General features: G+C 41.3%; 1 protein-coding gene and 1 pseudogene across 1 annotated transcript; both read left to right on the top strand.

The window, feature by feature from the left end:
- The first annotated feature begins 21,220 nt into the window (after window positions 1–21,220).
- Window positions 21,221–24,121, top strand: LOC139218730 (zinc finger protein 703-like). The gene is made up of 2 exons (XM_070850400.1): window positions 21,221–21,660; window positions 22,498–24,121. Exons 1-2 carry the CDS (start codon window positions 21,427–21,429, stop codon window positions 24,028–24,030), a joined length of 1,767 nt encoding a protein of 588 aa, XP_070706501.1. The 5' UTR covers window positions 21,221–21,426; the 3' UTR covers window positions 24,031–24,121.
- Window positions 24,122–35,969: 11,848 nt separating this feature from the next.
- Window positions 35,970–52,577, top strand: LOC139219250 (uncharacterized; annotated as a pseudogene).
- The last annotated feature ends 19,512 nt before the right edge of the window (window positions 52,578–72,089 follow it).

Genomic DNA, 72,089 nt, shown 5'->3' with positions numbered 1-72,089 from the left:
CATCACTTGCCGATGGACTCACTTGTGTTGACGTTTAATCTGCAGTGTTTATGGGTAATGATCTTTATCAAAGGCTTCATGGAAACACTCTGTTCTAAGGCTGGATGTTCAGTTATTTATGATGCTAAAAAATGTCAAGGGGACCTTAAATGAGCTTCTCTTAGTTTGTGTAGTTGTAATTTCATTCTGTGTAGCACTTTTACTGTTTTCACACTGGAACTTTTTCTATTGCGTCCTCAGTTTTGGACTCTGCTCCACTTTGCAGAAGACTGTTGTGTGTTTTGGTCGGCTGCTGCATTAATAATTACTGTAATTTAACTTTAAAGATGAAAATGGGATAGTTGGATAAAAGTCAAAGTGCTTTAGGGAAAAGACGGATTTCTAAACATATTTGAGAAATCACTTTAATCACTTAATGGTGGACACCGAAGGCCTTTCACTCTGAATTCATCCATCCACACACACACGACATCCTGGCTCCACATTATCTCCACTTCTTACCTCTTATCTCTAAATACTAACCCTCCCTTAACATAGTTTCCTCTGTCTCGGACTAGATATTACCCGTCTGAAGTGACTCCCTCCCTCCCTCTCTCTCGCTCTTTGATTTCTGTTCATTTTGCTGCCTGTGCACAAACATGTCTGCTGTCTGCCTGCCTGGCAGCCAGCAGGTTTGAGGCCTATATTTAATCACCACAAGGCTTAACTCCCTCCGTCAGTGACGGCTCATTTGACGTGGCGGCCCTGGGCTCCCTCTTCCCCATTCTGTGCCAAATACAATAACTCCTCTCTTTCGTTACCCCGCTGTATGTTATAATTTTGCTATTTTTCAATGTCAGGGCCGGGCCTTTTGAAGACATTTTATTGAATTTCCTGCTGGACCCTGCTGCTGAGGCCATTTTTTTCAGCCCTCACTACTGTCACCAGGCTTTCCCTGCAAACCCCTCCCTCTTGGCATGTGCTCTCTTTTTACAGACAGTAAAGTAGAATATTGGAGCATCATTTCATCATATATAAGGCCCAGTCTTTCCTTCTTGCCACCATGCATGTAATAAACCAAAGACCAGTGCCAAGCACGCTGAAAATCCCCTGCATATTTACTATTAAAGGTTCTTGTTACCATCTATCTCCTCTGGGCAGTATTATCTAACCCTCCTCAGTTACATGTGTTCACAATTCTTGAGCATTATAAATCTTCTGCAGAGCTGTCATGAGTGTCTTGAAAGCATTAAAATGCCTGTTGTTTGACCAAATGGAAAGAGAGTAGATTCAAACAATACTTCACTCTTCCTGTCTCCGAGTTCACAGAAGTTAATGCATTTGGCAGTAGCAGATGCCGTTCTCCCTTCTGAGTTGTGTGAAAGAATGTCACCCAAGTCTAATCAAATTATGGCTGTTATAGCAGATGTCAAACCTTCACTTTAAATTTCGGCCCCTCGCCGCTGACGGTTCGTGCACTTTCTCGCTCCCTTTTTGTTGTGATAAAGCGGAGATAAGATCTCAATGAGAGCATGTATGGGAGGGTGTGCTCTTTGATAATGTGGCTATGGATCATATGGTTAAGATCAGTGTGCGTGGAAAGAAAAGGCCTACGGTTTGTCTGCATCTGTGTGTTTGTGTGTGTGTGCGTCATCGCTTGTGACCTCTTAATATCGCATCACATGTCTGATCTTATTCTTGTCTGCCATCTGAACTCCTGTCATGTGCTCCTTTTGCCAATCTGTCACACTTAATCTGAGCGGAAAGAAAAACTTAAGAGGAGAGCCTCAAGTGCCCCAGGAACGCTTGGGGTTGGGAGAAAAAAAGAGGGCGCAGAAACAAAGGAGGAGAAGGAGAAGAAAATCACAACGGCGTAGCATTTCAGGGGCATGAATGGCATCAATGATTCGCTGAGGGGGATAAATGGGGTGAGAGAAAAGAGGGAGAAAGATGAGAGAACAATGCGCCTGTTGTTCTTTAATCTGAAGTAAATCATCTGTCTCTCTCTCTCTGTCAGGTGTTGAGCTCTGCTCTCATCACACAATGCTTCAAGGGTTGGCCCGGTACAGTGCTGTCCTAATGATTTAGTCAGCCCTCCCCCTTAGTCTCATCTTCCTTTTTCACTGTCTGCTTTGGTTGATTTCACAAGATCTGAAGCTAAAGTTTTCTCTCTCTGTTACATGCTCATGAAGCTGATGATTATGGTCATTTTTAGCCCTGACATTTGAAGTCTAATCAACCTTCAACGTTTCCCGTGAGGAAAAACATTCGTTCTCTACAGTAGAGATAATTTCGTAACTTCCAAATTTCTCGCTGCTTTAGATTTGCATCCTTGGATGATCATGAGAGCGACGAGAGTCAAACGCGTTCAGAGTTAAGCTGTTTCAGACACCAGCTCCCTAACGCAAACCATGAGCTGGCTTTGTGTACGTCTGCCAGATGGGACAGCTGCTCAGGGTGCAGCTGAGCTTCACTGCGCTCCTCTCTGGGTGAAAAGTTCATTGCCAAAGTGCCAAAACTCCATGTGGGAAAGCAGCATTACCTGAAGTTCATCCCCCTGTGTGGCTGAAACAGAACATGTTAATTCTAGACATTATGAGATTAGAGTGGTTGGGTCAGTAGTCATGCAAGTGAACCTGAAATCAGAACGCTGATGCCCTGGTGTGTCATGTTGTAAGACGGCAGCATTTGACAGCTAGTTGGAATCTGAATTCATGAGTTTGGAAACTTTTATTTTCTCAGTCAAATTAAATTTGGATATAAATCCACATGAGTCTGATTGATGGCTGCACACACAGTTCTGGACCAGAACATGTGGTCCTGTTCACTGGGCACTATTGCAGCATCCACTGATTTACCAAATGAGCAGCTGAAGTCTGCTTTGGGTTGGATTTAAAGTAAAGGAATAATTCAACATCTTGGGAAATTCTTTTGTTTGCTTAGACTTACATGAGAGAATCTATACCACTGTGATGTCGGCTGCTGGTTAGCTTAGCTTAGCATAGAGATGGGATAGTTCGCTAGAGAGTTCGCTAATACACTCATTGGTTTAATCCGAACACAGACTGAAGTGTTAAAACTACAATTTTACGGTCGTCTGGTGATGTTGTATGAAAGGTGACAAAGTCCACGCAGGGTCAGGAGAGTTGCACTGTGGGTGGAATCAGTGCTAACCGGCTGTAGCTTCATGTTCAATAGGCGGACATGACAGCGGTATCACTCTTCTCATCTAACTCTGTGCAAGAAAGTGAATACGTACATTTCCCAATATTTTCCCTTTTAATGCAGTGTATTTACAACTGCACATAAAGAGGCAATTTAACATTTACAACACCAAAAGTCATATCAGTGTAGATTCCACTATTATTTTATTCTTACCCTCAAAACAGTGTAATTCACAGCTTTACAAGGAGATGAAAAACAGAGGACGGTGCTTTCATTTATAAACACCATCAGCGTTGCTCCATTCAAAGCCCAATTAAATGTTTTATGAGCAGAGTTGAATTTATGGGCTTTCTACAAAAACTGAGAACATATGGCAGGATGTGGAGCTGCTCTGTGTTTGACCTGAGCTCTTGGCATCAGCAGCTTGCATTAATATGTCAAATCAAGCCAACAGTGCTGTTGACAGAACAGTATTGACCTCTGTTAGGGGAAGCAATCCTCTCTGGTGCCCTCCTTCTACACCCTCTTGTCACACACAGAGGGCACTCAACAAATTGGCCATTTTCAACCTACTTTTATTGCATCTTATGACATAATATTCCCTGCTGACAATCTTCTTTCACTTGGCACCGGACACGTCCGTAATCTTAACAGCTCGTGACCAGATAATGGAGGGTTCATGAGGAGAAGTCAGTCAGCTCAGACAGCAATCGAAGTCTTGTCTGTGGCACTTAATGTCATCAGTATTTTCTCACAGAGCACCATTGTTGTTCTGCGCTGCACTCCGTCTAATGGCTGCTGCAGCTCAGTGTGTCATGTATCATTCATCACCTTGACTGATTCTTTGTAAGGTTGTATTTTTTTTTATCTTTACACACACACAAGCTCCTGTGCCTACTCTGTATTATTCTGCACTCACCCTTAGTATAAAGTTAGTGCCTGATGGCCAGTGGTGGAATTAGTATTCTGTTTCCTTACTGTTTTAATACCACACTGTGGAAACACTGTGGAAGCACTGACCTCTGAGGGAACGGAAAGTTGGAGAACCCATAATGAATGTGGCTATCATAGCTTATTAGCTGGCTGTAACACCATTCATTTTGCACACATTGTTGAGATGATATCGATATGTCTTTCGAATAAACGGTGTAAACGTCTGATTCTTTAAGCAACCAAGCCAAGAAGCTATTTAGCTTGGAGAGCTATGGTGTCCATAATTTTGCCTGACTAGCACTTGCAATTCTGCAATTTTGTCTTGCTTGTTAGCAGTTAGTTTGTTAGTTACACTCCCTATGTCACCAAACTGGACCGTAATTCATTGGTCTCTTTAAATCTGTGGCAGAGTATTGTTCGCTGTACCAAGAGGAAAAACACACGGCGAAAAAAACTGGCTTGGTTAACCAGGTGTGCATTGAAATGTGTGTGGCTAATTTAGGCTTGTGCAGCGTGTGTGTTCGTCTCTCCTCCTCTCCTGTGTGGGTGTTGATATGTCGGCCTCCTGTCGCTGAAGAACACTTCACAGAACTCCATCAAAGAGAAAACAGAAGAACAGAGAGGGCGAACCAAGTGGGGGAGGCATCAAAGGCCGATTCTCTCCACTGTTTCCACATGCTGCAACATCCCAGTGGTAACAGCTGACAAGCCCCTTTATAAACAGCCTGCTCAGATCCTGCCAGCAGGATGCACCCATTCGAAAGCGTTTTGCTCCCTGGGCTTTGTTTATTGAAGTGCTGCCTGGACAGCAGGGCAGCATGAAGGAGGGAAGAGGCGGGTAGAGTCAAAACAGAGAAAGAACAGGAATTAAAAAGGTCACAAAAAGAGGGGAAGACAGAAAACTTTGTGGTTTGTGTCTCACCCGACAGACGACAGTAGCCAACATTCCCATGATGAAGTGCAATAAAAGTGATTTTGTGTCAATCATCACCTTGGAGGTATTCACTTAATTTGGGCACTCACACAAAAGAATATAAATCAGCGCCTATGGAGAATGTGAGAGACGCTGTTCAATCCCTTCAGCTTCATGTGGAGCATCAACTCAGTGTTTAGCTGTCTGGCTGCAACATTAGAGTTTTAATTTACTCTCACCACTCTCATAGTGTCATTTTCAGCCACAGCAATGAAAAAGCTAAAAAAAAAAAAACACTCTACACTTCTTGCTCAACACCAAACAGCAGACAGACACAGTCAGAGACGAGCTGGTGAACATAGTGGCTCATTTAGCAGCTAAAGAGCCAGATATTTCTCTCAAGAGCTGGTGGAGACCAAAAATGGAGCTAAAAAAATGGAGTTAATAGAAATAGTGGACTGATCGACACAAATATGACTCTAAATTGCTAACTATGAATTTACATTTACAATTTGCACCACAACTCCACCACAGCCCCCCCCTCCCACCACCACCATCACTGCTATCACTGACAATTTGTGAGTCTTTACTGTTGTCAACTCTTCTCTGATGTTGCCTGTTTGTAAGGAACACAGCCGACAGACCTGAGAGATTTTGAAGTAAATATTTGCTGTCAGTCGACCGATGATCTCCAGCGAGACAGACAATGTTTTCTTGTCAAAAAGACCAAAGAGAGTTTTTAGAGACATCTTTTCCAGATGTCTCTCCGATGAGCACAAACAGCATGAAAGTCTGTGCTTCATTTCACCCCTGTGAGTGAAAGGTGTGACTTAACTTACACTTCTTTCTCTCCACATCAAAGTTGTTATTCATTTTGTTATTCAAAAATGTGCTTTCCAGTTTTAAGCAATACCTCCAACAGGTTCTGCTCTCTGGTTTATTTTCATTGCTTAACCTCCTCCTCTACCCCTGTGTATCCTTCTTTTGTCAGGGCTCGCTTCATGTCTTTGTTTTGCCTCGGGATGGGTGGTTGAGCAAGAGGAGAAGAGGATGAACACCTCACGAACAAGGAAGAACATGTGAGAGGCAGAAAAACAAACAAGTGGGCTTGCTCCTGCAGATTCCACCACTTATTACAACTTCCACATTCCCTCAAAAGATCTCAAATTCGATCCTTGAACCAGCCGTCCGGCTCCACTGATGCTACTGTGTGTCCCTGTTGCACTTCAAAGATCAAACCGGCGAACATGACAGCATGAGATGGAGTTGCATTCCACTCAGGTGATGACAGCGATAATCCACAGGCAGCCTGGATTCAGCCGAGCATAGATGACAAGGTTGGAGTGACACACTGCCACACATTACCTGCAACCCTCCCATTCGCCTCAGGCCCTGCGTTGAAAAAAATGTGGGTCATGGGTGAAGACTACAAAGGCTGTCTTGCCGCACACATACGCATATGTGCACAAAATCTCTGCGTCTGCGGCTCTAATCCTCCCTGTCAGACTTTGAGACAGCATGATGGACAGATAGAGGGAGGGGGGAAGGAACGTTCAATGTTAAGTGGCAGGGTGACAGCAAAATGACAGTCCTTAGGCAACACACACACACACAGCAGTGGCAAAACAATAATCACACAATCCCTTCAACACTTTACACCCTTTAGTGGTAGCATGTCACCAGTGTTAGACTCAAAGAGATGAAAAAAGACACAACAAACAAAATCCCAACATGCAAACAATTTGTACTAGTTTCTTATATATATTAAATAATGAAAACATAATCAACATTTTGTTTGTAAGGGAGTTAGTTACACCGATGAGCCCATTGGTGCCAGAAAAAGCAAAAAAAAGGATGAAACGTTATCCTGATAAAGATAAACACACTCATAATTATGAGTCAAGATGAAGAGATAGTAAATCAAATGTCTGATATAGTATCTCACAATTAGTGTGTCAGTATTTTTCCTGATTTGATCATTATTGTCACTTATTAACTCTATTTTATCTATAATTTTATTAACTTATCTATTATTTCTTAAAATTTTGGGCTAATTCTGATATTTTGAGTATTTTTTTAAATCACGTCTAACTTTTCATTGACGTTTCTTCCTTCACGGGCAGAAATATACACCTCACAATTCTTAACAACTTATTTTGTGGATCACTGTCGTCCTCACCCGACTGCGAGTCATTTCCTAGAACCGGTAACCAACTGGGAATGATAAAACCTTTATTGATTCCAGTAAAGCACCAGTGCTGGGAGTCACAGCTCCCTAATACCTTGTGTACTCTCCACATGGGCTGATGTGCCAGAGGCAACACCCTCATTTGTCACTCTGTCAGAAAGATGGCTGCGGCGCTGGTGCTGGTGGGGATATAAAAGAAGGCTAGATCCCTGGAAGGAGCAGCCTGGAACAAATGGTGCGTCTGTTTGAGGGACGAACACAGCAATGGCTTTGATTTATCCACAGCGCATAAGTTTGGCAGAATTTAAATTCACAAAATTAAAGATCAAAGCAGGGATACGTGGTTGGTAGTTAAGGTTTGTGGATTAAATGGTAGAATAAGGTGGACTGTAAGTTTCCTGCTCACTTACAAAAAGGCCTTTTGACTATTTTTTCGGCAATTATGCACATGGAGCAAAAGTAGCAGCAGCATCATCCACTGCTACTTTATGTTGACTGCTTAATGTTTCTGTGAATGTGATTTTTCAATAATGAGATTATTGTCAGGACAGAAAGACATCAGGAAAGGAACAATTTGAATAGTCAAATAGGAGACTCACACACTCACACACACACACACACACACACACTCACACACACACAAGCCTCTCTTGTTGTATCTTGTCTACTCCCCTCCTCCCATCACTGCTTCCCTTCCTGCCAAATCATTTCCACCAAATCCATTTTGATACGACATCACAGCGCCCCGCAAAGTGAAGATAATCCTTGACATTTTTATCATTCACCCCCCTTTTATTTAGTCTGCGCTGTGCTTGCCTGTCTTGTTTGCTGATAAAATCTGCCAGCCGATGCAAGCCTTGGCGGATCACACATCAAAAAGGTCCGTTTCCCCCCGGAGGGTGACGAAGTGTCAAAATAATATTCCTCTGTGTGCTCTGGGTGGCAGCCTAATTTAAAAACTTCATTTGATGATTGTAGCCATTTACATCTTGTTCTCTGCTGACTGTAATGTGTGGGTCCTCTTCTATTAGGATTTACTACATGACAAACATTATATATTAAAAAAAAAAAGATAGTGTAGTAAAGATAGGTAAGTGATAATAAAAGATAGAAGTTTGTTTCCATAAGAGCAGTCTAACACTGGGCCATTAAATAATGACTGAAGTCAATAATAAAAGATTATTAATTGACATCTAATTGGTCATTAAAGGCAGGTCTTGATAAACAGTCAATAAACAGGTCAAATAAAGAATTGAGCTCATAAACTGACTCAACATTACAGGTTTTGATCAGGAAAATTGAAGACTCCTTTTCATTTGCTTTTCCATTGTCCCACATGCTTGTCCTTTTGTTTTTCTTTTGCTCTTCATCTCACCAGCATACGGCCCTCCTGGTCGTCACCACGGCAGTCAAAACTTTGAGTTATGAACCCCTGACTCTGACTCAACATGTGTAATTTTCATTTTCAGCATGCATGCCTTTCCAGCCTTCCTCAATATAACATGTGAGAGATATCACGAAGTGCAAATGTTGGGGAATCTTTGCTGAAACATTCCTGTCTTCCCTCCACACTGTCCTTATACAGTTAACGTTGTTGGGCACACATCAGTACGTGAAAAACTGTGAACTTGTGTGCCTGTGTGTCACACTGCTGTGATCCTCTGAAATAGGCCAGATTTACACAACAATAATTCTCCTTGGCTCGAGCTTCAATAAAGTACATGTGAGTGTCCAGATAGACTGTAACAGACTGTGACAGGGCTTGCAGTCGGAGACGACATAAAGATGAAGAGGAAAAAGCTGGGGGGTAAAAAGCTAAAGATATGTGGCCAAAAATCCACTCAGAGCCTCAGTTATGACATTCTGACTTGATGGTTAATCTCATCTGTCTATGTTAATATGGAAAAAGCCCCTTTATCAAAGAAAATATTATAGTTTTTGCCTGTTAGGCCACTGTTTTCCAACTTTCGGGGCTTTCCTGCAATAAGGCACAAATTTTTCCCAACTGGCTCAGCGGAATGAACAGCCCCGGCCAGGCTATGGTTTTGATTTTAACAGCAGCAAGCACAAACACTATAAATTTACAGTCACAGGAGAGAGTTTTTTAATAGGAACTCAACTTTGCAAAGGCAATAACTCTCCCAGTCTTACTTTCTCTCTCTGAAATGCTCCCACTGTTTGCTGAGGTAGCCGAGGCAGCTGGCAGTGCTCAGTGCTCGGTCTGACAAGGTGCTTTGAAATACCAATCACTGAGTTTATACAACAGGGAGGGCTTGTAAATGTGTCGAGTGGGAAAATATACAATGCCATACTTCCATTTCTTCTGGTGAAGATGGAGAGTTATGGCCTCAGCAGTGTGTACACCTTACAGGAGATATAATATATGCTCAGGCTTGTTCTGAAACCCATTTATCATGGATGACAGCAGAGGAAAGTGCTTTTAGTTCTGTTATCCTCGTGACAATCCGCTGTAACCCCTCGCCAACACCACCCACATGTATACACAAAAGTACATGGATACATGAGACGCTGAAAACCCGCACAGGCGGGATGTGGCCATGCTGTGAGTGATTTAACTTACAGCACCATTTGCCAGGAAGTGAGGAGAAAACTTGCACTTTTACCCACAAAATAACACCTTAAAGTTAAGTGCTTTTACCACATGTCAGGTCTCTCATTTCTCGCCAGCAACCCTAGTTTTCTTTAGCTGAAATATCACTAGGTGTTTTGTATATCGCTGGCTAATTACTATCAGCTCCATGAGTTGGTTGTCTCCAGTTGATTCCATTTCAAACAAGAGCCTCATTAAAGCTTTATATGTTAAATAATGCTAAAAGGCAAGATGTTAGCGGTGGATGCCTAGCATATAATACTATAAGACTGAGGATAATGTGTCTGAGACAAGAGAGGAGACATCCTGGAAGTATTTGTCACTACATGTTACTACAAGCTTAGCGTTTCTAGGCTAGCTGTGTCCTAGGCTTCCACTGGATGCTTCCTATTCTTGGACCAGCTGTTGGATGCTAGATTCTTGCTCTTTTGTTTGTTACTTCAAGCACTTGGTTTTGTTTTACTTTTAGAAGAGAACAAATGAGGACTAACAGGTTTAGCAAGCGTGGTTGGCTTTGATGCTGACATTCCTCTAAACTCTGATACGACATCTTAACTCTTACACAGCCGCTGAATACGTCACAGCGGAGGTGTCAGTTTTTCTGACAAAATAATGTTATGCAACGCTAGTTATCCTTGGCTGTTAGTTAGCTAGTTAGCCGGGCACGTATTTGTATTTGTAGCTTATGTTGCAGGCACATAATGCCGACAGAATGGCAAGAAGAGAAAAACTTTATTATTCCAACTTTGGAGTGTTTACATATTTCCAAGATGGTTAGTAATGTTTTATTTATAGCGTTATATATTTGGAAGATAGGATAGGAAAATAAGGATAAGGAAATTAACAACATTACATCAGACAGGAGAAGATATTAAAAAAACATGTACGAATGTTTATTAAGAGAAATTAGAAACAAACAGTGTATTGCTCCTTTTAAATGAGCTCAATCGATTGTTACCATTAGCTTTTATTCAGAGTAACACATTCAAGTGTAATCTTTCTACCAGATGTGTCCCTGAGCAGACGTTATCAATGCATCTGCCAATGAGCTGAGTGACACACTGAGGAAGAAAATAACTGAGTCAACATCCCATACGGATATGAGTAACAGAGAGCAAGTGGGAGTGAAATGGCAGGAGGTGAACAGTGGAAAAAAAGAGAAATCCACACTTCAAAGATATCAGGAGTAATCTGTATTTATGATTCTGTGGAAAATCGTGACATTATCTCACCCTCTAAAGTTCGCCGTACATTTGGAGCTGGAGGGGAAACTGTCCTACTTCAGCAGAAATCTGAGGTCAGCGCAGAAAATATTTCACTGCACGTCAGAGCGCTCTGCACATGGTGAATAATGTACAACATGACACCGTAATGCTTGTTCAGGTGAAAAACGGTTCCCTCCGCATCTTTCTGGGGCAGCGGTAATAATATTCCATCCGAGGGTGTGTGTGTGTGTGTGTGTGTGTGTGTGTGTGTGTGTGTGTGTGAAATATAGCACTACTTCACATTCATGTATTCATCCTGGAGCGATAAATTAGACCCCAGACATTTCAATCTACCTTCCTAAATAGAGCACTTTGTCATCACAAACTAAAGGGGAGGTATGTTGGGTGATCAACAGAATAATTCATGACCTTTTGAGCATTAAAAAACAGGGTGACACACACACACACACACACACACACACATGATCCTCAGAATTAGCTATAAAACAAACTGTAAATAATCACCACACACAACAGGAAGACAAAATGCTGCTTTAATTTGAAATAATTCCTCATCCTCTCCAGCGCTCTGATGCGCCACATCGCAGCCGAGCAGTAGCATGAACTGCGTCCTTTATCTTGATCTCTGCAGTCAAATGTCATGCTTAAAATGAATTAGACTGGAGCAGCTGGGTGAGGATCATTTGTTTGAAGTGATATGGCTGATGGGCATTGATTTACTTACACAATAATGGCCTTTTAATTGAGCTCTTCCGTCCTTTGTAACATCAAAGCCTGACAAGTGGTTTGACAACAGCGCTTTCTCCTTCCCCTCTGTGATTGACAGGCACAATACGGTCGCCCTCATCCCTCTCAGTTTCCTCCGACTGTCACGACGGCACACTAGATTGAAACCGGACACCTTTGCCTAAGGGACATACTGTACGTCCTACATAATTTAGAATTAAAGCGGTTATCCCTTCAGAAAGCAACATTTACTGCAGGGCACTTTGGTTTTATTCAGCTCCACATCAGGGAAACTGAGCAACATGCGTGCTGTTGGTTTGATTTATTTGCAAAGACAGAAATACAAATAAAGAAAGCAATCTCATTTACCACCTTCCAGTGTTGCCATAGTCTGTTAAACCACAAGTCAAGTGTTATGACAGACTTTGTCTGCTTTGCTGGCATGTCTTGAGGGAGAGCAGAGGAGGCGTGTGGTGTGTGCTGAGCGATGACAGATGTGGGACGAACGGTGAAATGCATCTCTCCTTCTGTGATGGTGTGTTTTGGGTTGGAATGGCTGCTGCTGACCGGTGATTATGCGGCCGTATGCACGCAGGAACACAGCCCATGTTTGGTGTGGCTCACATTTGGGTTTCTAAATGGTGCGTGGATTCATTCCTGACATTTATGAATGAGGGTTGTGCTGAGGGTTAAGTAAATAAAGCCATCAAAGTGGGGAGCGTGCGAGGAGCAAATAGTTGCCTTCACTGCTTCCTCTTGCGCTCTTTCATTTTTTTTTCCATCCACTGTTGCTCTGTTTAAATAACTCGCAGGGTTTTCTATCAATGTAACTTATTGAACAGGCGAATCAATGCGTGACATAGGTCTTGGTCCAGCGCTCTGTTACAGCTTACTGCGTCTTCTTTGATTTTATAGACAGGTTCAGGATTAATGGGGATCCAGTATGGGAGCAATTGACTTCTGTGTCGCCCCCTTTCTCATTAACAACACAGGGAATCAGTACAAAATGGCTCTAAGAGGACACATTTAACACTTTCATTTCACAGAATGTGTGACATTGCAAGTATTCCTTCATTAATATGGGACCCTACAGTGTTGTGAAAAAGGTTAAGGTGCATTTCTCCGTGTGTGTGTGTGCTGTTGGACTCTGCTGGTTTATTGTATCTTTACACAAATTCATGCCGTTCTCCAGACTGAGCTTCCTCCCTCATTTGTACAGCTTGTCCATTGTTCTCTGTTGTGAAAATGCTTTGATACACTTTGCCACATCCTAATAGCAGCGTAGTTACCCTAATTATTGTTTTATCACTGAAGTTCTTTTGCTTTTAAGGGTTTGTTGTTTAAGGGTGTTTTACTCCAAGCAGTTTGTTTTGACCGAGGACTCTAAATCGTTATTATATCTGCATTCTTTGCAGTAAAGCCATTTGTGATTTACAGGCAGCTTTTACCTTCAGTTATACCTTTGCTTCCTCTGTGTGGTAGCACAACGGTGATTAAAGGCTCACTTTCCTTAATGGAACTGCAAAAGTAAACTGCATTAACACTGTTGGTATCTATTAGCTAAGGAAATAATCCACAATATCAAAAACTCCCATCCCTCTCATTGCAACCCTTAAATTTTCTCTTTATTGGACTTTGAGTTTGACGAGCTTCCAAACTTCAGCCAGGTTTCTCAGAGGTTAGTAGGAATGCCTCTGTAGCAGGATTTTTTTTTTAATTTGATTGTTCTCAATAAAAATGGGCTGCAATTTGTTATCGCAACTCTTTCATAAACTCTTTTGTTTGATTCTCTGAAACCATGTGGGTACGATTGACATCAGCTTCAGATAAATCGCCGTGACAAATGTGATAAGCTTGGCCTCCTCTTTGCATCTGTTTTAGTGTTTCAAACAGAAGGGAAATCAATGGTAAATGATTGCCTAGGTATAGTGTGTGGAGTGAGGGCTACAGGGAGCAATGGAAAGGTTTGTTTAGCACCTCCAGGGCTGTGCAGTCACAATCAATTTCCATGCAGCAGCCAGGAAAAGGTCCACTAGATCCCTGAAATACCCTGAATAGTAAATGTAATATGTAATTCTTGTAAGAGTGGATGTCAAATCTGTGTACTTGTAAGGGTTGTGGTGAAGGATGTCGAACTCACTGTTTTTGGAGTCATTTTTGGCCTTTGTAGTAATACCACTACTAGTAAGCTCATTAGCCGGGCATGCTAAAGTGTGCAGCTTATGTTACAGCAGACAGCATTTTGCATTTTAACTTTTACCTCCTGTATTTTAAATTTTGGAAAGGATAATATGAAGACAAGACACCGTCCTCCTCTGAGTCTTGCTGTTGCTACAGTCATGCGTACAACAAGATGCAAACTGTCCCAAATCCTGTCATGGTAACTGCTCATGAGAAGCTTTATTCTCACATTATTCAGTAGGTAGAAAAAACATTTTGTTTAAATAAAGAGCTGCTTTAAGATAATACATATTTTGCCTTGAAAGCTGTAAAAACTAAAACCTTTCTTTAATGCACGGTAGCCAGCAGGCAGCTCTGAGTTGTTGGAATAAGATCTTCCACAAAAAGCCAAATCTAGAGGGGTGTGAAAAAACATCTTTGATGTCAGATGAAATTTCACTGAACAGCACAGCAGAATCTGATTGCAGGCTGGCGTCCTCTGGCAGCCTGATCTCTCTGGATCGTTCCACCCACAGGACATGCAAAGTGCATCTGTGCTGCTGAGAAAGTGTGTGTTTTTGTGTGCCCGTGCCCTCGTCTCCGTGTGTACAAAAACGCTGATGATTTAAATATTTGAGGGAAAGTTGATTAGACAGGTGGACAGATATCTAGACACCCAGCAAGTGGGTGAGTGCAGTATGTACTAGTACTGACTGACACACTGTACATGAGATAAGCCGGTGTTTAACAGAGCATTCAAACATTAATAGTTTTACGTTTGCCTCAAGTCAAAGTTACAAAACAATAGCATATATTTGTATCAAACCCACCCAAGCATACATTTTAATTTATAATTCTAGATAATATAGGTCTAGCCTGAAATATAACAACCACTCCTTAGTGACTCTCACCACGTTATCCAACGATTGTCAGCTCAAAATGACGATTTTTGTTTGAAATGTTACTAAAAATTGTGAGTGGCAGCTTCCCACACTAATCACTGTAAACTACATACACTTCAAGCTTGCCAGGCGTCAAAGGGGCAAAGTGTGAAATGACTTTTAAAGGCGTGTTTTGATTCTAATCTTAAAGTAAAAGACCAAAAGGTGCCATAAGGACACCTTATTTACTTGTTAGGGGACATGCAGGTTCATCCTCAGACTTGCTGTTCTTGTTTTAAGACAAACCGGCTCAAACTAGCTAACCGTTGCTGATAAAATCTGTTAGGGACTGTCATCAGCGTCATCAGTGGTTGTCAACTACAAGTGGGAAGTCTGCTTTTGTTCACTCTTATGTAAAATCAAAGACTTTAGTTTGACATTTGACGTTATGAACTTCATGTGCATCAAGCTTGAACAAGTGAAAACACGAGTCCTATAGAAGTCTGCACCTTCACTGGGTTACTAAATGCCTCATCAAAGAGAAAAATGAATACACTGTCGGTCGCTCTTTGCCTTTTGGCACAGTTCAAACACTGTGTGACTGTCAGACCGGTTTTAGGCCGTCTCTCAAATTTGGTTTCATTGTTTCGCAATTAGTTGCTGCTTTGATTATGTTTTTAAGATAAGGGAACAAGAGGAAACCCGTCTCAAATTAAGCAACAACAGGAAACAGTAATCACTCACACACTGTGCCAGTGCTTGTTAATGACCAGCTTCAAGGCAAGTCACGAGAAGTTAAAGAGAAGAGCCCAATTGTTTAATGTGGCTTCTTTCTCCGCATTTGACCTTCTTTGGCTTCTCTTCTGCTCTCCCTTCTTTTGTCTCGCTTTTTCCTCTCTTCTCCGCCTGACCTCTCTCCTATAATATTCCTCATCCTGCAGAAATCCACACTGCAGCCTGTATCCCTTTTGGAAAGGGGTTTCCAAACCAAGAACCCTGCAAAAATCTGTTTTCATCATTCAACACAGTGACTGGTAAAGAGGATATAAGGGGGAGAAAGTACTATTTCACAATTTAAAGCTGCTCTTATTTATATAAGTACATTAAAAGTGGATAAAATAACTGGTTTATGCTCTGATAAATAGTGTATTAGAGTATAATACAGTATTAATAGAGAATTTAGCAGTTTGGAGACAGATGTTTTCCTCAGGTGTTCGTAGAGACCAAAACAGAGCTAATAGAAGAGCGAATATTGTACTTAAATTTGTTTGGAAGACAGAAACATGAGTCCACATTGTCTGAAGGGATGTCACTTTAGTCATGTTGAAAATGGAGTTAAAAAGAAATTAGATTTTCAGACTTCATTAGCTCGCTGCTCATCGCCGCTTTGGCAGCGTTATAGGAGTGCAATGACGAGTCGGTGTAGTTTTACGGTAATATTATATGTCATAAAAGTGTCATAAATTCTTCTGACGTTAGTGGAGACACTTCATTTCATGCGAGGTGAAGCGCACGTGTTGGCCAGCATGTTTGCTATACAACTTTATAAGCTGATAATGTGTCAAGTTAGTGTTTACAGCCTGCTGCGCTGCCACCAAGTGGCCAAAAAAACAGGTTTAAAGATATACAGTTACAGGGCATTGCCATTAAACCAGCATTAATGATTGGTATCAGGAGTGAGGCTGTGTACTTACAAAATAAAAGTAAAATTACAACACATGCGGAGTACATTGACTAGAATAGACTAGAATACTAATTCTTACAGATATGCAGTTTCATGGAAGGAAACAAAATATGCTGTGCCTTCACATATCTGCAAAAGAAGCTCTGGTGAATTCAGAGACAGATGTATCGATTAATTTAAAGCATTTTTTTAAGTTGTTAATGCCCGGCGAAGATCAGCGCCTGTAGACTATCGACTGTACTGTGCCAACACCTGATAAGACAGACCACTGCTCCTGCTGTTGCTGTTTTCCCCCACAGCCACACAAGTGCTCTCTCCTCTACGGCGCTGCAGACTGTGACCTTGTTTCCTGATGAGATGGTGCTCCCACTCTTTGCTTCTTATCACAATTGGGACATTGATGGATGGCTGCGAGTAGCGGTTCTGCTGTTCAGGGCATGAAGTCAAGGCGACAGTTACTTTAGCCAAATGTTGTTGTTGTTTTTGTTTTTTTCAAACGGTGAGCTAGTGCTGGCCTCAGATTGTTAACAAGGTCTGTAAGGATTGTAAAAAAAAAAAAAAAAAATTTTCAAAATAAAGTGCGGTAACTGTGGTTTTACATAAGTATTAATTCATTACTCCTTTTTATATTTACATGTGAACCATTGCTTTTGAAGATTAAGGAGGACCCTGCAAGATATGTACAAATATCCATCAGCTAATTCACATTATGCAGCCTTTTGCCCACAGGTTATGAGGGATTAGGAATGATTTCGCACTCAATTGAGGCTGCAAAGGATTCAGAGAATCAAAGCCCCTCAGACCGAGGCTATTTTGGGCTGCTGCTAATAGTTCTTGTCAGCCGTAATTTTTAAGTACTTTAACCAATTCATTGTATAATTAGGTTAACAAAATTAGCTCATTGCAAAGTCAGTCAGCAGGCGGTAATGCAATAAAGTTATTAACATTCCAGATTTATAGAACCATTAATATAGAGGGCAATCTGTCTTTATCACATTTTTCTTCCCTGGTAAAAATGGCATAAATTAATAAAAGAAAACAGACTCTAGTGACATGTTCTGTCTACACTATTGATTCTTTTGTTCTCAAATATGCTCCGAGCAAAAGCCAGAAGACAAATGATCCGTCACTCCACAATAAAAGCAAACCTGAACTTTTTAAGTAAAAGGTTAAGAAACTGAGTCTTGAACCTTAATACAGCAACGAAACTGTATTTTCAGAATTGCATTCAGCAGTTTTGTAGAGTTCTACATCTTAATGACAGCCCAGCAGCTGCATGTGAATAGCTGCCTGACGTCTTGCTATTTGACAAGTTGCCAAAGTACCATGTTGGTGATGCTATTCAGCATCACAGACAATGAGCGGCATCTTGCAAACAGATGTGTGAACTTTACAGTGAACTTTAAGAAATGTGTGAGCTGTCCTGTTTGAGCATCTGTCCACTACATTTATGTTTTTTTTTTTTCCATTTGCTCTGTGACTTACACACGGTGTAAAAGGACAAACTGTGTACGGATGTGATGTGGCAACAGACCTCTGTGAAGTCATATAATTATAATGTCTGTTACAAATTTGTCTAATGTTCTCCACTCATCACTTGGCTGTACATCAGGTGGTTCGATTAACTGCTACCAAAATATCACCCAATTTAAAGGGTTAATTAGCACTAACCACATACTGAGACATCAGTGATGAAATAAGTGATAACTAGCATTTCAACAACAAAGAAAATTGCAGAACATTATAGAGACAGAGATAGTAAATCCTCTTAGTTTAACTAAGATTAAATCTGGACTCTTACTGGACATTACGATGATTTGAGTTTTTACTATTCAAAAGAAGAAGCCAGAGTTCATTTGGTGGTTTTGATTTTTACCGAAGCTCCAGTTTTGCTAAATTTATAGAGAAATGTTAGACGATGCTTTCAGGGTATTTTTAGCCTCATTAGCAGCATGGCTATCGGGACAGAGATGCTGATCCAGTCACTGCTTTTGTCCAGACTGAAATATCACTGTATGATAGACCTTTTTTAACCTATTTTTATTTACATTTTGCCAAATTGGCACCATAAAAACCATGCTGAATTAGTTATTAGTGCTTCTTGTTTCAGTGTTCCAGTGGATGAACAGATAACTATCACTGCATGTCTTTGACGCTGAAGAAAACTTGGAAAACGTGATGATTCTCAGGCAAGTTCTGGACTCACTGAATGAGCAGCATCTTTTTTTGTTCTATGACTTCTAAGCTGATTTATGGATATTTCTCTGTGATGGGCTTTGTGGATAATGATAAATGAAGTGCAAGTCATGCTATATCTAAAAATATGTGTGTGTGTGTTTGGATTTGAGTGAGTTATGACTCAGAGAAGAATTACAAATCTCGGGCGAGTTTCGGATCACGCCTCACTTCTCGCAAAGCTTAAAGTGGCACCCTCAGCCGTAACAGAGCCTCGATGACCTTTTGCAATGAAAAACGAACATCTGGACTAGTAAACCCTGTTTGGTGTTTGCTCATGTTTCCTCATGTGCTTGTTGACAACAGAGTGACGGATGACTCATGTGACTGTATGACTTGTTTCCACTGCTCACTGACTTTGTTCTCTGCATCATTACATTTGCAAAAGTGCATTTTTAGCTTTAATAAGGGGTTTATGCACCACATTCCAGTACACTCATGGTATCCCTCTCTGTGAAGTTGTCAGCGGACCGCTTTTGGGGGAAGCTGTTGCTCATGCCTCACATCGACGATTCATCTGCTGGAAATTATACGATTCCGTCTGACATTTTGAGCAAAGTTTAGTTTTCCACATATTCATGACTATGTGGTTTCATTTAGACAAACCTTTGAGTTTGAATACTGCATGGTCATATGGCAAACATTTGATGTTCTAGATCTTTAAACTGCACTCAGAGACGGAGCCTTACGATTTAACGCCAATGATTTGTCTATGATTAGTCTCTCTTGTAAGACCCAAACCTCGTGTGAGATCAGATCTTTTCTCTTAGTCATGGTTGGAAACATTTTGGGCAAGTACGCATCAATTTTATGCTTTTTGTTTGTGCATCTGCTGATCAAGGAAAACATCTAGCCAGTACAATTTTGGCTCAGATAAATCTGTCCAGAATTGTAGACCGTGTAATTTTTTCACTTTATGAACACATAAAAGATGGATTGATAGATTGATTATTTTGCCCACTGATAGAAAAGCATTATTTGCTGGATTTGTTTTTGGACTTTGTGTGAAATTAATTTCAATTGGTTCAAGCTGGATGTTTAATAAACAAGTGTGTTTCTGTGTGAAGATGCCCTGAGGCAACCTGAGCTCATCAATTATAGAAAGTAGAATGACAACATTTTATGATCGAACAAAGGCCAAAAAATCCATAAATTGAATAAATATATACTTTACATAATACAAAATATTTTTTATATACGACCCACTTTAGCACATTTAATGTTTCAATTGAGTTGTTCAAGTGAAATGTTTAACTATGCTGTTATGAGTCGACCAGTTTTATATGTCATATATTATGATACCTATGAACAGAGTAGTCATCCTCTCATTGCCCTAACCTCTAGTCAGAACCCTCTTTAAGGACCCCTGAGGGACCCTGCACCCCAGGCTAGAGGGCATTGCATTTTCTCCACTGGAAGGACACACTAGAGATCACTTAATCACCTTTTCTGCACATGTAGGGCACCCTAGAGGAAACTGCATCGTGTTTTTCTAACCCCAAGCATTGACGAGGGTACTTTTGCTGTATTGTTTTCAAAGATGGAGGCACCATCTGGATCTAATGGTCAACAAACACAATATTTTTCTCTCAGCAGACATGCAGTTGCTATCTGAATGCTCCAATTTAGAAGAATAGAACAATCTGCATGCTTTACTCTTGTCTAGACATCCTCATGTTACTGGGAGCTGGTCTGAGAGAGGAAAAACAATGAGGTAGATTCAGTAGGTTTCCAGTGGATGTAGACAGCTGAAGGGCTGGAGGAGGTCACATGTAGTGAACCGGATCCCCTTATGACATCATAAGGGGAGCCAAATCCAAACACTGTGTTTGGTGGAGCAGGAGAAACAGAGAGAGGACGGTCTTTCCTCATAGTTGGGCAGTTGCGGGACACACATATTTATGTTGAAAAGAGATTTTAAAAGTTCATTTTGCATAATATGGGACTATCATCAACCATCAAATGGAAGATCAGTGGTTTGATCCCCAGCTCCTCCAGTCTGCATGTTGAAATGCATGTTTGGAAAGAAAGTTGCTCCCCAAGAGATGCCTCAGAGCGGGACAGTGTGTGAAAGAATAGTCTCCTCCTACTTAGATGAATGGGTGGATGGAGTGTAAAAGCGCTTTGAGTGGTCGAAAAAAGTCGGAAAACTCCATTTAGCATTTAAAAAATGTGGATACCTGCGTATTATTCACCTCCACTGAGTGATTGTGTCAGAGCAGTGGACGCTTTGGCACTTGGAGGATGCCGTCGCCCCGCCTTCATGCTCCTCCCTCCCCGCCCACCTCATTAGCCATGCGGCCACCCAGCGGACGCATCGCAGTCTGCGTGTGGAGATCAGTGAGCTGCTGAAGTCCGGAGCGGAGACACGCAGTGGGACGTTTCCTCCCAACATTTGGAATCTATAAAACACACTCTGGTCTTTTACGCCTGTGCAGAAGGGACACTGTGTCCATTTTCCCCTCTGCAACTCCCACGGTGGACTTTTTGGATTTTTGGTTTAAAATCGGAGTAGGATCCGTGCGTCGGAGATAAAGATGCTCCAAATAAACTGAGAGGGTTCTCCGTCCTTCGGGACATTTAATAAGGACGTCCAGCTGTTTTTTTTTTTCCATTTTCCTTTTTGGGACACGATTTAAATCTGCATGGATTACATTTAAACATCACCTGTAAACCCTGTTCTGGACTAACGCACATTCCCAAAGCGCAGCGCCCTTTTCCTCCAATGAAATATCTCCCCTCAGGATCAGCTGTCAGTAAGCGGATCGAGCTCAGTGAGACCAGCGACAGTAAAAAGTCTCGTCCCGGTGCTGTGGTCTCTTTGTTGACCCCTCTGGACCCACTTCGTCAGGCAAAGCGGCTTCCTATCCGAGTTATCAAGATGCTGACTGCGCACACTGGACACTTGCTGCACCCTGAATATTTACAGCCTTTGACGTCCGCACCAGTGAGCATCGAGGTATGTAATGTCCTGTAAAACACATCGCATCTGTATCGTTTACATCTACTGTTTTAGTCTCCCTCACTTAACAGCAGTGGTGGAAAAAAAAAAATGCAACTCTTGCTCTCCGTGTGATCCGCTGCCATCTGGCTCAGCAGAGGGGAAGTAATGTCCCTCACCTCATATGTAACTTAATGAAACAAACATCAAACCACTGCTGACGTCTGTCACATATTCTCTGTGTTATTATCACACCAATTACATCATAGGTTTCCGATCTTTAATCGTATTAACACACTCAAGTAATGACAACTTAGTTATAGATTTAAATTAGAGCACAAGGTGATGTGTTCAAATGTTTTTGTCTTTTTTTCAACCAAAGACTCGTTAAAAGTCTGGAATGACGAAGAAAAGCAGCAAACCCTCTAATTTGAGAAACTAGAACAAAAGAAAATGTGGCTTTTCTTTTAAAGTTTATTCTTCAAAATGGCTGAAATGATCATTTTTCTGTTGATCGACTAAACGATTCATCGAGTAAATGTTTGAGCTGTAAAAACAGCAGTTCAGAAGACGTCCCCTTAGATTCTGAGAAATCAAATTGGGCATTTTTCAGCATTTTCTGTCATCTTAAAGACAAAACTGTTAATTGAGGAAATCACTGTGGGATTAATTGCATAACTAGTTACGATGAAGGAAATATCAGCAGCTCGCAGGCCGACCGATGATGACAGATGACTACAGCCATTTGTCAGGGACTTCCTCTTTGTTTTGCATGAAAGCCAAAATGTCTCTGGGCAGAATTTTTTATTTTTTTTAAAAGTCACAGAGCTAATCAGAATCTATATTTTGTTGTAGCTGGATGCCAAGAAGAGTCCACTGGCCCTGCTGGCACAGACCTGCTCTCAGATTGGTAAACCAGACCCTCCGTCCTCCTCCAAGCTGGGCTCCTCCTGCAGCCAGGGGGATAAGGAGTCCAGCAGTCTGTCATCTGTCTCCAGCCTGAAGCTCGGGGAGCACCGCCCCTCCATGGAGGACAAGTGTAGCTTCAAGCCCTACAATAAAGGCAGTGGAGACTGTCGCAGAGACGCAGTTAGCAACAGCAGCTCCAACAGCAGCAGCGATAAAGTTGGGTTCAGGGTACCCAGCCATAATGTCACCACTAATGGAAATTCAGCTGCCGGCCAGCAGTCGTATCCGCCCCACGCCGCTTCACCCAGCTCTACCGGGACCCCACCGGGGCACACTCAGCAGCCGCCTCACAAACGGAGCCAGTCTCCTGGTGGGCAGCCCTCGTCACACTCCCAGACTCTGAATGGAGAAAGTGCACACGAGCGAGGGAGTCCTACCAGCACGAGCAGCGGTAACAATCACCCCAAAAAGGACGCTGATGTAAACAAGACCCACTCGGACAGTCCACACGACGCAAACTCCAGCCTTGTTCGAGCCAGCACAAACTGCAGTAACGGCAGCTCTGACGGTGGTTCCAACCATGAGGGAGGCAAAGCAGAGTCTGCCCAGCCTACCCTCGGCCCTGGACGCATTACCCCCATTTCTCCCTACAAAACAAGCCAACCCCTCTTCCCGCTGCCCTCCTCTAATATGGGCTACCATGGATCTGTAGTGGGGGCTTACGCAGGCTACCCGTCTCAGTTTGTTCCAGGGCTGGATCCGACAAAGTCGAGCCTCGGCGTCGGAAGCATGGGAGTTCCGGGGAAGCTCCCGAGCTCCAGCCCTCTCACCGGCGCCTCCCCTCCCTCCTTCATGCAGGGTTTATGCAGGGACCCCTACTGTCTAAGCTATCCGAATGTATCCCATCTCGGCGGAAGCAACTGCAACTCCTGCATCCACGACCCTTCCTCCACCCTCAAATCAAACTTCCCATTGGTGTATCCCTCCCACCCGCTCCACTCCCTCCACCAAAGCTCTCTGTCATCCAGCGTGTCCTCCTCCCTCTCACATCCCCTCTACACGTACGGCTTCATGCTCCCCAACGACCCCATGCCTCACGCCTGTAACTGGGTCTCAGCCGGGGGGCCGTGTGACAAACGTTTCGCCACGTCAGATGAGCTCCTGGCTCACCTCCGCACGCACACAGCCCTGCCTGTGGGGATGGACAGTAAGCTGCTCTCGGTCTCCTCCTCCGGACCTGCCCCCTGCCACCTTCACCTCCCCCACCAGAGCAGTCCAGGCTCCATGCCCAGCTCCCTCTCCCTCAGGGCTCCCCCAAGCCTGGGTTTAGCTCGCTACCACCCCTACAGTAAGGTCCATCTGCCCCCTGGACCTTCCTCCATCTCCCTGCACTCTCTGCCCACCACAGGCCCCTACTACCCTCATTATGCTCTCTACAGTCAAAGACTCGGATCTGCGTCTGCTCTGGGCTACCAGTGATACACCACCTACTTACACGTTTAAAGGAATGGTTCATCACTTTGGGAAATATGCTTATCTGCTTTCTAGGACAGTTGGATGAAGGCACTAATATCTTTCTCTTAAATATGAAGCCATAGCTAGCAGCCTGTTAGCTTAGCTTAGCACAAACATTTGGAACAGTGGGAAACAGCTGGCCTGGCTCTGTAGAAATGTAAAACAATCCACCCACCAGCACCTCTAAAGTTCACCAACTAACACGTCATATCCTGTTTGTTTTATACATCAAAAAACTGAAGCGCAAAAGGGGGAACTGAGTTAGAACTAGTGACTGCACCCAGGCAAGAAATAGTCCAACACATGAGCCTTTGTAAAACACCAAACTGACATTTTTACCCTTTAGTTTTTGTGTGAATTAAACAAACACAATAACATGATCATTAAGGGCTATAAAGGTGTTGTTAGGGGGGGTTTGTTGTTGTTGGAAAGAGCCAGTGTTTGTGCCAAGCTAAGCTAACTGGCTGCTGCCAGTGACCTTCTATTTAATGGGCAGATACAACAGTGGTATTATTCTTCTAATTTGACTTTCCGTCCAGACGCCAATAAGCATGTCTTCCAAAAATGTCAACCAATTACTTTAAGCTGTCGTTCTTAATTGCGGCAAGTTGCTGCTCCCTCAGACTTCAGACTGGATTCAAGTGGACCCGAGACGGGAGTGCAAGTCCTGGATTTTGACTTGAGTGCATCTTCACGCTTTCTTTTTACATTATATATGAGATTTGGTGTTTTGGTTCCACTCGTAAAGACCTGAGGACACGCGTGGCTCTTGCATGTCTGCACTTGGCTCGGATACTTCTGCAGCAGACGTGACTGACCTGTGGTGACTTCTGCCGCCCCTACGGCTCGGCAAATTGATGTTTGGACGCTGTGTGACAGCACTTGGATGTTCAGGGTCCTGATGATGATTTAGTGCAGAAAAATGTAGTGTGTCAGGGATGGCAATAAGCTGCAGCCGTGGACTGATGCAAGTCTGGCCACAGTCGCTTTCTCCCTGTGAGAGATGCATGTAAGCTTGACACAGCATACACACTTAACTGTTTATTCAGCCTCACGGTTTGTGATGATTTGTTTGGGTTTCTTATGTTTTGTTTATTCCTACTGAGAAGTTGTATTTATTTTTTACCGGGAAATCTGGCTTTCATGTTTACCATATAAATCTATTCTCATTTTACAATCCTCTGAGCAGACATGTGGGAAGGTCACATGTCTGCTCATGACAGATGTTGAATATGTCGTGTCTTAACACTTTGAGAACGAATGTTGAAATCACATCTCTCTCTGAACTCCTCGGCTTTTTGATTATTTTTCTTTTTTTTTTTTTTTATTTCCCCGGCAAATCAATAAAAAATGAGATGTGATATTTTTTGTAAAATTGGAACACCCTGTGGTGATATCCAGTCAAAGGGGAGGTCATATTTTGTTAAATAAATCACACTGAAGATGCATTTTCTGTTGTCCTCATTTCATGGTTCTGTCTGTCTGTTTTCCATCAGAAAGGCAGAATGAATCCAAATATCTCTGCTCAAAACTTATTCTTATATATTTCACACTTTATCAGCAACCACCAAACCACTAAATTCACAAGTTTGAGGGTCAAATTGTTTTATTTACTCTTTAAATCTAATATCGGATTTTGATGATTATCTCAGGATCTTCAAAAGACACGTGGTGGTTTCCGGTTGGAGATAATCAACACACAAACATAATCTGGTGTATTTATAAGAGACATCATTGTTTTACAAACAGTACATTTGATGTCAGCAAATGTTGAACAGCACTTCTCTCCAGTATCTCTCTCCAGTCCGGCTAATTGACAGAACTCTACTTTCAGGGTCTAGTTTTTTCATTCCTGACACAACTACTTGTGTCGCTTTTCACATGAGTGCAAAACTATGAGTGTCTTCCAGGAAAAACTGTCTGAGAATGTGGGCCTTTATCCTCAGATTTATTCACTATCAAGCCTCTCCCTCTCTATGAAGGCCAGCTTTTCATTCCAACTTTTGCTTTCCGACAACACTAACTAGTGTACCTCAGCCTTCAGGGGGAAAAGGAGGTGAAGTAGTGAAAGGAAGATGTAAACTTTTGTCAGGACACGTGTCAGCCTGGCTTGTGGTTATTTTCACTGTAAAAGAACCACATGATTGACGACAATCGGTGTGCTTTACTTCCACTAATTTTTCACTGTGTCGACAGTGGCTTATAAGCAGGCCGCAAGGAAACAGCTCACATTCCTCTGTTTTGCAGTACGTGCAGTGTCACCTTAAAGCAACAGCATCCTTATTTAAAGCTGCAGTAGGCAATATTGTTTCATTATAAATGAAGTTGAAAAAACTTTAACCATTGCATCCCACTATCAATATTTAACTGAAGGGTTCCTTTAATTAAAATGTGTCTGTGAGTGCTCATCCCCTTTTTTTATTTAGCTTTTTTTTTTTAAAAAAAACTGGTCTGAATCAAACAAGCAATCAGGGTTAGCAAACACATAAGTAGCCAATCACAGCGACTCTGTATAATCAAGGGCTCAGGTGGCTTTCCTGTTGTCATGCGGGTCGACTGAAGTAAGTAAAGTAATTTCACCCACAGTTATAATGAAATCATATTGCCTGATACAGCTTTAAAGTGTAACAGTGTGCTTTACAGAAATGGTGACATCTGTGGCAGAATGGAAAAGTCATACCTGTCTGGATGTAATGTATACATACTATAGGATCCTGATAAACATCAGAGCCAAAGTGCCGCTTGCAATATGTGTCGAAGATGAAGTCCTGACAGCCTCTCGAGTTACCTCGGCAGTCACATGATTGGCAGTGGTAATATGCCATTTCCTAGCAACATGACACTGTGACACCCTCAGCGAAGTATAGATGACCCACGCTGGTCACTCACAACTCTGACAAGGGACCCACAGGGGTCAAAACAGCCTGTCGCCGCTGTAACAAGAGACAGCACTCCTGTTTCAGTGGTCTGAGATGCTGTTATGGAGCGTCTGAGTTCGGCAGGAGGGCACGAGATCCTGCAGGCCCACTCTGGAGGTTTCACGTTGCCAGATATGGCCCACAAAACAGACATACTTAGTTTATTAAGCATAAGAAATGAGCTGGCTGCGGGTACTGCAGTGTAAGAGTTGTCACATGCTTTCTCTCCTCACAGTCAGTCTCTGAGTTTATCTTAGAGCGTATTCTGGGGGGGAGATGTTTTTATTATTTGCTGGATTTCAGGGCAAGTATCTCCTGTCAGCTGTGTTTATTGTACCAAAGGTGTATAGTAAAGTGTTGGATTGCCACCTATTGGTGACCAATGAAACCAATTTGTCATCTAAATTCAGTGAAGAGGAAACATTATCTGTCCAGGTTTGTTCTCAGTTAACCTGCACATTGGCATCATATTGATATTGATTGATATTGATACATTTAAAGAGTAAAGTTATACATAGGAACTGTACTGCTCAAATCTAAATTATATATACACTTTTTTTTAGCAGTGTCTTATAACATTTTATCATCCAGAATTTATTGTTTCATTTAATTCTTTCCTTTTGAAGTTTATTTTGTATTTAAAAAAAAACAGGCTACAAAGTCATGTGATGCGATTCATATTTCTTTGGAGAGACAAAAGTTTTGGAGCCTCTGAGCCACCTGAGCCTGCTTCACTCATTCACTGACAGTGATTCGTTTAAGATGCACCATTTTGTTATGTTTGTCAAACTTTTCCACTTATAATGTACGTTATGGTGGCTGTTACTCATCGATGCAGCCAATATCTATGATTTCTTTCTTTCTCAGGCCTCAATTATTCTCCTCATTCTGGTCCCCTCCCCAAGCCCTCTTATTTATACAAGACCTAAGCTGGCTCGCCATTCATGCTGTTTTCTTTCAGCTATATTAGTTACACACCTCAGAGAGGCCCAGCACAGCCAATGAAGAAACTGGGGGCCAAATGTCCTGCTCAAAGAAGACTTAAGGGAGGGGGCGGAGGTTGCTTATTCACCATTCCCACCCACGCCTCCCCCAGTCAACCAGAGGATTCATCCCTCTACAGAACAACTCTGCCTCCCTAATCCCTTGGTTACCACAGCCCTTTTTTATTATAGCACTCTAAATTAAACCCAGAGTGCAGAGGACATATTTTGCTGTAATATATAAAAAGTCTCTGGGTATTGTTCTTGGAGACGAGGGCTTGTCTCCCTGGTTGGTCCGAGTGAGTTCTGGGTGCAGCTTGACAGCTCCGGTGATTAATGATGACAGACCGTGGAGCTGCTCCCTCATCACATGACAAGCCTTTAACCTCTCTATCAGCTTAAACCGGTGCAAAAAGGCCAGGAGAAAAGAGGAAGGAATCTCTCTCCCTTTGCCCTCATAGACAGGGAACTAGTTTCTTGCATTAAAATCATTAAAAGTAGTCACAAAATCACCAACATCTGCCTTGATACTTCCTCCGAATGGTCTGTGAGTTACAGATAGCATACTTGCTTCCCAGAAATAGACTCCTCTGCTTTCATTTTGTCTTCTCTCCAACTTTATCACTTCATCCATCATCCTACTATGTGGGCTTTTCAAGTGGTCCAAAAATAAAGAGGACACAGATGTCGGCCATGCTATACTGATGTTCCTAAACCACGATAAACCCCATAACTTGCATCCACCCACAGACTGGGAGAAATGTTGAAAATACACTTTTGTCGCTTGCAGAAAAACACTCAAGAGCTTTCAAACGGGACTGTGCGCTATATGTTGAGACGCCACAGTGCCCATATGTTAAATCACCCACAGCCAACAATAAATTCGGCTACAGCGCAGCAGGTATTTTTATTTCTAAAAAGGGCACGACTAAGATCTGTCCCACCTCTTTTTCCTCGTGTCAAAAAAACGTTGACAGAGGGAGTTTAGTGGTGTACAAGAGGGCAAACGCAATTATGGTTTCTTTGCTAATGTGCATGGCCCCAGCTGGTTTTGATCTGGCTGTGCTCTGAGGGCTCCTAGCTCAGTTGTCAGCTCTCATGCATCACAAACCCGGTGCTTAACGGAAAAACGTGCTTTGGCAGCGACCAGCGGAGGCCTGGAGGCCAGCGGGTGCTGGTGGGTTAGCCACATGCAGGAGGAGTTGGGGGGTGACACCATCCTCTGCCTTCCGCATCTGGATCCCCCGGTCACATTCTCACATTCCTCATGGTTTTTCACCCTCTTCATGATTATAACCGCTGTAATTGGCCAGCGTGACCCAGAGCAGACGCCACGCCACAGACTTGGGAGGTCAGAGAGAGAGAGAGGCTCCAAAATACACACAAATGGATGGCAACAGTAAGAGCGAAAAGTAGAATGGGAGAGAGATGCCTGCATGGAAATAAGCAGACGTGATTGCTCAAATACAGTCATTAAGGAGGAAATGTTGTTTTTCAGGCTGTCAGGATGATTAATGAGGGACAGCGAATCCACTCAAACGCTGTTGTTTAGTCTAACCAGCAGACCTGATCTCTGCCACTAACGTAGAACAGACAGGATGTGTGTGTGCTCAGCTGTGTGTGTGTGTGTGTGTGTGTGTTGAATCACAAAAAACATGTCGAAAACTAAAAAAGAAAAAAGGTTACAGAGGAAAGCTGGACGAGTAGAAGACAGTAAAACTCAGCCTCTGCACTGTTTACTGTGTCTTTGCAGTAATCATTCATAATAATTCAATGAGAGAACAGGACACATTTCCATTCAGAAGCAACAACTGATCGTTCACTAAACCTCCTTCCTGAGTCTTTGCTCAGTACTCGACTGACTTGTCAGATTTTGGAGTTCTTGATGCCTAATTTGTGTGATATTCTGCATCTAGCTTACTACAGTCAAGCTCATTACCCCCGACATGTTCACCTTTGCCAAATACATCAGCAGTCCTCACCCTAAAAGCCTCTTGTAACGTTTATGGTTTTGCTGTGTTGATTTTAGGGGCACCTTTATATAAGTATCTACAGAGTCCGTCATGTTGCGTTGCCATGTGCCTACAGTAGCCCAGAAGGGACAAACCGAGGGCCTTTTCACCTTTTCATGTTGAAGTGGCAACTTGAATTTGATGGCAACGCCAAACTACTGTAAGAGGAATGCCGTTCTGTGCTGTGACAAATCATATTTATTATTAAACACAAGAAAAAGCAAAGGAGCAAGAAATCCTCGTGGGGCACCGTAGTTTCTCCAATGGAAGGTGTGAGGTGAGGAGTTTTCGTTTCTTTGCAATCTGCAATTTAACTAAATCCTGTTGCTTGAAAACAGACACTAAAGCATAAATTCATTCTCTGTGGATGCATGACTGAGACTAACTGGCTCTAGATTGAACAACGATTTCTTTATTTCTATCTTGATAGATTATTGGTGAGGATGCTAACTTTTGGGCGTGCATCTTTTAACCTACGTATTTTAGCACGATATCAAGTACAGAATGTATTTGAATGTGGTTGAATTGTTTTAGAAGTGTACTTCTAATGGTTTTTAGTCCAATACTTCATATCATAACGCATTTATTCTGCTAATTGTGTGTGTCCATAACTTCTTCTAAGTTTACAAAACAAAGTTAAACAAAAGTAATGAAAAACAGCAGAAGCCGAGCACAGTCAAAAAACGGCCTCATTTCATTTAGCAACACAATGAATTATGTAATAAATGGCGAGGACTTAAATAACGTGTGGCCATCCATCCCTTAGGATGGGAGGCACATTACACACACAACACAAATAAACCATATGGCTCGTACAGGCCCATTGTTTCAAATGTTACTCTATATTTCTACACATACTGTATTTCAAAGAGGGATGAAGCTGTCACTATTATCATTGTAGCCTGCATTTTTGTGAGAATGAGCTTGTGATGGTCAATATCAACGCTAATTTCATTTATCTGCTCAATTTAGGGTAATGATGAAAAACGTCTTTTGTAATTTTAAACACATCGTCTTTGATGAAAAGCAGTCTATGAAATCTTTTCTGGTTTTCTTTGTGTGCACCAAATCCATCCAAATTACATTATATGCTGCAATTGATCACCAGGTCTACAGTGTAAGTGTCAACTTATTCTTGAGAGTGTGTGTTCATTGTGAGTTTTACCGTCTGTGCTGTGCCAAAGTCCTCAAAAACTCCAGATGTTCCCCAAATCATGCTGGAAGGCTGATAAGGAATCAGATTTCAACAGATGTCTTGTGCCTGGATTTAGTGATTTAGTAGCTGTGAATGATGAAACAGTGTTTCAGTGTCTCACAGCCTGACTGGCTTTTATCATCGTGCAAGCAGCTGTGAGTCCGGGTGACGTCATGTCAACGTATGGGAGCGAGAATGAGATGGTACGCTAGTTTTCAAATGATTTCAAATATCCAAATATTTGATGAGTTTGGACGTGTTTGCTACAGCACGACATACAGTCACTGAAATATGGAAACGAAGCACAAAAGATGCAGAGCTGCAGTTAACTACTATTTTTGGTGTGAGAGCTGATTCTCAACTAAAAGGCCACTTACTTCCTCCAGCTGAATGCTCTGGGGAAAAGGTAATAAGTAGACCCTGAGTAAGGATTATTTTGTAAAACTTTTATTCTCATTATCTTTTAACGTACCAATTTTTCCCCCCAATTTTTCAATTAATTTAATTCGCTAGGTTTGTCTGGACTGAGAGATTCACTTAAATGCACCATGATTTACCTCGATTTAGAATTATTTGGTAAAAATTTTATTTTTCAATTAATTTAATGTTCAGTTGAAAGCTCCAGGAAGAAGCTAGTAAGCAGAATGAGTTAGAAATATTTTATTAAAATAAATTTTTTTTATTTATTATACTGATTATTTAACATGCTGATGTTTGACAGGTTTAATGTTGACAATGTTTGCCATCTTAGGTTAGCATGTTAGCATGCTAACACTTGCAAGCTAGTGCTAAACACAGAGTACAACTGACGTTGATGGGAATGCCATTAGTTTTACTGGTATTTAGACAAAAATTGGTATAGTGGACAAACTCTAATGTTGACCTGATGTTGGCGCTAGATCAACCATTTAAGATCACCAAAGTTATAAAAGTTTATCCGGAGGGGAACATGAATGTTTGTACCAAATTTTGACGCAAATTTTGATTCAAAACCAAAGTCAACCTCATGGTGGCGCTAAAGATAAAATCAGAGGATCATTAAAGATATTAGGGTTCATCTTCTGGGGAACATGAATACCTCTACCGAATTTAATGGCAATCCATTTGATAGTTGCTGAGACTTGAGTTAGCGAGGCTGTATATGTTTTAAATATAATTTTACTGTATAATCAGGGCCAACTGAAGAGTGAAGACCTGTGAACACACCGTGTCAGCGTCAGGAGGAGTCAGAGTGTTGTGGTTGGTCCGGAGGAGGCGGCGTCTGACAGCACAAATGACTGACACAAGCAGTGAGGGAGTCGGACAGATGAGAGCCACAGGCGCTGGGAGGGTGTGTGGGGGTGTGTGGGGGTGGGGGGGCGTATGAGGGCCAACACATCGCCTGTGCATTGAGTGTGGCCCAGCAGCTGTATGCATAGGGGAGCCTTGGCCTCCTGCTCTGCATGTCAGGGGCCATGATTAATGACCTGCAGGCCTTGCTCTTTCTCCCCCCTCACAGAAGTCACTGCAGCCACTGCTCATTTAGCTAATGGACGTAGCCATGGACAGACAGGCACGGGGCACGGAGGGGTTACATACGAGCGCACATACACGTGAAATGAAAGCAATTCCCCTCTTACAAAACACTTTTTTCCCGGCTCCATGTAATTTCAGGGCAAGAGCGATGATTTCTTAGATTACTGTGTGCGGGGCTGTGTGCCTGTGCAGTGTCGAGGCTGAGAGGGTGCCCGTGCCTGTGTACTGGTTCCCAGCTTGTCAGGCAGCTGTCGAGGAGTGATTTATGACCACTAGACTCCAACCTGTCTTCACTGCCAGCTCAGTATTGTTACAACTGACAGCTAATGAGGCCAGACATGCTTTCAAGCAGAGCACTTAACAGGACTTCAATCTTCCCCCGTCACGAGTACCATTTTTGCACTCTCTCACACAACACCCTCCTTTTCTCTATGCCTTCCTTGTTCTCTGTCTTTTCTCTGGTGGAATATCTGACAGGCACTGAAAAGGCCTCTTCCTACAGAAGGAGATGTTTCTCTGAAGGCAAAGACATCTCTCACACACTCACACACACTGGCAGTGGGCATCAGCTAATGCTTAATTTCATCTAATAATCAACCACTTTTACCAGGCGTTTAACAGAATAGTGATAGAAATGCGCCCATTCGCTGTCTTGCATAGAGCTGTATGAGAGGAACACTACCAACCATGAAGCTACAGCAGGGAGAGCGTTAGCTTAGCTTAGCACAAAGACTGGAAGCAGGGGGAAATAGCTAGCCTTCCTCAGTCCTGAAGCAACAAACTCCACCTATCAACACCTCTAAAGCTCTTCCAGTATTCATGTTAATGCTACTTCATGCTTTTAGTCCACTACATTTATTTAGTTAGTGGTTACATTACAGATGAAGATGTTTGGTAACACTTTGGGAAGGTTCTTCTAAATGATTATGTAAAATTAGTAATAGTAATATCATAGTTGAAATAATACTTTCCTTGAAATAAAAGACATTGAAAGTGTTTTACTGGAATATTTATTACTCCATATACGTTGATTTAACACATTTTAAAATCTTTAGCTGATAAAAAAAACTCCCTGGATTTGGAATTAATTTGAATTAATCAATTTTAAGTGATCCAATTTGAGGCTTTCACTATTTTTACACTTAAATAAATATACTGTATTTATACTGTAAAAGGAAAAAATAATATGAGGATGTTTTGGATCCATAAAATAACAAAAGTGTTATTGACAGTGTAACTTGAAGTCTTTTGCTTTATTCGATGTGGTAGTTTTGAGGAAACTACATTATGGGAACATTTGTTTATGTGTCTAAACTTGCTTTTTGAAGTACAGTACAGTAATAATAACCGTTTTGACTGTAATTACAGTTGGTGAACTGCAGTAATTATGAAAAATTTTTTTATTGTCACCACACGCCAATCCTGGTCATATTTATTTGGCAGTACATGTACTCACGTACTGTACTTCAGTAGGTTTGAGGTACTTTACATACAGGTGCACTACATTTAAGGGGGAAATGTACTTTTTACTGCTCTACATTTGTCTGACAGCTGGAGCTACTTTATAAAATAAGATTAGACTCTGAGAGGGATGCTTTTTGGCACTTTTACTTTAATACGAGTGAAATGTTGAATGTACGACTCTTACTTGTAACAGAGTGTTCTTGCAGATTGCCACTGCTACATTTACTGTTATATGTGAACCAGTAAACACACTCTCCTTGTCTCTAGCCCGTTCTCTCTGCGATGAGGCCGGCAGTATAAAACAGAGTCTCTGGCAGTTTTCCAACCTTTAACCCCTCGTTCCTTGTCAGCCATGATTAATGGCAGACTAACTAGCTGCTAGCTTGCATTGCCAGCTGTACCATTGTCTGGTGGAGACTTAATGGACTCTGACAGGTCTTTTGCACCCTGCACGGATGTGTTCATAAAATGCTGCAACAGCGACTCCTGGAGGTCGATAAAGGATGAGGGGAAACAGAGACACCTGACCTTTATAAATAAACTATATAGTTTAGTTATTTAGGGTGCCGATATCCAACCTCAATCTAACACTATCGGTGTACAAGCTTTAGCATTTTAATCCATATTCAGTTAATCTTCCCTTCTTTTGGCTGTAAAAGCCACGTTGCTCCATGTTCAGCATCTGCTGTAGATGCAGTAGTGCTATGTAACCAAGTACATTTACTCACATACTGCACTTAAATACAAATTTCAGGTAATTGTACTGTACCCGCCTCTTTCTACTTCTACAGATGTGAGGATTTGCTCAACAATGTGTAATATTTTATAATCTTATCATATGTTATTTAATGTAGAATCCTGATCTGAAAAGTAACTACAGCTGTCAGATCAATGTTGTCTTTTTAATTTGCATCAAGATTCTCAAAAGTAAAATGACTTTGTGTGCAGAATTGCCCATTTCAGCATGATGTATATTATATTATTGCCTTATAATATAATTGTTGATACATTAATGCGCTCATCAGTTTAATGTTGCATCTGGTAAAGGTGGAGCTCATTTTACTCCAGATTCTGCAGAGTAGCTTAATCTCATTTTGAGTCATAATGAATTTGTTTATATTTTGTATCAATCTGAATTACAATGGTACTTAAATTATTAAGTAAATGTAGCAGACTGTAATATAATTTAATGTAATTTCCCTCTGAACTGTAGCTCAAGAACTCAAGATACTCTACCTAAGAGCACTACCTCAGTAAATGTACTTTCCACCTCTGCATTTAGCTGATAATACCTTTGCTGTTTAAGTAACACTTGTGTTTTTACTCTTGCTGCTTCCTACTAAACGGTGTGAATGCTCCACTTCTGTCTGCAGGGTCACCTGAGGGTGCGACGCACCTGAGTGCACAGACGTTACACCAGCTGGGCTCTGCTCCCCCCTGCTGGAGATCTCCCTCAAACACACTCTGATGTCTGAAGTGTGGAAATCAGATTTTAACTGGTGTGAAGTTCACTCACAACAGTAAGAGTGCTCAGAAGCAGCTGCGCAACGCTTGTGGGACTTTTTGGCGCTGGTTACGCAAAGGTTTTACGCACAGTTTAACCCTTCAGCGCGCTTCCTGTGTGTTTAAAGTTATATCTCCCCAACTTCCCTGTTTTAAGGGAATGCCGTATCTTCAATGTTTATCTGCAATGTTCATCGCACCGTTCAAACATCGCCAGCCCCAGCAGGAAAGGAGTCGGCCTCTTCCCTGTAGTTCCTGATGTCGCTCCCAGCTGCTCCCTCCCCTTTCCCGGCTCCTCCTCTGTCGGGCTTCTCGGTCCATCGAGCGATCTTTCTAAACTTTCCCTGCCCAAGGCTTCCTGGAGCCACTGTGTTAAATGTGGCGTGACAACGACAGTTGGAAAAACTGGTCCGGAGACGCGTAAGATATGAGATATAAACCATGGTGCTGATGACCGAGCAGGGGGACAGACCTCTGACCCCGTTATCCACACCGGAGCAACTTTTCAACAAGGACCCCCGAGGGAGTCGGTCGACGTAAGTCTGGAAAAGATGGAGAGGAAGGGCCCGGTTTGCTTTCCAGAAGAAGTGGGGTTCGATTCAGGCATAATGCATTGTGGTTATTTGCATTCATATCCTGCGTTTTGAATTAAAGGGCTTTGCTGACTTTTAATGGAAGCGTAAGGCGCGTACGTGGCACTGAATAGGAGCAGATATGGTCAGTTTGCGCTAAGAAAAACCTACAGATGACAGGAAATGTCACATTATTCTCTAGTTCTGAATGGTAGCTGATCTACTTTGGCTGTTTCAATGCATCACTTGTGTACATTGTATGTGTGTGTCTCCACTCCTGCACCATTAGTGTGTTGTGACATGTTTGTTGATGGTCTTGTGCATGTTTCTGATGTGCAGGAAACGAGGTAATAGTGTCCTGTGTGTTGTTTTCCAGGTCTGAGGTGGAGCATGGGGGTGAGAGGAGGTCTGGACGATCACCTGCAAACATTGAGCAGTGTCCGGACACAGAAGCAGAGCCCTCGGACAGCAGGAGGAAACCAGCAGGCATGAGGTGAAGAAGGTTAAACTGTCCTCTGTGTGGCTGCTCTTCTAATACACCTTATATAACATATTTTAAGCCATACATATATTGTGTGTTTAATGGGGGATTTGCTGCTTCTCTCTGTTTTATATAACTTACAATGGCATATTTTTGAGGTCAGACAGTCGGAGCAAATTCTTCACTTTGGACTTGATTAAACAAGGAAATTGTTGATAGCTTTTATTTTTTATTTATTGACTCCTTTATTTAAACATTTAAAGGGCTAAATCTAAATAGTTTGAAGTGCTAAGAGAACTGAATTCAACATAGATTCTTTAAATCCATACTGTCTAGTCTTTGTATTTGTGTCAACTGGGTCTTTTCTCATATAAAAATGTGGCCTTTATGCAAAAATGGTTGTTTAAGTCATCTTCAGTGGAAATCCAAAGATTATAATGATTATGTTCTTGAAAATGAAGTCATATTGTTGCCCAAAGCGGATTCACTGCACTAGCTGAGTGCTCTAATTCCACGTACCTGCTGTTTACCTGCATGACCAAAGTGCTGTTGACAGATTTTGCTGTTGCTGTGTAAGCAATCCTTATATAACTACAGCTGACACCATGCAAAGCTTTATTATTACTAATAATATATTCTGTGTGGATCATGTGAAATATGTGTTTTTAAGTGTTATAAATGCTGTAGCTGCAGCTGTCTCACAGTCGCTGACATATCTTACCAGTCCTGTTTTTGATTAAACATAATCTGCCATTTTATTCAGCAGGTTGAAACATGTGGAGCAGCTTTCACCAGTGCAGAATCCAAGTGACTGTGAAATCAAGTTTGAGAGGAAGAAATCCCTGCCCAGCCACGTAGGAGACACAGTCCGATCCAACAATTTCCACGAAACTTTGTAGAAGTTTTTGCAGCTTCTTAACGAAACAAATGTCTTTTCTGTTCTTTCCAGTTATCTAAGACAAATGCCCAGTATCATAAGTTATTCAAGGAGGTCAGCAAAGATGAGTTACTCAGACAAAGTAAGTTTTAGAGTCTCTCCTCACATGTAAGCAAACAAATGTCTGATTGTTAAACTAAAGTGTGAAATACTGTTTGTGCCCACAGGTTACACTTGTGCCCTGCAGAGAGACATTTTATACCAGGGCAAATTGTTTGTGTCTGATAACTGGATCTGTTTCCACTCCAAAGTCTTTGGCAGAGACACCAAGGTATGATACTGGAAGAAAGAAAATATTAGAGTTCAGGGCCAGTTTGGGTTTTATATGATGGTGTTTTCTCATCTCCAGATTTCCATCCCAGTGGTGTCTGTGACGTTTATCAAAAAAACTAAAACTGCATTATTGGTGCCAAATGCCCTTGTGATAGAAACAGCAAGTTATCAGGTAATAAGACCGTAGACACAATCAGTTTTTTTTCCCAATTTGATGTAAACATTAAAGTGATTCTAGCTGACTGCTGTTTTCCAGCATGTGTTTGTGTCCCTCCTCTCTCGTAACACCACCTTCAAACTCCTGAAGTCCATCTGCATTCATTTGGAGGTAAATAACATCTTCTATGAAACATACTTTTGCTAATTGAAGTCAGTGGTTTCTATCTTAATTACAGCTAAATTTTGTCGATGTAGTGTGGTATTTTTTTTTAAGTTAAACGATTACTTTGTAAGCATGAGAAAAAAAACTACAGCTCCCCTGAATAAACTACAAATGATGGAAAGTTAAACACTTGAGAAGTGGCCATAAACACTTACTTTAAATGAATGCTAGTGTAGCTTTTGCTGGGTTTTTCCTGGAAAAACATATACAAAAAATCTTTTATTCCCACTGCCATCACCACCCTGAACAGTTTGAAATAACAAATTAAAGTCCCGCCAGATACGCTACACTGCACTGTCATATATATATATATATATATGTATATATATATATCTCGCATAATGTTTGTGTTTGTACTGTGTCTTGTGTGTTTTTATCTATTTATTTTGGAGCCTGCCAAAGATGAATGTCTGTCACTTGTGACAGACAATAAAGGTTATCTAAATAGCGAATTGTTGGCTAACACGTTAGCCATAAAGATGAGCAGAACAGCTAACTTAACTTTGTCCAAATGCACATAAACCTCCAAAAATCCACTGTACAGCACCAAATGGCAGACTAACAAATTAGCGACCTGCTAGTGGAGCATTTAGCAGCTAAAGAGCTAGATATTTCCCTCAGAAGGTGGTGGAGACCAAAACAGAGGTAAAAGTAGAGTGAATATTGCAGTCACCAATTAGCCAGAAAGGATGTTGTCACTGCTGCGAATTGGCAAAAAACTGTAAATACTAAAAAAGAGAATGATTTTCCTCTACATACTAATGGGTGGACTCTGTTATTGCAGGTGGATAAACCTTGTAGCAGCCCTGTTACTTCCTCCTGTGAAAACAGCTTCAGAGTGAAGTGCCCGTCATCGCTTCCTCTGGTCAGTCAGGCATCTGCTCGTCCATTTCATGGGATGTTTTTCTACAGGAGATTTTAAAAAAACAAATTCTCCATTGTGATAAAAGAGCTATAGAGACGCCTTGTTGTCATTTTATACAATACCCACTCTGTATGTGGTATCCATTGTATATCTTCCTGTGTGTGCGCTGCAGGACTTTTCTAGAGACTTCTCTGACCTTGATGGGGTTGTGCAACAAAGACGGCAGGAGATGATGGAGAGCAGCAGCTCCGGCTCTCAAACTCCAGATTATGATAAAATAACTGGTGTGTGCTCCATCCTCGTCGCTCTACATGTACTTCTAGCCTTTACAAAGCTACTACATACTCATTGTAATCCACTGTACACACTTTGCAGAGTTCTTCTTCCCTCCAAATGTGCTTAGGGTGTCATGTGTCACTGTGGCTCAGACAGTCTTAAGTTTACAAATAGCTGGAGTGAAGGCAAGTGAAATTTGAGCCACTGAGGCTTTGTTAAAGCAAAGACGGTTGGAATGAAAACAGCAATGATCCTGCAGGGTGATGAATGACATCTTCAGCTCATTGTTTATGCCTTTTATGCTTTGTGTTAATATCACAAGCTAGCGCAGAGCACACGTTGATCTGGACGGATGTTTGTCCTTCTATTAATAACATTTACTTGCAGGCAGCCGGAGTCACAGGTTCTTTTGTGTTTATTTGAGCAGACTTCACCGGCCTCCCGGACACATTTCTAAGTGCCGTGAAGAGCAGAGAGGTTTCAGTCCACGCAGACATCCACCTCCAGGCTCCAAGCCAAAAGCACGGAACTGCCCTCAAAAACGGTAGTTTAATACCGGATCTCTTGAACCAAAAAGAAGCTTTGTTAATACTTATGTAGTTTTGGGTTTCGGTGATTCCCAGGAGGAATTCAGAGTGAATGAAAATATCAGCTACCAGTAATCAGTGTATATCTAAAGGAATAGTTCTCATGTCTGTACTGGAAAAATGAAGCCACTGACAGCTACTGGAACCAGGAGGACAGTCAGTCCAAAGGTATATAGCCTCCCTGTAAAACCCCAGTGTTTGGTCTTTAAACATTAGATATTGTACATATGAAATAAACAGGATATGACGTGTTAATCAGTGTGCTGGGCAGCTTGGACAGCTGATTCCAGTCTTAATGTTAAACTAATCAAACCATCTTATGGCTCCTGCCGAACAGACATGAGAGCGGTGTCCATCTTCTTCTCTAACTCATGTACTAAAATGTCAAACTATCCCTTTAATCTTTCAGCTCGTTTGTTTCTTCACAAAAAAGTAACATGCTATTACTACTAGCAACCACTACATCAATGCTTCTCTTTTTGTTTTTCCTTCAGGGTCCACTAAGCCGACAGTCAAAGACAAACCCTCTCAGCCCATATCGCTACACGCCATCCTCCTCATCTATTTGTTTCTGTGAGTAACCTTTCATTACGTGGAATACGAGCAGCCAGAGCGCTCTGACAAGACAATAGACTGATTCCTCCGAAGAGCTGATTTCCATTATTTGGCCGTGGTGGTGATTGTTGTGTGTGGTTGGTATTTGAATGTGCATGTGACCGTGTGTTTGTGTGCCTTCACAGAGTCAGTGTTCTCGTCCTGTCCTCCTGTTACATGGCTTTCAAGATCGTGGCTCTTGAGCATCGTTTGAACTCCCTGGTGTCGATGGGGGAACATGTTCGTAATGAGTAAGAGCCAGATTCACATGTTATTTAGGGCTGCGATTAATGATTATCTTCACTGTCGATCAGTTGGTTGCTGTCAGTCATGCGGTTTTATTTACCTTGGTAAAGGTTCACCCTCACATGTTATTTGCTTAATAATTTCTTTCAAATCTTGTTGCAGAAATGCTGTGAGCCACAGGTCCCAGAGTGAAGTGAATGCTGAGATCTATGGAGAGCTTTCTACCAATTTGTTCAAGCTAGAAAAGGTTTGTTTGTATAGATTTTGTTCATCCAACTGTTTTATATCATATCATGAGTCAAAATGTTTTGAACTGATTCAAACAAGTGTCAAACAACATGGAGGACTTCTTAAAGTGTGTCGTCCAGTAAAGGAGTAGGGAAATATGTTTATTTGTATTCTTGCTGGTTATATTTAGAGATTGGTACTTGTCTAATATCTGTATGACGAAGCTAAAGCGAGGACAGAATCCATCGTAGCGTTTTGGCCATCCTGGCACCCCTTCCTGTTCTCCAGACACGGTCGCAGCAGCTGAAGCCCGAGGTTTTCCAGGAAAGTGCATCACCTGTGAGATCTTCTGTCCCCCCCAAGTTAGAAATTTGCATGGGAAATCCTCATGTGCATTTACACTATATCAGCAAGGCTGCTGAGCCACCTTCTTGCCACCAAAAAGCAGCCAGAGAGAGAGGAGAGAGTGAAAGGAGGAGACTGATCCTGGATATCAACACACTCAGGCTGAGGCTGCCATGTTTTGTCTGTGTGGCGCCGAGGCTGCTTTGCATCAGGCCGTGTCAGTGCAGGCCTGCTCGATGGGTGTGGTACACGCTTTGACTCCAGATCTACCTCTGTGGAGGACATCGGCCCTGAAAAGTTGCCTTGTGTCCCCAGAGAAAGATTGAAGTAATCAATGTCGTTGATCCCTTTCGGACCACAGATTTTGCTGAGCCACGGCTTCAGTGATAAGAGTCTGCTGAACCTGTTGTTTCCTCACTGACCGTCTGCCTCACTGGGCCGCTCAGAAGAAACTGGGCCTCCAGTTCAATGAAATGCTGCTTCTGATCGCTCTCTGCAAACATTGCACTTTGTCATCAGAATTTCCCTTTTTTACGACACAGACCAGCATATTTTAACTACATTTATATTTCATACTGTCGTTTCAGATGGTTTTACTGTGCATAATTTCACACATCCTACATTTTTTAAATCCTAGATTCAAAGAAACCTCCAGAAGCTACTTGAAGAGACTTGAGAAGAAGATGGTTGTCTGTTGGCCCATCCGGAGAGAAGCTTTACCTTTTTATTAGAAATATCACAGAAGATCAGCAGTGATCACGTTTGGTAGATCTGTTGCCAAAGCACGGACAGCTCTCACGGAAAGCTTTCTTAAGGGTGCGTGACCTTTAACTTGAATTGTGCAATAGTAGCTCCTTTGCCCTTTCGCCTCAGGACTCTTTCTGAACAAAATGTTGTGCTTGAGGGTGAACTGAAGTAGCATGTTAGTGTTAGTGAAGAGAAAGTTTAAGCATACATGTAGTATTTATCTAAGAGCTTTTATTTTGCATTTCACAATAGTGGGATTTTTAAGGTCCAAAGGTCCTATTTCAGTGTTTTCTAAACATTTCTTAAAAGGTCAACTTGTGCTGTTCATGTTTTTTTTGTAGTTAGAATGAAATTACAAATAAATTATATTTATGTCATGTATATAAATCACTCAGCTGGGGATGTTTCTACAATATCTTTCATTTCATTTCAAGGCAACTTCTTCTTGCAGTGTATGGTGTCTAGAGATTGAGATGTGAAGTAGATGCAAAAATCTAACATTTATCTAATCTAACATGAGAACATAATTCTCATTGTGCCCAAATCAGTAGTTTAACAACCAATGAATTACATGTTTATTCAAGAGAGCTTCTCAACTGATCCTATTTTTAAAATATGTCCTGTTTTACTTGTGTTGTTACCTTAATAAGTGTCAAAAAACATTCCCACCAACACTTTGATTTAGTTGCTGCTGAGTGTTCGTGTATTAAAAGGTCCAGCCGACTATTTCAGGAGCAACGAATGAAGCGAATGAGCTTGTGTTTTGGTGGCGTGCTGAACCCTGTTGTTTACATTTAGGCCACAGACTGTGCCTTTAACTATTGTCTGTATCGCAGTCCTGGAATAAATGCCTCTCACATGGTGTCTGTTGAGCATTTGTATTTGCAGGGCGCTCACCGGCCTCCCTTCCCAAAGTCTGACCACACAGTCATGTGACTCAGCTGCAGAGCATAAACACATGAATGCAAGCAAGAGTTCAGCGGGGGAATGAAATAAAGGACATTTACTAAAGCACTGCTCTGTAGTACAAATCTCAAGTACTTTACTTGAGTATTTATGACATGTTGTACCTCTACACTACATCTTAGCAGGGAATATTGTAATAGTTACAAGATTTGACAAACAAAGTTACAACTACAACAGAGAAATGCTGCTTGGACAGTAATGTATGACAGTAATGATATACTATGTAAAACTACATGTATGTAATACATGTACATTACTTGATTAAAGGACTTGAGTACTTCCTTCACCTCTGGCAGGTGTGCAGACAGGTGTGGTATCTGTGGATGTTTAGGTAAGAGAGCCAGAGAGGAGGTATGTTACGTGTTAACATATAAGGACATGGTGTTGTAGGGTGACTTCCCAAGAGAGACAATTTCTACACATCCCTCCATATTTGGGCAAGACCCCCTTTGGGTCTTGCTACTGAGGGAAACCATATGGTGAGGTAAGCTTTCTTAAAGGTATAAAAAGATGGTCAGAAGAGGAGCTCGGGGAAGACGCTAATTTGGCCAGAGGTTACAAGACATATGATTGGGTTACGTCTTTCCAGGCAACCATGGCGTCTGTTAGACAACTGATCTTTTTGTAATAAACCTATTTTTATGCAACAAGTCGTTGTCAGCGGACGTTTTCCTTTCATCATCTGCACATCATCGGTACCTGAGGAGGTTTTTCAGCTCCTAATTTATTCTTTTGGTGTCATTTTTGAAAACATTTGTGTGCCTTATATCACACTTTCTATCTATAGTGGTAGAAAGTAACTAAGTACATTTACTCAAGCACTGCAAGTACAATTTTGAGGTATTTGTATTGAAGTATAAACTTTAATTATTAGTTACTTTCTAGATTCAGAGATTAATAAAACAAAACACGAAGGACAAATCATATGATGCATTATTAAAGATTAGGATAAAATAAAGGGGGAAGGTGTATAAAGTAATTAAAGTCAGCTCCACATTACCAACTACTACATCAAAGTGAAGTACTATAATAAATACTTTCACTTTATGTGTATTTCATGTACCTTTACTCAAGGTGAGACGCTGCAGGTGAAGAATAAAAAATGTAACAAATGGCTCTCACCGGGAAACTTTCCCACTGGTTTTTTCACACTGAGACAATTATTTGTATTAAATGTTTTCTGAAATGTTATATTAAAACATGCAAATGATGCATTATCTAAGTAAATATGCAATACTTTGCATTTCATTACATTTTCAGAGCAGAAATCTAAACATTGGATAAAACCAGGTCCAAAATTCTTGTTGCATGATGTTGACATGTAAGAGCCAAAAGAATATAATATCAATAATATAATATCCCACTGTCAATAATATAATATCCCACTGTCAATGGCCATTAATAAACTATTTTTGCAAAATGTCAGGAATAAATTGTTGCATAAATCAGGCCAGGAATGACATATGTACAAACCCCCTCTGTAAAAACCTCCAGAATACAGAAAGGAATGCAACTGGAAAGTCTGACTGAAGTGGAGATTTATGACTCTGAGTCTGAGAAAAAACTCATTTTGAGAAAAACAGTCTTTAAAGAGACACAATTTACAGCTGCTAATATACGAACACAGCAAAACCAACACCTCAGTGTGTGTTTTGGGAGCTGTGGAAGAAATATTATGGAAGCAAAATATCTTAAAACTTCAAAACTGATGAGTGCATTAAAAAAAATGATGTCTTTGAATGCAGGAGTAGTTCAACACTGTGGCATTAATATTTCCACTGAAGTAAAAGCTCTGAATACTTCCCCCGCCAATGTAAACACTTTACACAGGGAGCCCTCTTATCCCCTCAACACACATACATGAGCATGCATTCATACATACATGAACAAACATGTCTAAACATGAGTTAATCCCACACTAATGATGCAGAGTGCTCCAGAAAAGATGAGAAAGGAGGACAATGAAGAAGAGAAAGTAGAGCCAGTGAAATGTGCATCTCCACTCTGTTTACTGAGCTCCCAGCTCAGCGCAGCCCGCCCACTCGTCAGGTCTGAACCAATGACATTCACGCCTCCACATCTCCTCTGCCTATCAACCCCGGTCCAGTCCCCCCCCCCACCATGACGTAACGCCCAGTCTGAAAGTGCAATGGCGATATTGGACAATAACAGCCATCGCTTTTGGGGACCACATCTATATTATGTGGCTAACGTCAAAGAAAACACCTCCAGCCGGCTGCACAACCACATATAAGATCGGCACAGTGCGCGAGCGTCAACCTGCGACCCGGAAAGGTGATTTCACAGCCTCCGCACGCGATGACAGCTTAGACTGAAAACGCTGGTAAGTGCAAACTCTGGTGATTGCAACAGCATTTGCAAAAGAAAAAAAAAAAAAAAAAAAAAAAAGCGTTCCCAGTTAATGGTCTCTTGCAGCTTCGGATTTCAAAGGGGCGTGGCGGCGTGCAGGGTACCACTTCTGACTAAAGGATGCTGATGGCTTAGCAACAGCGACAAGGAAGGGAAAAGGAAGCAGGGGAGAGACAATGGATGTGCGATTTGTCAGCATCGTTGCTGGGTAGGCTGAGCAGAGCGTGCATTGTGTGAGTAGGAGGAGAGGACGGTCCTCAGTTTGTGCCAAGTCAAAGCACAAGGAGCCATGGATGCAGAGTTGAAATGTAAACAAAGGGTGTGGGCCTCAGAGCCGGCCTGTGATGCTGAGCCACACACACAGAGGAACCATCGCTGGTGCTGGTTCCACACATGAGACAGTCCCGTTTAATGGCTGACAGCGTGCTCTAAGGCCGGCCACAGGCACATCCCGCTCCCCTCTAACTGTTGCATCAAAACGAAGTGATTTCCTCCTCACGCCTTGACATGTTCGCCTCTCTCCCCAGGGTGTGACGTGTGAACAGACACCATGGCCACACAGGAACCGTCCCCTCCCTCGTCCATGGAGAGCAATAAACCCGGCTTCCCCAAGAAGATCCTGGGCAACAAGCTGGAGGACAAGCACCTGTGCAACTGCTGTCACAACATACTCAGACGACCGTTTCAAGCCCAGTGTGGACATCGCTTCTGTTCCTACTGCTTCAACCGGACTGTCAGGTGAGGACCTGCTCGGCCAGCAGCAGTTCAGGGGAACATGCAGTAGAGGAGGAAATACTCCGATCTTTTATTTATCTGTAAAACAGCAATAGCACAATACGAAAGTGTGAAAGTACACAAGTATTAGCATCAGAATATACATAAAGTACTAAAACTTACAGTACTCATGGTGCAGAATGACCCACCTCAGAATAACAGGATGTCTTATATTACTGAATTATAATTGTTGATGCATTTGTGTGTGTATTACTTTGATGATGATGATGTTTTTATTATTATTAATCTGAATCTGAAATGTAGCTAAAGCTATGAGATAAATGAGTGGAAAGTGTAAGATGTAGTGGAGTAGATGTACAAGTAGCATAAAATCAAATGTTTCAGTACAAGTACCTCAAAATTGTAAAATAAGTGGCAAATTAAAGTAAATGTACTTAGTTACTTTCCACCTCTGTGTATGTGATGTTTGCATGTTCTGGATGTGCCGTATATCAGCGTATAACGTTGTTGTGTTGCAGCAATGGACCCCAGAAATGCAACGCCTGCATCAAAGAGGACATTTTTGAGGATCCTACATCGATTCTGAAACAAGGATGTGTGAGTGTTGATGCATTTTTAACCCATTAAAGAAAAAGGATTTTCTTCAGTTGGAACTGAATTCTTGATATGATACAAGCACATAATTGGTACCATGACAGCTGCAGCTGCACTCAGGAGTCAGGCTTGTTTTCTCCATCAAATGTCAGAATACAGTAAAAAATGTCCGTCACAGATTAAGGAAGCTTAATCTGATGTCTTCTAATGTTTTTTTAACCAGTCTCCTTTTTGTTTTGACCAGTTTTACCCATATACTCACTACTAATACTCACTGCCTTGTACTTCTTGAGTAAATCTCCTTCGTTACTCTCCATCAGTGGCCACAGTTAGAGAAACTTTAGCCAACCACATCACAACGTACTGTTCGTCTATTTACGCTTCTCTTTTGGGATTATTGACCAAAGACTTGTAGGTGTTAAGGAGCCACAGTGACAAAACTCAGAAACTAAACTAGGAAATAAAAGTCACTTTTACCTTCATGTGTATATTTCCACTGCATCGGGGACCATGAAGATGATAATTAGTCTTTTTCACTTTTATCTCTATAAACATGTGCAAACTGGACAAGAAATTTCTTTCGTTCCGTGTAATAATGGATGAGAAAGAACTTGCCTGTCCCTCTCCAAACCGGCATTTACGGCTCGCTGGCGTTGAGGGCTTGTTCAGACCAGCAGTGAATAAAGCTGCCTCATGCTTTATTTGTGAGCAGACAAGCAGGAAAAATGTTGCTGCTCACGTTTGCTTGTTCTTCCCAAGTCTCTCCTAAAGGCACATTTTACAGTACGTGGTCATATAAGGACTGGGAAAATAAACGAGTGCATATCTGTTGAATAGAAAGCTTCCCTCAACATAAATAATACATATGATAGCAGATCCTTCTGTTTCCTCCTGTTGTTTCAGGCTTTTCCCGACAACGCAGTTCGAAGGGAAGTGGAACACCTTTCAGCTATTTGTGTCAATGAAAGTTGCACTTGGAAAGGCAGTATTAAAGAGTATGAGGTGAGGTGACCTTTCGTTTGCTTTCACGCTTTTGTTTTTGTTTGACCAGTTGCAGATCTTTTGTTCTTATTCTTACCGTTGTGCCACTGACATTCTCAAATACCTGCACAAACTGTTACACACCAGATATTTCGTCGTACAGTACTGTCCACTAACTAAGCACACTGCAGTACTGGAAGGACAACTTACGCTCTACTTTTTACAGCTGAACCACGAGGGGAAGTGTGAGTTCATGATCATCCCCTGCCCCTCCTGCAAAGAGCGAATCCGCTTCAACGAACAGGAGCGCCATAACGAGCGAGAGTGCCCGGAGAGAACGCTCAACTGCAAGTACTGCAAGGAGCCATTTCACTTCAAAAACATCAAGGTTAGAAATGATTTATTCAGACGGGCTAAGATGCTCGGCTTGTCTGGGCCGGTGCGGCGCATAACAGCAGCTCTCTGTGTGTCGTCTGTTTGTTTTTTCCAGGCGCACGATGAGATCTGTCCCAAGTACCCGATGATCTGTGAAGGCTGCGCCAAGAAGAAAATACCCAGAGAAAAGGTAAATCTGTAAACATTACGCAGACAAGATGGGAACATTTGGTTGCAGAGGGAAGGTCACAGTCCCATCGTGGCTGCTTAGCCCCAGTTTGTGCCTCTCATGTATCCTGATTACACTCAATTCACAGAGGTGAGCAGTTGTTTTTCACTGACAAGCATCACATGAGATCTTAGAAAAACTGTTACTGCTGTTCTGGAGTTGTTTCCAGAATCAGTACAGACTTATATTCTGTCAAAATGTAAAGATAAAAATAATAATCTAAATAATTTAAATCAAAAGATGTGATCTTGTTTCCTATCCAGGTAGCTGGACATGACACATTAAAACTGTGGTATTCCTGTGTTAAAGTATAGAAGCTTCATCTTGGGCCACCATCTTTGTTAGACTTGGAAACAGACATGGGTTAAAATTCTTTTTTATTATGCAACAGACAATATTTTTTCATCCAGATATGCTTTAAGCCCCTTTTGAGATCGCCAGGTATATGATGTCAGAACAACTGCTGCTCAGCTCTGTCGACCGATGAGATGCTAACCTTGCTAATGCTTTGTATTGTTTTCTTTTCCATAGTATGTGGACCACATTAAGTTCTGCACCAAATTCCGAACTCCGTGTCGATTTCACGTCGTGGGATGTGACATGTCTGTAAGTAAATAATCACTCTTATGTATTCACATAAACGTTCAGATGGGGGACTGTATGACTGTACGATCAGGGTGGGACAGGAAGTCACAGGGAGAGTTCAAGATCATTCACACTTTTACCCCTCGAAGCTTTATGTTCCACTTTTTTGAAAACCAAAAGCACATTTTTGCATTTATATTTGCATTTCTCCATAATGTAATCCCGACAATAGAAATCTATCAAATAATAATTTTTTTGCTTTTAGTACAGTAAACCTTCAGATACCTCTCTTTGTTTCGTTTGGATTACATTTAGCTCTGAACAGTATTTGCATTGTTTTATAATATACCAAATCATTTATAAACAGTCCCGCCCTTATACAGCTGATTAGAGTGCATGTATGTGTTTGTTTCTTTTACTTTTTCTCCCTTTTTGCAGGTGGAAAAGGAAAAGATTCATGACCATGAGCGCGCCTATGCCTACGAGCACCTCAATCTGTTGCTGCACTACATCATGGGCATGAAAGTGAGCATGGAGGGCCTGCAGCCCCAAGGACTGGAAGTAGCCGGACACAAACTGGTGGAACTCCAACAGTCCCTCAGGGAGCTCGAGGCCAGAGTCTCCCAGCTTAGCACCTCCTCCTCTGGGCCTCCCGTGCAGGGAGCCGCCGCCTCCTCCTCATCCTCCAGCTCCGGTCCTCCTGGTCCACAGGCGTCAGCTCCTCTCCCCCCGCCGCCCACTCTGGCTCCCACTCTGTCTGTGTCTACCTCCTTCACACCCCTGCCCAGCTCCGTGGGTGCGGCGCTGGAGCTGCAGCTCCACAGCGAGAAGACCAAGGTGGTCGAGCTGGGCCGCAGGTGTACGGAACTTGAAGTCAAAGCAGGCACGTTTGAAAATGTGGTGTGTGTCCTGAACAGAGAGGTGGAGAGGTTTGCGACCACCATGGAAGCCAGCAACCGTCAACACAAACTGGACCAGGACAAGATTGAGGCTCTGAGTAATAAGGTAGGACTGGAATGACACAAAGTTAGTCAAATCTGAACACACATATTTTTAGATTCAGTGTGACTTTCCAAGAATATAATTATCTCTGATGTCCTCAAATAAGGCTCCATAAAGCCACTAAGAAAGCATAGAAACAGATGCTCTTTATAACGTCAGAACTTGCATGAGAAGCATCACATTTTTAAGGAATTCAGTGACAGTTGTCTTTACATCCACAGGCACACTGCAAACAGGAAATGCTACTAGCTAATTCGGCATACTTGTAATGACGCCAATTTACCAGAATCTAAACACATATAGCATAAAAACATGGGGGTTCATGTTGTGGCAGTACAGTATGTACAGTTTATGTCCCCCACACAAGGTATAATAACAGTAATAACTACTAGAAGATGATAACACTAACCCTGGATTAGCCGAGCAGCACGCAGAAAACCCCGGGTATACAAGAGTGGGCCCAAACAAGACCTGAATACCAGTTTAACCTTTAAGCCGTGTGGGACTGTGAACTAGAAAGGCGGAGTGTGGCAGCAGGGCCGAGTGTGGCAGCAGGGATCAGCGTAGGAGGGAGTCATGTTTATGTTCCCCACCTTGTTGTGAGAATGGGTTGTGATTGGTGTGTGACTCACAAGGAATGCTGAGTTAATCCGCAGACTGTCAGCTGATTACAGTTGGGGCGTGTGACTCCGTGTCTTGCATGAACTAACACAATGCTTCATTTAATATTTCGCTTTTCATGCTGCACTATCACTAGTTTATGTTTTTGGCATTATTAAGGCTCAGAGCTCCTCCATTGCCATTTCTATAGAGATATTTGCCCTGTGGACATTCAGACAATTTCAAATTGCAATATATTTTATTCATTAAACTGTCCCTAAACATGTATCGTTGAGTGCCACTTTAAGTGCAGTTTAGTTTTTATGTGGCTTTCCTGTGCTCTGTTCCAGGTGCGACAGCTGGAGAGGACCGTGGGGCTGAAGGACCTGACAGTTGCTGAGATGGAGGGCCGGCTGAGGGAAATGTCTGCCACTACCTTTGACGGTGTCTTTGTCTGGAGGATCTCTGATTTTGCCAAAAAAAGACAAGATGCCATCGCAGGTCGAGCCCCTGCCATGTTTTCACCAGGTAACGATGTCTGTTATTACTGATTATAGGACTTCGTGGGTCCAAAATGTCCTGCAGAAAGAACAACCTCAGGTCCTGGTTTCAATAAACCACCTTAACCTGTTTTGACAAATGGCCAAAGCTGAATCTTCCCTCTACTTCCTTTCAGCCTTCTATACCAGTAAGTACGGCTATAAGATGTGTCTGCGGATCTACCTGAATGGAGATGGGACGGGGCGTGGCAGCCACTTGTCCTTGTTCTTTGTGGTGATGAGAGGACTGAGTGACGCTCTGCTCAAATGGCCTTTCAACCAGAAGGTAAAAGACCGACAGACGAAAGGGGAAATATGCTGCTGAACAGTTTGCCGTCCGCTTTTAGGTACCAAACAGTCAAGTTGTGCTTGTTTTTATTTGCTAAAGGACTGCAAGGACGAAAAGATGCTGAAAACAGTGCATTTGGTCTCCTGCTGTATGAAACAGTCCAGTCTCAGAGCTCATAAAGTGGCTCTTTACATCTGTTGTTTTTTATTATCCCCTTAAATTTCGCACCCCTGACAACAACTTGTGGGGGCGTTCAGGGCGTTGTGTCAGACGACAGAAGGGACTGTGTTGGTGGTGGCGTGTTGTTTAAGGCTCCTGTGAAAGCTGAAATACAATCCAGGAAGTCCAGCTGGAGTATCTGGATGCTGAAAGGTGGATTTCGCAATTCTGGACAAAGATTGTTGAAATTTCGCCAGTTAGCATGTTTAGATGGTTAGCGTGTGTCAGATTTACTGTCAGCCGTGCTCCCGCTGCCTCCTTTATCCCCAAAAGATGCCAAAAAACTCCACAGCAGTTTATAATATTCACAGACTGGATTTTACAACGCTGGAAAAACACAAATCAGAAGTTGAACCATAAAAACTTGCTGTTTGTGTTACAAAGTCATCTAGCAGGAATGTGCACTTGCTTGGATTTGATCGGCCGACGCAGCAAAAAGAGAATCAGACAGACGGCCCTGAGTTTTGTTTTACTGGAGCTGCATCGTCTGAACGTGACCTTTAGCAAACATCCCCCAAAGTTTCCAAGAGTGAGCCATGAAAACAATCTCTGCTTCATTCCCAGGTGACTCTGATGCTGCTGGACCAGAGCAACAGGGAGCACATCATCGACGCCTTTCGACCCGACGTCACTTCCTCCTCCTTCCAGAGACCCGTGAGCGAGATGAACATCGCCAGCGGCTGCCCGCTCTTCTGCCCGCTCTCCAAGCTCGATGCCAAGAACTCTTACATCCGCGACGACACCATCTTCATCAAGGCGATCGTGGACCTCACCGGCCTCTAGATGGCTCCACAGGGCGGTACAGTTTGGCAACCAGGCAGCTCTTCGACCATTAAGGCTTCATTTTGGCTCAGTCGTGGTCCCTTCAGGGCTCTGTTCAGGCATCCTACTGTCCCCTGCAGCTTAAGGGAGACAAACATGCTTGCGACTGTATGCTGCATGTGGCTGCAGTTTGCTCCGTCCAGACGGCGCCGGCATTGTCATATCTGGGTGCAAAACATTTCTTTTCTTTTGACATCACAACACCACACCCATGGTGATAAAGTGTCACTCTGTTGTTGCACATAAGTTTTCAGTTAAAGGACACAAAAGCAAGCACCAGTGCAGCGCAGGCAGTGCAGTGTTGAGCAGAAGCAGAGATGTCCAAGTGAACAGTTCTGGTGGAGTGAACAGAGTGAATAGCCTCTTTTTTTTTAATCTCCTACAGGACGTTTAAGACTTGGGATGTTACAGAACACGCAGACCGCGTTAGAACAGGATTGTAGATTACAGATAGTTGATGTGATCATACTGATGTCAGTGTAGAAAGCTGGCAGTAGACTTGAAATAGCGTTAGAGCATGGCTTGGTGCAGTTTTTACTTTTTCTTGCAGATTGTGGATATTGTGAGCTTCTCAATTCCAGTGTCGAGTGAATTTGCATAGACAAACGTGGAGTTATGTTATGAATAAGATTACAGGCATTTTCTGCCCTTTTTTTGCGCAGAGTGCATGCCGCCGGCGTTTTAAGTATACAGCTGCTCCTTATTTCGACTGAGCTTTATGAAGGTTCCTCGTTAGTTGTTAAAGTTGTTAGTGAATTAGCCATCCGTGATGGTGGACATTGCCTGCATGTCTTTGGAACCAGGCTATTTACATGTAAAGTTAGTGTTGCGTATTTGTTCCTATTAGGGGTTGGTGGTTCTGATTGGTGGTTTGGTACATCTGTGGAAGATACAGTGGAGTTACCAAGGAGTCAGGGCAGCTTGCCAGTCAAGCCTGAGGCGTAAAACTTCCTTGTGTCTTTGTCTCTGACAAACATGCATAGCTGGAGTTTTCCCTGGGATATGCTCACTAGCTCACATCTCAACACATAGTACTGTGCCCCACCACAGACTGAGGTTAACACGGATTCCACGAAATGAAGGAATTGTTTGTTCCTTGTTTTCTGTCCATGCGGTATACAGTGCATATGTGTTTTCTGCTGCTCTGAGATAGAATACTGATGTGAATCTAATATATATGTAGGTGCAATTATACATGAGGTAAATGTGTGTGGGGGTTGAGAGGCTGAAACGAAAACAAGAGATTGTTATACTTTGTCGTAGGTCGCGGGCCGTTATTGGCATTATTTATTGATGTTCAGTGCAGCCCCAGATTAAACTCTTTAGTGTTTTAATGTGCTCTCACTGACTTCCAATAAGGCACCACAAATCTACATTATACGTTTACGCTGACATGTAATTTTTCTATGTGTCCACCAGAGATTGCTGTTGTACTTACTTAGCATGCATGCTGAGGTTTTTAAGGTTCACGCTGGCCTGTTTGAAAACCAATCTCGACCTGTATTGAAACCTCTCTGTGCATGGGAGGCTTCAATTCATATTCACTACGGAGTTTCACATTGGTTTCCTCTGTGAGCCGCGTGTGAGAGCATTTATTTGTATTTGTTTGGAGGAAAATATGTAATCATAGAATAGTTATTATGTTATATCTGGCGCTGCGTCTGTTCAACGGACGCTCCTGCCTATATTCATAGCAATTTATAAATATGTATCTTTCATATCATAATGTTCAAATAATCTATATATCAATGTTAATATACACAAGATGTTATAATAAACATAGTATTACTGAATACCTTATTAATTCTATATCTATATGCCAGCTTTTTGTTTGTCAAGATGGTTTGAACAGGCCAGGACAACCCCCTTTTGTGCAGTAAGGATTTATGATTCCTTTTAGAGTGCAATATATGATTATGTCTGCTAGATTTTGATGACACCTCGGCTTTAAGGGTTTACAGAGATCATACTCGACTTATTTGTTTACATTACTCATTACGGCGCTGAAGAACTGCAAACAATTTTGAGCTGTTCAAGGAAAAAAAACAGGTGCTTTCCTTGTTGTTAAGCTGCGGTACTTGATTTCACTAACATGGACATCGCTGGTCAGAAGCCTGTCATGAAGCTGACTGGCTGAGTGAGGAGAGAGTTTTTAGAAAAGACCATTTTAATGTTGAGGAATTCATTCTATAAGTGGGTTTCTATTCTTAACAAAACTTTTCAATGAAGACTGAGCATGTAATAAGTAGGATTACATGAACTTTTTAAACCTTGAGTGTTCTTGTAATGTGCCAAAATCAAATATTACCTCCATATACTAACAATGTCGTATTGCAAGTTGTATTTTAAGTTCTATGCTATAATATGGTGCCAAATATGTTTATATTTGAGTTTGTGTGTGCATATGTGTGCGTGTGCGTGTGTGTGTGTGCGCGCGAGTGTGTGCCATTTTAATATGATGCATTGGTCACCATAGGAGATAATTAATACTGTCCCGTGAAACTGTCCTCAAATTACAGACCCTCCCAAGGTTGTTTATTTTTTTGAATGTAAGCTTTAATTTCTTTTTTTTCTAAATTCACAGCAGTTCTGTGATGCAGAAGAACTGAACTGACTATTTGTGCACTTTGTATCGCTTCTTTGTCCGAACAGGGTATTTTGTTGAGTGATTTATGTACCTTGAAATCAGAGCCATATATATTCTGATGTTGATAATTGATGTATTATGCTAAAAAGGACATGCAGTATGTAATAAAGTTTGTTGGTTTCAGCTTGTTGATCATTTTAAACTCCTCTTCGGTAGTTAAGTAGCTTTGTGCGACTCATGAGCAGCAGTGGGAGAGGTACTCAGATCCTTTACTGAAGTAGAAGTACCAGTACAACAGTCTAGAAATACTCCACTACATGTCCTGCATTAAAAATCCTACTTATGGGGAAGAACAGAAGTATTACCAGCAAAGTATATTTAAAGTATTGAAAGGTGGAGCACCCTCTATGCAGAAAAATGAGCCCCGACACTAACCACGCAGTAAATGGCACTATTAGTGATTGTTTAAGCAGCTTTTTACTGTTATAAACACTTGAAATGGAGCCAGATTTAACCATTTTATAAACAGTTAGGTAGTTAGTGGTTGTAAGATAAATCTGAGCTTTACAAGCTTTACAACTGTATGTTAATTTTTTGGGACTTCTCTCTGAATTCTGCTGTTTTTGTGAAGTATTGGATACTTTTATCCTCTTGGGCCTCAAACTGTTATTTAAATGAAACCATCTAAGTAAAGTGCAAGAACCGAAAGATTGTATTTGAGTACGTGTTAAGTTACTTCCCACCACTGCTAACTAGAGGGCACTGTGGGTCCCTTGGTGAATGGCTGAAACTCTCTCTCTCTCTCTGCATGTACTTATGTTAAAAATAAAAACCAGGAAAATGGGGATGATTGTGCTTTTATGGGCGGTGTAATTTAGAAGCTATCTGCATTTTCAGACATATAAAATAAGATTCAGACACTCCATTACTGGAAGTGAACTGCTGGGACAGCTTCATAAAAAGTGGACACACAGAGCACAGTTTGACCCCAAAACAACGCTGTGCTTTGTTCACAGCAGAATGCCGTCTGGATGCTAATTTACAAAGAAGAATTAGTTTGTTTCCTCCAACTTCTGCTGTGCTGCTCACAGGATGTGTTGTGTAATACACGAACAGAACTTTTCGGGTGAGTCACGGTGCAGATGAGCGAAGGGGGACGTGAGCTGACGAAACAGTGGTTACCTGTACAGGATGTGGTCAGGAGAGGAGATGGGGACGAATGGAATCTTCTTTTTTCTCATGACCCCTTTCTTTTAAAAATGAAAGCAAAAGAAGAAAAATGTTTCTCTTTCTCTTTTCTTTTTTTGCAACTTTGCAATATCCAAAAAGTTCTTTTAGATTTAAACATTATCATTAATAACATTTATTAAAATTCAGCGCAATACAGTATGCTGTACAACAAAAGAATCACACAATAATAAGCAAAAAAAACCTCATCACATCATGGTTGCAACAACAGCTCCAGTTACTTGTTGCTTTTTAGATCCAGATTTTATCGACAAATCATATAATTTACTTTCTAAATGCTACACATTGTTGTAGATTAAGTTGAGTTCTGTGTAATAGTACAAATGTAAGTATAAAAGTACAGTATATGAGTATATATGGCCATATGTCCACTGTATGTAGTGTGTGGGACTGTAAAGTATATTTATATTATTTAACACGTTAATGCATCAATATTAATGATCCAATAATTTAATGTCATCATGAACGCTCACAGGAAAAAGTACTTTTACTTTTACTAGAACATTTTGCTGTTGATGCATATAAACTTTTACTTAATTAGGATTTTGAATGCAATTTTTTTACATATATCATACGATATTGATACTTTTACTTAAGGAAAGGTACTTTTGAGTGAATGCAGGACTTTTACTTGTAGTATTTCACTGATATTCAATCACAGTCAGGCAGCTCCAGTGCAGAGTTACACTCACTGTCACATGACCTGCTCCACAGGCCGGAGCATAAATCAAACGCACCCTTCTTAATGACGCCATACTAAACCTAGCCAAGCAGCCTCCACTCTCACCTGTAGCTGGCCGCCATGCTCACCTGATGGGTGTGTACCTGCCGCTACTCTTCATCAATATTTTATAAGAGAGCCGAACAACAGTTCAACATCCCTTCAAGGACGAACTTAGCTAGAAAACCGCCACAGTGTTGGTGACTCCATTTGTCGGCCATTAGCATAGTTAGCATAGTTAGCATAGCTAGCTGCGGCTAAAATGCGCACTCCAGTTTTGGCTCCTATCGACTCCCCAAGGTTTTATTCTCTCCTTAAATCGGGACCACGGCTTCCCCTCATCAAGGTAAGTCTTTCCTGCTAATATTTTCTGTGCTAATATGGACACTGTGAGTGGATTTATGATGCTGTTTTATGCTAACTAGCTCATTGCTGGTTGTATGTGTTGGCATGAGGTTGCTGGGCAGAAGTGGAGATTAATGTACATTTTCTCAAGTAATGTGCTTAAGATTTGAGATACTTGTCTTTTTTTATTTTTATGCTACTTTCTAGTTGTACTCCAGTACTTTTCAGAGGGATATATTGTACTTCTACTCACAGCAGACATAGTTAAAGTAGGTGAAGCACAGGTGTTTAGCATCAACATTGATGATGGTTACATGCACCCTCAGTCTGCAGCAGCTATGCTGATTTGATTACCTGCACCTGTGCTTTCAAAATGCCTTCTGTGAAAAGGACAGTCCATGCAAGCAAGCATGAATCTGTTGGCTGATTAATCAATTAGTAGATTGACAAAAAAATAAAAAATCAATTGGCAGCTATTTCTATGCTCATTTGTCATGTTTCATGTAAAAACGTGTTCACAGGATCTGCTGCTTTTCAATTATATCATCTTAATAGTGTGTCACTTTGGGCTCTGGGTAATTGTTGCTACTGTCCTGGTTATTTGCTGTGTGATTGTCTTTATTAATTCTTCTTTTAGTAGTTTGGTGTGTGTCCTGTCATGTCTGAATGGTTGTGGAGACATACTGCACTCATACTTCCATAAAGAGCTGCTGATTCCACTTTATGATCATTTTTGAGGCTCCAGTTTGTGATGCCGTTAAATTGTATTGTGTTTTTATTGAGGGGTTTTCAGAACACGCTGACATGTGCTGATCTGGTGGGCAAGGACAAGCAACGCATGTTGTTGTTGTTTCATTTGGAGAATATTTGCCTTCTCTTTCCAACTCAAGTGAACTACCGCTAAGTTGAATAGATGACTCGCCTACACAGGTCTATCTGTTTCAGCTCCTCTGTTGCAAAATGAATCTCCACAGAGATGTTCCAGTGTTGTCTTCTCTCTTGGAGGAGGATGACTGTTGTTTGGCTCAGTCAGTTGCTGTACTGTTCATTGTAGATGAGTCACTTCGGCTCACTGTACTTTCTGGAGCACCAGGACCACACATGTATTTCCTCTATTTGGCTTAGTAGTATGGTGTAGTCGACACCTGAAGTGATGCATAAATGGTGGAAAATATAGTGGAAAGAGGAGATAGAAAGGGTGAGGTTTGGGCACCTGTAGCGCCAGGACTACGAACTAGAACACAGAATGGAAATTCCTCTCCAGTGCTCATGTGAACCTGTGATGTAAGTTGTCCTTGTGTGCTTCTCAGGGGATGACTAATAGGAAAGCAGATGGAAAATTAATGAACTTCTCACTGAAGAATTCCACTCGTCCTTCTGCTTTCTTCTGTCAGGTACGGAAAGGGACAGTAATAGTACTGTGTGTCCTCCAGTAACGGACAAAAACATTTTGTAGCTGATGTCAGGGCTTCTTTACAAATTACGACCCTAATGGTAATCTAATGAAAGTTGTCTTAAGCTTGAGTGTAACAGCATTGGGTCGAGTCTAATGTGTTGAATGCATTTCCTTCCTCATGAAACATTTACAAAGCCAAAGTGTTTCATATTCAGCATTGTTTCCATCCAGGTTTACTAGCCAGCACTCTTCTTTCTGCTTTTACTGGTGCATTGCTGCAGTTCTTACTGGAATGATGTGAAACGTTTAGCAGAAGTATGGCTACGATAGCTGTAATATAAACCTTTAGGACATCCATACCAGTCAAAGTACAGCCACTAAAAGGGCTTGTTTGAGCCACTGATATGATTGGTTGTTATTCTAAGTGTCTGACAACAGAAAGGGACTGCACAGACATAGACCTGTAAGATGCTCTTTGTATAACCACCAACAGCCGTTATATCGCTTGGTTCAAAACCACCAGACTCCATTGACAAAAGCAGTAGTTTTATCTTGCAGAAGATGGGAGTTGCTAGTCTAGTTTGGCTTGTAACAATTTGAACCTGTCGGTGGCAAAACAAGCTTGTTTAGTGGATGTACTTTGAAGAGGCACTGTAACTCCACTGCCAGCTGGGGTGATCTACTGGACCAACTTCAAAAACGGATTTATTCTTTCTGGCTTCATATCGCTGTGTTGGGTGGAAAAGAGGAAAATCTGAAGAAGGAAAAATAAATCTTATATCAGACACAGTTTTAAATGGTGAAATTCACTGTAGTCGGTGTGAGTAGTGTGTATGTTTGGGTTCACAGCCTGGTCGCTGCTCACAGTGGCAGTTGTACATCTGGACTTGTATGCTGATTTATGAGGGGAGTCAGTGAAAACGGTCTAATAACAATACTTAGCATGTGACCTGTCACTGGTACACAACATGAAATATGAAGACCTTATAGTTGCTTTTGACATAAGAAGTATAAAGTGTCATAAAATAGGAACTGCTTAAGTTAATTCCAGTGCTTGAGTAAGTGCTTCTAGGCTCATACCAGCAGTACAAAACTGTGGACAAGATACTACTACTGTTGGTCAAGTTTTACGACTTGTGCTGGTTCACTCTAAAAGGGATTGAACTGACACAGAACAGTTGAGGTAGATGATTGTGCTTTTGGACTTGGCTTGAACGAACAAGAACAAGAATGACAAAGCAGTACTACCTACACAAGCCAGACCCCTGAGTGTTATAAAGCCTGAACACCTCACCACTTCTGGATTGCTCTCTTCAAGTCTGACATTACGTACTGATGCCAGCGGCGTCCCCCAGACTAAACAAGCAGAGTAATGAATGTATTGTTTGGTTTCAGGGAACATGCTGCAGCTTTGACTCGATGTGGGGTTACAGACATTTGGAGCACGATTCAGATTCTGGCTAGAGGTATTTATTAAACTTTGTGTGTCTATTTACTTACTTTTTGCATCTTGTGTCTCCAGAGGGTAAAGTTCAGCTGTTACTCATGAATAGGGCTCCTCCACAGATGTTGAACTGGCCTTGTTCGAGTCATGATGTCCACTCTGTTGAGTGAAGGGACGTTTTTGATGACGAAATGCTAAATTGTTTTTTAAGATGAGGTTTATATCATATATCAAATCTGTTTTTTTTTCATTGTTTAGTCTAAATTGTCAAACAGACAAAATTGAACTGTGGTGGTTCAGTGTGTTGTGCATTCACAAAGCATGCCCTCTGGGAGGGTTTTGCGAGTCTGCTCTTGAAGCCTAACTACATACAGTGCATTCAAGCACAGTAGGAAATCTGTAGAATTTAATATAAATGCATGTATGTGGGATTGACTCAAAACAAACCTCAGTGAAAAATGAAAACTGAAAAAAATGAACTCCAAGACCTACAGAGGGAGAGCTTTCAGTTTTACTGGTCACAGGAATATCATGCGCAAAATACATTTTGTGATAGAAAAAGTGTTTTGGGCACATTAAAACTAAAGACCTACATTTTATGCACATCATTAAATTTTATGAGTGAAATTGAAACCACTGTTTCAATTTTATTTATTAGGTGGCACAAAATAATTGTTCAGAAATTATAACGGAAATAATTTTGAAGAAATTGACTTCTTTAAGTGTGTCTTCTAGTGCTGTGGGGTGTAAATGCCACATGGCTCCAGGCACAGTGGTCATTCTGTGTCATTTTCTTGTGGCTGTGGTGGCCGGAGTTTGTTGATTTTATGTGGAAGCGTGCTGACGTTTCTCATGGTGACAAAATGCAGGCAGGATTTAGGTCTCCATGTCTTTTCCTGCACTTTTTTCCAGCCTTTTATCCTCCCAGAGATTCAGGTCAGACAGGATATGTAGCAGGAGTCACCCTGCTCACGTTCATATTTATATATACAGTAGCAGCAGCTGATGTCTGACATCACCATGTATGACTCTGTGTAATGCAACTTTAACCAGACAAGAAGCTGGAACCGACAGCTCATTTCCCAGATGTTTAGCTGTTTGAAAGATTGTGGCTGCAGAGTGCTGGTAAAGTTAATGAAGTGCATTCATTTAAAGTGATGTCTTCTGCAGGAAGGAACAGTGTCAGGCTTTGTAGGTGAGGAATGTGGGTTAATTTGCTGAGTGTCAGAAGTGAGTTGCCAGAGACCGTCTGGCAGTATTTTCTAGCCATGCTAGTGGTGGAGTTTTTCCACAGTCATTCGTTTTCCCTAGGGGATGAATCCTCCTGACTTTAGTGATCCGTTGACTTTTCCTCCAGTGCCCCCTGCATGTCAAAGTTTTAACATATCCAGTGAAACATCTCAAAATTGGGCATAGAAATTCCTGCAGATGATGAATCCAAATGACTTTAATGATCTTTGATGATTCTTCTAGTGGCACCAGCAGGTTGACATTTGTGGTTCGGAGTGAACTGTCAACAATACTTGGATGGATTCCCATGAAATTTGGGCCATTTGGGCACTGATGGTCCCCTCAGATGAATTGTAGTAACTTTGGTGATCCTATAAATTCCATCCAGTGTCATTATCAGGTATAGTTTTCAACTTGTCCAGTACTGTGGGATTCTGTACTTTGTCTTTAATCCTAATTGACAAAATCTAGCATGCTAACATACCAGAGTAAGGTGGTGAACATGTTAAACATTACACCTTGCCAACATCAGCACGTTAGCATTTAGCTCTTTGCACCATTATGCCTAAGGAGAGTCTCACAGCTGCTAACATGGCTGTAGACTCTCGTCTTGTTTTCTCTAACTGTTCGTGGCATTGATGAACATTTGAAAAATAGTCCATTGCTGTTGACAGTATTAAGTACCCTCTGTAAACTAAACATTTACTTGTACTACCGTGGCTGACGTACACTGCCCTCTTCCCTCTGAGATGGAGACGTATTTTCATAATGCCGATAGTGACGACATGCCTGGTCTTGAAGGTTTGTTGGCGGTTGGTCAGGAGGGATTAGCAGGAACACCTGCAGGTCCTCTGTTTGTTTAGTATTCATCTTTCGAAAGTCACATTGGCCTTAAAGCACAGGACACTCTGTTGTTGCCAGCAAGCATTGCAGACAACTTAAAAACTGCCTGAAACAGGCTCACAATCAGATCCTTATATAACCCACTGGGCATTAACATGTGTAGAGAAATCCAGCAACTACAGTAGCAGAGTCAACAAATGCACACCGAAGTCAAATGGTAATATAGTTGGAGTTTGTAAAGCTGCTAACAATTCCAAGTGTGCCAGCATGGTGATCCCATGGATTTTACAGGAGCCAGAGTTTCCATTTCCTTGTTCTGGATGCTGTTTTACTGCTTGAGCTTCAGCCAAATGAGCTGTGGCTGGAGTTCTGTAGCGTGATTCAAGACAATAAAAAAGCCTTGTTGTGCTTTTTTTTGTGTAGGTCTGAAAATAAAGTAATATTCATGACTTATTGTTACAAGAATCATAACAAACAGTACAGTGTTCAGTGGAATATTATGTAAATCAATATTCATAAGTCGCAGTACTGGTCCTTTTGACCACTTCTCAGCTCAGATGCCTTATATTTTATATCATGGGAAACTGAATATCTTTGGATTTGGGATAAATCGAAGATGTCACTTTGGACTCTGGTCATTTTACTTAATAAATGATTAATTGATATGACCGCAGGATAGTCAGTGTTTTTAAACCCTTTATGCAACACACATGCTCTTCATGAAGATGCCAAACATGAATAGAATCTTACTAATCAACCTATAACTCTAAGAAGAAGAAAACTACAACTCCAATTTTCCAGAACTGCTGAGCACCCACAATCTTCCTCACCATGAACCACATATAAACACTTCATAAACCTACTATTGTTCATTACCAGACTATTTATATCACTCAAGAGATATCGTCACAATCCTGCACATTTCAGCATTCTTACACAAACTGTTGCTCATAAAATCATTTTCATCTTCAGGGCTGTTTCTCATTGTCAGTTTTTCTGATTAGCTGAGCCACTGCTGCACACGAGTAGCTACTGAGGTCATGGCAAAGCATTTTAATGATCTCCTATTGATGAGTTTACTAAATCTAACCGGCCACTGTCCATAGCATCTAAATATGGCAGCTCACCCTTGCCTTCCTCCTGCCTGTGTCAAATATTGTACTGTTTAACTCTACTACCTTTTTAAATTGATGACTTAAGTTACTAGTTACTGTACAGGTTGATTATTAAGAATTAAAACCAGCTAATTGTTGTTTTTAGATTACTGTGGGCTCCCCAGCAGTATATATAGTGTAAACCAGCCCCACCACAACATAATGAATCACAACTTCTAAATCAATACACTTAATACGTTATTTAGCTTTTGATGCTTAAAGTATACCATGTTCCTGATATTCTTGTACTGTCAGTTAAATAATATTTTAATTGCAGGGCAGTATATAATTTTTTTTACACTGTGGGAGACGTCTGTTCTCTGTGCAGAGGACTACTAATGACGCAGAACATCAAGAACACTTTACTCTGATAAGCCGCGTCAGTCTGAGAGCGGTTTCTATTGCTCTTTGTCATGTTCTTGTTTATTACCATGTCCCACATTGGCTGACTAAATCCTGGTTAGCAGTGAAATTAGGTCAGTCCCCGGGGTCTTGTCAATACATAATTAAAAAAGACAGGACACAGACACGCTTCTCCTGCACTTCTCTGAGCACAGAATGAACCCCTCCGCTGTGACAGTAGAGAGGACTTAATGTTTAAAACGTTAAATTTATCTTTGGGACATTTGTACATTGGTAAGACACAAGTTCTCACATCTTTCTCCACAGTGTCCAATAACTATTAGTCATCACATCTGAACTATAAAGGCGGAACAATGAATGGCCTGCTCATGTTTCACAGACAGTCTGGTGTCAGTGGCTCCGTCATTGAGACTGTGGCGTTTGCATGACCAGCGGGTAACTCATCTGCAGCTGATTCATCCTCCACCTGGACACCAGTGAGCTCATTCACCAAGTTATACTCTTTCTTTTGGTCTGTCTCTCTCTCTTTTGCTGTGAAATATAAAACTCTGGATATTTACCAGACAAAACTGTGTCCAAAGCTTTTGGGGCATCATTTGATCACTTATGTGGAGCTTTCTAACTTTTTGATTACCTTTTTTTTCTATGTTGAAGTGTGATGAAACAAAGTATAAAATATTAAATGCCACATTGAACCAAAATAAAATAAAGGGAGGAGAAAACAGGTTTATTTTACCAGCACCTTTTTATAACAAAGCCATTCAAGGTGCTGGAAATAAAAATTTAAGCGATTTTTATTCATGAACAAGAAGAAGAATCTGAGATCTTCCAGGCCCTTCTTTCTTTTTAGAGGGGAATTTTTATAGTTTGAGCTTTTTTATTTCCTTTACACAATTAATGATGTTGCCACAGGAAATCCAGACACAGGAGAGATATTGGTAGCCTGATAAATGTAGCACAGATAAACCTTCTCTTCAGGTCTTGCAATAAGGCAAATGGTACAAATCAGTACATATTATTTACAATCTAATTTCCTCCGTTTGAACAGTCTTTTTATAACCTCTGGCAGTGTTTTGAAGAATTCCACACAGTGGAGCTCATAACCTCGTACAAACAGCCAGGAAGCATTATTTACAAGCAGTCACCTACTGGAACAATTCCACTAACTGTTTTGACTGCACTGAATTTTTAAAGATGCTTACTGTAAATCACTAAAATTAATTGGTTTGTTTTAATCTTACACATTTACCTACGTCTATTTTCATCGAGGGTTCATTTTATAAGGGTTTGGAAGTTGTAACAAATTCCCTTAACATCAAGAAATGATTTCCAAAGACTTTATAGAGCAGTTATCACCATTAATGAGAATTACCATTGGGTTGCCAGGTTGTGAGAAATCCCTCTGGCTGGTGTTTATCCTTCTTGAGCGAGAAACTTGCTGTGTCTTCTCTGCTCTTTGATTTATTTGAAAACATTTTCAAGATGTATAACTGCAGGGTTGATGGCTTTATGTAGGAAGTGAGACATGCTTGTGCGCTAGTGGTTTGCCAACATTTCGAACAGCGTTACTATAGAAATTATTAATTGAAAGGATAAATATTAGTGAAAGGCATTGTTCACAACCTGGCCCAAAAGTTCTAATGAACATGGTTTATAATTGATCAACAAACCAATAGTGCTTTATTACATATTAATAAAGCCATTCAGTAGACTTATTAGAAAGTAAAGCATCTCCTTTTGTACAAATCCAGAAAGGCAAACTGTCCAGCAGTCCATCACAGTTGTCTCATGCTTGACATAATCTGTGGTCTCAGCTTCCTGTAATGATGATGAAAACAATCTGATGAATCGGGTTGATGTAAAATTATTGTAAATCAAGTGGCTGATTTTGGCCTTGGTTTCCTTTTTTTTTTTTTTTTTTTAAACTTACTTACTTTGGCTGTGTCTGCCTTAGTTTATTACCTCTGAAAGTAAAAGTCTGGTGTTGCATCTATAGTTATAATTTACTGTTGTTCATGTCAGTGCCAATATACACATCTGCAATACAATACCAATGAATGCTGCATGAGTTTATGCTCTTTGAGAATAAACTCTGCTACTGATGGCATCCAGCCATCGATGACTTATTTGAACAGTGCTCAGAGCTCGACAACTCATTCAAAACATGCAGCACTATTATTGTTGGACTAAAAGTTCACAGATTAGCCAAAGATGCAGAGAGGGAGGACTCTTGTCAGCCACTTTTTTAAACATTTGTACAAATGCTGTTAGTGGTTTCCCTGGAAACTAAATATTTAAAGAAAATGGAAACATCAGCCTTTAGGGATTTTTGATTAAGTCTACAATGGGGGGGCATTGGCAAAACAATATTGTCTGGATTACTTCAAAATAAGTGAAAACTATCTTGCCAGCTTTTTGTAAAATACAAAGATTTAGCATAACTTGTGCATTCGGTGTCCAGTTGATCCCAGGATCTAGGCTCCACTCATGACAACGTCACAGAAATAACAGGACCAACACAGCCAGTTCAGCCTTTTCCATGATTTTCTTCTCAGAGGGGGGGGAGACTCTTGGAAGCACTTGGCAGCGACGTTACAGGCACGTCTGGTTTTCTTGTTGGGCTCACTCTGCTGAAGTTGCACAATACTAATGGATCAACATGCATGCTGCTTTTGTAATGTTAAAACAAGTGTAAATGCATAATATAGCTTCCTCTAACAGGTTTCATTGTGACATTTGATCACAAATTATGTCCATTGCTGTGTTAACCTACCATAGATTCTCTCAGCAATTATTTATTTTTACTTGTAGTGTCCTATTGAGCCATCTTTGTCTTTACTGATACCTTTGCCAATGTCAAGCACAACCTTACAAATAAAAGTAATGCTGTGTTCAAGTCCTGCCATACAAGTCATAATGGGATGTTTAAAATGGGGCTCAGACATAGATCAAAAGCTCTCCACATCAAATGTACATAATACTAAATCATTTATACATGTCAATAAAGATGACTGGACATGAATATAGTACACAAGCCCCGACCACGTCACGGAGCGCTTGAGCTACCCGTCACCAGTGACTCACTATCAATACAGCTGGCCATGCTTGGCTGTTTTGTAGCTTTGTCGCTTATAGTCTGAACACAGCATAAGATTATGCACCAGGTCTGGCTTTGGCAAGAAAAACATTAGAGTCTTCAGTCCACCGTGACTGAATATAACCTTAAGCTGGAACAGTGAATGTAATATTGACAAAGAAACTGCATTGAGTGTGGATCTGTCTGGCAGATACTCCGTCCACTGCACAAGTCTCTGGGCTGACACTCCCATAAATAGAAACTTGTGGGATGATGACAACTCGCTAACCTGAAAAATGCAGAGCTCTTAGTAACCAAATACTTTTTTTTTTTTTTTTTTTTAAGTCTCTTGCATGAATTTACATATTGTCAGATTAACTGAATATTTCCCTCTGAACTACTGGAGGATATAAGTCTTTGAGTCTATAAAATCTCAGATGATGTTGAAATGCATGTTGAAATGCATCCCAGGTCCTGAGGCAACCCCAATTTACAGACCTCAAAAAAAAAAAAAAAAACATCAAATCCTGTCGCAATTATTCTCCACTTATTTACATGGAAGTGATTTTGGCTGTTAAAACATGACTAAACTCTGATACACTGACTGAGCTGTTGGGCCATTTTAGGCCTCTTCAGTAGTAGATGCACTGAAAGAGAAATCATAGACATCTGTATAACACCCACCATACATTCCTAATTCATGGAAATGATGATGTAAATGGCCAAGAGTTCCTTTAAGGAACATGAAGTGAACTGATGTTACTCAGAGGTAACATTTAACATCCTCAGATTCCGAGAGAGAGGGGGAGAAACTGAAGAAGTCCTGATTTACTCATCTCTTCCCTGTTTCCAGATAAGCCCTGAGGTGGAATAACATCCAACATTTACAGGGCAAGAGGGAAATTCTTATTTTGGTCCTGGAAATTGCGTAAGTGTTAGGACTGGCAAACATAGAGGATTTCCCAAAGCTTTTGTTTGTCGGGAACAACATAAATCAGCAGGCAAAGGATTAGATTTCTAAGACTTCCCTCAGGATGGCCTCGTAAGGAGGCAGATCAAAGACTCCAAGAGGGTATCCATGTCAACTTAACCTCTAACCTTCTAACAAGGTGAACACAGAATATTTATGATAGATTTAACACGGGACCTCATACGTGTGCACTTTAATGACTTCTCTTTACGGACATAAGAGTTATGTGCTTTAATCTTACACGGGCTGTAATTCAACCCAAAGGTTAGCTGCTGTTCTAAACTTTTTTTTCTTTCATTTTTGTTTCGCCGTAAATCTTTTTTTAATTTATTTCAACTAAAACATTTTTATTGGCTGACCTGTAACTCAAGGCTTCATCCAATCTTTTTTGCCTGCAGAATTTTATGTTCATTCAGAGTTAAGTTTGCACTTATATCATCAAACCAAGACTCCTAACTCGTTTTAACCTAATAATTTGATGTGCTTCTATTGTTTTGGGGCTCTGTCTTAAAACGACAGAAGAAAAAGTAGGAAAAAATGTTTTAATGAGAAACTTAATAAGTGTTTTCTTAATATTGAGTCCAAAATGTGATTACATGCCTAATGAGTTGCAAGATTTAATTTTGTTAACGCCATGAATTACAAAACTAAATCAATTTAAAATGCAGTCAAATATCCTTCTATACAAGAGAATGAAGAGCAGTCCTATAGAAGGATGAGACTTAAAAAAAATAAACAAGCCATATTTAAATCACCTCCGTAAACTCATGGAGACGACAAATTATATAGATCATCCAATAAAAGAAGAGATGTTTAGTCATAAAACTTCCACCCAAGTGTAGGATAGCAGCGTTCGGAGTGCTGTGCTCAGACAAGCATGCCAGCTCTAATCCCTCTCTGTCTGGAAGCACTGACCTCTTTTGTTCACTTGATGGCTTATTACCGGTATTGATTTTGGCTCCTTTTATTTTACAGACTTCCTGCAGGGAGGCAGATGACCCATGTACTGTACATATCAGCCACTGTTGGCTACTGTCAACACCAACAAACATTACAGCTTTATCTTCTGCTCAAGATAAATTCATATTTACTTGCATGTATTTTTTTTCTTTTTCTTTAACAGACAGCGTTTTCCATTGATGGATAAACATCCCTTGTTTTGATACTGGATCATGTGCGGCGCTCCTGGACTCTTGGCTTCGTGTGGTTCGCTTGTTGATGGATGTTGATGGATGATTCTTCCAGAGGACTTAATTTCATCTGCTGCTGTTGAATCTGAGCTGAAGTGGACAAAATGTCAGAATGTAAGTGATTAAATGACTGGCTGACTAGTTTTTACTGTTTCTGGGAAACATACAAAACTTATCATTTATGCTTATTCTTGGTCACTTGTATTGTTGCTAATTATAATTACAAACTAGTAAGTGAATAGATGTCCCAGACTTCATTTTTAGGAGAGAATGATTGAGAGACATTTGAGAAAACAAATGGAATTCTTTTATGACAGTTAATGTTTTGAAGTTATCAGCATTGAAAGATAAGCTGAGAATATAGTAAACAGCTGTAATGTAGCTGTCGAGTGTTAGGAGTTGTTGAAAACAGCAGCTGTCTGATATGTCAGCACATCTGGTTCAGACTGACGACTTCCACCGTTCAGGCTCCCTGCTTCACTGAGAGTTCCCGCTATCACTCTCTGTTTGAGATGTTTGTTTTCCTCACCATGGTTTTAGAGACGGGAGTCGTCGTCTTGTGGAGATGGATGGCAACTTGAGGCAAACAAATGGAAGCTAAAAACGACCCAGAATGTATGACAGAGTAGGGGTCAAATCTCATTATCCTCAGGGAGCCAACAAGAAATATTTTGGAAGCAGACAATAGTTTGTCATGGTGACACTTGTACAGAATAACAACTTGTAGAGTTGTCGGCTTTTTTAATGAAGCAATAGCAGCAATATTTTACCAGTATGCCTTTGTCTTAACATGGGATGCTTGGGATTGTTAGTTAATCTACAGATTGTTTCTTGGTTTAAGAATCAACCAGTTCAAATCCAAGGTCACGTCTTTATATGTCTCTGTCTCAACACTTCAACACCCCTGTGATATTCATTACACAGCGATGGGGAAACAAAAATCTACATATTTGAGGGACTGGAAACAGGAATTTTTAGACTGAAAAATTGAGGTCTTTTTTCTGTCCATTGGCTGATTGCTTAATCAATTGTTGCAGCGCTAATAATGAGATGAATTACAGGAAATTAATGAAGCTGATTTCAGGTCTCTAACTAAATACTGAGCAGAAATGCCAATAAAGTCACCGTGACCTCTTTTAATCAGCTAATCCGTCCACACAGCAGCTGCAGCCTCAGCTAATTCTTGCTAAAACACAAGTAGTTTACCACAGGATCTCCCTGAAGTTCAAATAGTCTGCAGGATGGCTGCAGGGTTTGTAACATGTGAAGATCATCTATGAGTAACATCTACGGAAATGTTCCACCTCCCACAGTCCCCCCACATGAAAAGACATTGTTGTCATGGTAGCAGCAGATTGTTTTTGGTTGGTTTGGGTGGGTGAGGCTGAGGGCTTTTGGTGAGCGGGGCAGTTTTGATGAGAAGCTGTTCTCCACTTTTTCATCCTCTTGTAGAAGGAACAGGACTCCCTCGCAGACCTGATGTACACGGAAAGTCTTCGATCATAAGAAACTCTTAAATTCTACTTCCATGTAAGGCCAAATTGAAATTGTTAACCCATGACACTGGCAGGCAGGTTGGGTTTTAGAGGTCAAACGGCTGTTGTACCATTTGGACCATCCTCCCCTGACACGTCTCTGTAAAGAGTTTTTCTTGTATTTCACTGTGTTGAATTGATGAAAAATGTTAGTTTCAGGTTGTTTTAGGTCGATTGGGGTAAAACATGAGTGAATCAGACCCGAGAACAGTTTTGAGAAGGGGTTTGTCAAACAGAAAATTAACATCACCACACATGCTGGGCTTACGAGTAGTCATAAGCACCACATTAAATGATTATGTCAGTTGAAGAGGATTAAGATGTTTTGCGAATCCTGCTGAAATATAGATTTCAGTGCAGTTCATCACAAGGTGGCCTGAGGTACAGATCTCCTCCACAAGGACTTTAAACCACTTAATATCTGACCTCATATTTGGAAGAACTTCAGTCGTGTGCTACAGAAAGACTGCGTGGGAGGCACCCAACCCCAGTCTATGGCATGTTCACTGTGCGTAGTTGACTGCTTTCCCCTCCTTGGAACAAGGGCTTGATTTCATCCTGAGAAAGTGAACCATTAAGTTTCTGATAGTTTTTAAAAGTAGGTTCACATGTTTTTTTTTCCCCAAGTCTATTTCAGTATTAAATGTCTTGCCCATATGTACATTGAAAGAGTTATTGGTTGCTGTAATCATTCTTCCTGTCAATACTCATATGAGATTCTTTCCTAATGTGATTCCAATGCAAAAGGACAAAATTCTCAGACCCTGAAAGTAAAGCTGAAGCTGCCATGAAGCAGTATGTGTCTCGGTTAGACAAATAACGAGGGAATCGTCTGCAATTGCAGTCATTATAGTGTGAAATTCCATCTTCCTGTATCTCCAGACAGTGTTTTCTTACTCCCCCCACAGAGGAGGAACACTGAGCATCTATAGTCATTCTCAAGCACAATGGTGATGCTTACTTGTTAACTTTTAGCACTTATATTGTTAATCATGTTCATGATCTAGCTTCGTAAGCAGGAGTAGTTTTGTCAGCATTTGGTCTCACAGCAAAGTAGTAGACAAAATCAAATGCTGGCACTAGATGAAATGTCTGAGCATCACCAGATTTATTACAACTTATACTAAAGGGGAACATGAATATCTGGGCCAAATTTTAAGGCAACCCATCCAGTAGCTGTCGATGTTTCACTAGAAATTAAAAATGTGGGCGTTAGTTAACCTGACAGACCAGATGGTTTGTTACACAGAGCCGTGTGGGAATTCGTCCATAGAAACAGTTTGTTAAAGAGCGGGCACATTCATCTGTCTGTCACGGTCTAACACAGGCTAATTTAAATCAGATCAATGAACCATATAACATAGTAAAAACTGCTTTGAAAGCAATTTGACATCTCCCATAAATGGTTAATTTAAAGCCTGCCAAGATGGATATTCGTGTGTTGGTGATTTTTTTGCAAATCCCACTGCCTCGCATGGTGAGGAGCTAGTGG

The sequence above is a fragment of the Pempheris klunzingeri genome, chromosome 19 (genome assembly GCF_042242105.1).
Source record: "Pempheris klunzingeri isolate RE-2024b chromosome 19, fPemKlu1.hap1, whole genome shotgun sequence".
Classification (NCBI taxonomy): Eukaryota; Metazoa; Chordata; class Actinopteri; order Acropomatiformes; family Pempheridae; genus Pempheris; species Pempheris klunzingeri.
The sequence above is the reverse complement of the archived record's forward strand: the minus strand, read 5'-3'. Positions and strand labels throughout refer to the sequence as shown.

Bases quoted from the DNA above. Each gene is read 5' to 3' on its own strand.
- LOC139218730 (XM_070850400.1), top strand. From the start codon at position 21,427: ATGAAATATCTCCCCTCAGGATCAGCTGTCAGTAAGCGGATCGAGCTC. The intron at 21,661-22,497 runs GTATGTAATGTC...ATTTTGTTGTAG, and splicing joins CCGCACCAGTGAGCATCGAG to CTGGATGCCAAGAAGAGTCC.